At 36.2% G+C, this 71,108-nt stretch overlaps 3 protein-coding genes across 4 annotated transcripts in view; all 3 read left to right on the plus strand.

The window, feature by feature from the left end:
* The first annotated feature begins 17,602 nt into the window (after positions 1 to 17,602).
* LOC125658519 (uncharacterized) lies at positions 17,603 to 18,448 on the plus strand. The gene has a single exon (XM_048889797.2). The coding sequence runs from the start codon at positions 17,603 to 17,605 to the stop codon at positions 18,446 to 18,448; it is 846 nt and encodes a 281-aa protein (XP_048745754.2).
* An 11,772-nt stretch (positions 18,449 to 30,220) lies between these two features.
* Positions 30,221 to 53,846, plus strand: LOC125659427 (cell surface hyaluronidase-like). 2 transcript variants are annotated; one of them, XM_056150574.1, is made up of 24 exons: positions 30,221 to 30,658; positions 32,045 to 32,269; positions 34,913 to 35,070; positions 35,694 to 35,871; positions 37,222 to 37,401; positions 37,736 to 37,957; positions 39,215 to 39,319; positions 39,883 to 40,019; positions 40,389 to 40,461; positions 40,962 to 41,080; positions 43,454 to 43,587; positions 44,078 to 44,147; positions 44,742 to 44,879; positions 45,194 to 45,323; positions 46,493 to 46,556; positions 47,647 to 47,682; positions 47,888 to 48,022; positions 48,265 to 48,445; positions 48,679 to 48,900; positions 48,989 to 49,188; positions 51,027 to 51,194; positions 51,772 to 51,940; positions 53,327 to 53,395; positions 53,673 to 53,846. In XM_056150574.1, exons 4-24 carry the CDS (start codon positions 35,733 to 35,735, stop codon positions 53,700 to 53,702), a joined length of 2,721 nt encoding a protein of 906 aa, XP_056006549.1. In that variant the 5' UTR covers positions 30,221 to 30,658; positions 32,045 to 32,269; positions 34,913 to 35,070; positions 35,694 to 35,732; the 3' UTR covers positions 53,703 to 53,846. The 2 variants fall into 2 exon arrangements, with proteins under 2 accessions (XP_056006549.1, XP_056006550.1); XM_056150575.1 differs by having other exon boundaries at positions 30,423 to 30,673; positions 32,074 to 32,269.
* A 17,011-nt stretch (positions 53,847 to 70,857) lies between these two features.
* LOC125658516 (perlucin-like) overlaps positions 70,858 to 71,108 on the plus strand; it is a 15,900-nt gene continuing 15,649 nt past the window's right edge. Inside the window, exon 1 of the mRNA XM_056150865.1 lies at positions 70,858 to 70,867. Within this exon, the coding sequence (XP_056006840.1) occupies positions 70,858 to 70,867 (10 nt within the window). The remainder of the gene's footprint in view (positions 70,868 to 71,108) is intronic.

The following is a 71,108-nucleotide window of genomic DNA, read 5'->3' on the forward strand; positions in this document are numbered from 1 at the left end:
TATAAAACTAAGGTACTCACAGACTTATTGATTTGCACATTTTCTCTTAATTCAGCACATTCACAAACTTTGCATACAAGCGATGTAGGTTTATCCTTATGCATTAAAAATATTATGTGTTAAGATAATCCGAGCTGTAAGCTTAGCATGTCCTTGGGATGATGCAGCTGAAAATAACAAAGGCGTCAGCTTGTGTATCAGATTATGAACTACAGTTTTCTGTATTCAACCGTCTAAGGTTCGTATGCATCAAATAGCCAAAATATGTCCTACCATCTATATTTACAAATGGTAATTTATAAAACTGTCATTGATACTCGTTACATGTCTTTGTTTCTTTGGGTCGTACTTTATCTGTGCGCCTAAAACTCATGGCGCTTTAATGTCAGTGGCACATTCTTGACTGAGACATAAAACAACATAGAACAATCAGCCTGAATCCAAGTCTTTACAGTTCATCTAGTGCCCTAGTCTTCGATAATTCAAAAATTAATACTTAATGGGGATGGGGAACATTCTCTTTATGTTTTAGAAACTGAAATATAAATGGGTATTTTGTTTTGTAAAATGTTTACCTATCCCTTTTGGGCCTATTTCGTGCACTGAGCCGAAAAACAAAAGATGTGTGTCTAGTGTAACCGTTTTCATTTCACTGTTTAGATTCAGAATTGAGTGACGATAATTTGGTAACTATACAACTCAAAGCTGCCTCAGATTTCAGACTTTTCCTAATATGATTGATATATCTATACCACGTGACCAAATAAACGCGACTCACCTTGTGCAACCAGCGCCCTCTTATGACACAGCAGCAGTTGCCTCGTCCAATCAAAGTTGTCTCAAACGTCCCCACACTACAGATAAAAGGAAGACGTTTAAGGTTACCACCACAGCTTCATCATGCACTGTTTCAAGGTAGGTGACAGGATTATATATTATTTTCATTCTTGTTTCAAGACAGGCAAATTGACCAAATTTATTTTACCCTTTCTTTTTATGGGAGGCAAAATGATGTTTTAAAACGTTCAATTACATGTATTTCGGATTTCAAACATTTAGGTTGAGCATCACTGAAGAGACATTATTTGTCGAAATGCGCATCTGGTGCATCAAAATTGGTACCGTATAAGTTTTACATGTATATACTGTTTTAATGTAAGTGAAAACAATAAAAGAAGTTGTCTCCTATATATAGTTCGAGTCCGCCACTATACGTTCGCGGAGTCAAACCAAATCCGTAAAAAATAAGTCAAAATCCTTCTTTGGAGTTTTCTAACTCAGGAAATATCAAATATTATTTAAGTATTGAATTCATATTTTTGGATGGCAGCGGTAGTATAACAACACTTGGCCGTGCCGACAAATTGAATACCGCGCGTTAGCGTTACCGCCGACATCCAAAATTAAGAATTCAATACTTATATTTACATTCTTTACTTTATTTCTTAAAAATGTTAAGATTTTATTCGTCCCTTTTAAAATTTTGCGCCCTTCAGAAATGGTGGGTGTAATACACGGAAGAGCCAAATTCGGTTGTTTTACTATGAAAAGTATAGTGCATTTGGATATTAGAAGAAAAAAATATTCTCTTTGACAAAATTAATTTATTTAATTTGCTTTAAAGTTAAAAGTTAATTCATGTATTTATATTTATTAAAAAATCGTATTAAGATATTTTAATTGTTGCTGTGATTGATACCTTTGCTTGTGGCTGATCAGAGGAAATGGGTGTTTCAGGCATTTCAGGGTTTTCTTCAATATGTAGATTTACATTTAAGTGATTGCTTTCTGGTAAATTCACCAGCAACGAATCAAAATCAGTTTGAGAAAACTTCTAAGATGTCCATATCCTGAAAATTTAAATTGAAATTAGGTTGCAATTCATCATCCATTTTGACTTCATGTAGTTTCTATTTACAATGTTTACATGTAGCAGACTACATGTAAATGTAGTTCCTGTTTTGTATTCATACGCAGTGATAAGGTTTAGAGTGTGTTATAGGAATTTGAATGCTGTAGATTTCCAATGCATTTCAATGATGAGAAATACACTGAATGTAAATATACTTCAATATACACCCTACAAAAATAAGAACTTATCAAGTCCTATGATAATAGGAAATCTCCAGGAATTATTTTCTTTAAGCCAACATCTCCATAGGAGTGAAAGATTCTCGAGACGGACGTTAAGCAATATATAATCAATTAATCTTTTCGGCCATGGTTCGACATAGACATCATGATAAATAGTGATGCAACCCGTAGTGACGCGGGGGTAGAACTGCAACGTATATAAAGTTCATGAGCGGAAATCGCAATGAAGAACATGTTAGAAAGTGTTATAAGTTTTGCGAAACTAGACAAAAACCTATCATCCGTAAAACTAGCCACAAACCTATCATCCGTAAAACTAGCCACAAACCTATCATCAGTAAAACTAGCCAAAAACCTATCATCCGTAAAACTAGCCACAAACTTATCAGTAAAACTAGCCACAAACCTATCATCCGTAAAACTAGCCACAAACTTATCATCAGTAAAACTAGCCACAAACCTATCATCAGTAAAACTAGCCACAAACCTATCATCCGTAAAACTAGCCACAAACTTATCATCAGTAAAACTAGCCACAAACTTATCATCAGTAAAACTAGCCACATACCTATCATCAGTAAAACTAGCCACAAACCTATCATCAGTAAAACTAGCCACAAACCTATCATCCGTAAAACTAGCCACAAACTTATCATCAGTAAAACTAGCCACAAACCTATCATCAGTAAAACTAGCCACAAACCTATCATCCGTAAAACTAGCCACAAACTTATCATCAGTAAAACTAGCCACAAACTTATCATCAGTAAAACTAGCCACAAACTTATCATCAGTAAAACTAGCCACAAACCTATCATCAGTAAAACTAGCCACAAACTTATCATCCGTAAAACTAGCCACAAACTTATCATCCGTAAAACTAGCCACAAACTTATCATCAGTAAAACTAGCCACAAACTTATCATCAGTAAAACTAGCCACAAACCTATCATCAGTAAAACTAGCCACAAACCTATCATCAGTAAAACTAGCCACAAACTTATCAGTAAAACTAGCCACAAACTTATCATCAGTAAAACTAGCCACAAACCTATCATCAGTAAAACTAGCCACAAACCTATCATCAGTAAAACTAGCCACAAACTTATCATCAGTAAAACTAGCCACAAACTTATCATCCGTAAAACTAGCCACAAACTTATCATCCGTAAAACTAGCCACAAACTTATCATCAGTAAAACAATCCACAAACCTATCATCAGTAAAACTAGCCACAAACTTATCATCAGTAAAACTAGCCACAAACCTATCATCAGTAAAACTAGCCACAAACTTATCATCAGTAAAACTAGCCACAAACTTATCATCAGTAAAACTAGCCACAAACCTATCATCAGTAAAACTAGCCACAAACCTATCATCAGTAAAACTAGCCACAAACTTATCATCAGTAAAACTAGCCACAAACCTATTATCAGTAAAACTAGCCACAAACCTATCATCAGTAAAACTAGCCACAAACTTATCATCAGTAAAACTAGCCACAAACCTATCATCAGTAAAACGTTGTTTTGTGTTCGTCAGCTAGAGATGACAAGGCACACGCTGGTCATAGTGGCATTGATTGATTGGTTGATGTTTTGCGCCACACTCAACAATTTTTCTCATACCCACGACCCGGCGTTAGCCATGTACAATAATGAAATTGTTACAATGGTATATGCACAGCGTACACTGTTGTTAGAAACAACGACCAGTTCCATTTTTACGAATCACTCCGCGTGCTAATTTTGTTATTGGTTTTATGTAAATTTCTCCCCATTCATAATAAATTTGACAAACAATTACAGATGTGTATTTGAAATTCAATTATAGTTTGCATCATCAGAAACCCACTGTCGGTCGCTCTACGTTTATCTACAGTATTTTCGCATAACTCATTAAAATGCGTGATCTTACGTGACCTATCGAGGACCAATGGGAATCGTCGTAAATATTCCCGATACTCAAAGTGTCAGCTGTAATGGCGGCGTCCATGAAAGTGTGTGTTTTGTTGTTCACTATTAAAGATATATAGATGAAAACTCCAGATTGGCTGATTATTTTAACTAATGAATACTTCACTTTCACAAATCCGGGACCCGCCTCTGGTATGTTTATTATCATCACTGCTTCATGGCACGTGAATAAAATCAGTCATGCATGATACAATTAAAAATATTAGATGCAAATTTGAATTAATTAAGACATGGTCTTACAATCCCGTTTCACATGTCATTTTGTAATCAGCGTAGGTGAGACATCAATTGTGTTTACACGAGAGAGCCGTGTTTAAGATCGAATTACTGGCTCAAATTGTGCCGACAACACAACTGGAACAAATTATGGCAGTATTTAATACGCAAGTAAGTTTAACATACCTATAGAAACCGATGAAATACCAAGTCTGTTAAAAAAAAACCATATTGCTCCCGTATGGTGGAACTACGAACTCGAGCTGAACATGTAGACATGTACATAGATTAGTACGCAGTACGATAGTAAAAGCTTGGTTACACAGGCGTTCCCCCCCCCCCCCCCCCCCTGTCTTTATAGACACAAATACACCCTCCGCTTTCATAATGCGGATAAAGCATCTCGCTGAGTTTTGTAACTTGTCCAACTTCAAAGTAGTCAAAATCTTGGCTTCGAAATCATGTTTTTCTATGCTACCGAGGACTGGAAATAAGGGTTTTTTTCATTGGTTGAATATGCCAATAAGGAATGGTAAAGTGACTAATCGCATATAAAAGCTGAGACACACCTCCCAGCGAAAATACTGGCCTTGTGACCCACGGTAGGTAAACATAGAGCGACCGACCGTGGGTTTCCGACGATGAGCAGTTTGCTACAAGATTGTTTTGTTTCAAAGGGAATTAAATGTAAAAGTAAAAAAAACAAACGAACTACAACCCTTGCTCCTAAACATGTTTCGTTCTCTGGGTTTTAAAGTTGTACACCTGCATTACTTCTCACATAACAATTCTAACTGATTCTGTGTGAGACTTGCACGATTGTGAAATTCCGGTGATATCTCTTTCAATGGCATGTGATAATGATCTAGATATACACCGTTTAGTACCTGTAACTAAAATGACAAGACTATAATTCTTAATGTTTCTCTTTTTTAGATTTGTTTTGTGTCTGTGGTGTTCATTGCAAGCCTAAGCAACATCGATGCCAGAAGGAAGCGCGCATTGCAAGGTAAGAAAACAAGAAATTTTCAGAAACATGTATGCCCCCGTGGTGCAAAATTGAAAGGCGTTATGTACATGTATCATTTAATCGATAGTAGTGCCTAAACTATTCAAGATATGTAAGCAGACAATATCGTCATAAGTCCATAGTGGATTGGCCCGACCTTTGATCATGCGACCTCAAGATTAATAGGGGTCATCTACTCTTTAGGATGACTGTACCAGTGCGCTAAGTTTGGTGTCATGCAAGCAAAGGATTCTCTAATATAATCATGTTAGAGTAGACAATATATTATCACGTCCAGTTTGACGATTGACCATGTATTTTTTAATTTATTTATTTAAGAATAGGCACATATACAATATAAATACAAGATAATATGTGAGCCTAAAATCAATAGGAATCATCTACTACTTCTTACGATGTACCAGTGTAGCCTGTCAAGCAAAGCGTTCTAAAGATATTACGCGGAAATATCCCAAAGTGGTTTGACTTTTGACCATGTGACCTCAAAATCATTAGGGACCATATATTCCTGATGATGTACCACGTTTGATGTCTGCCAAGTAAAGAATATATTGAGCGAACAAGACTTGGTCTACACTCCGACCGACAGATGCAAAACAATAGGTCCGTTTTCTTCAAAGGGGAGGGGTGTAAAATATGCCTATAAACATCAATGATATGAAAAACGACATTGCAAGGGTTCGGTAAACATGCAAATTTCACATTAAAATACAATACAACCTATCATTGGATCAAATGCTGTCTGACGTGTTTCCTACCGATTGTTAAGCCGTTCTTGGCACACTGATTTTGACTGCGGATAACTCCATTTACCTGATCAAGATATAGGGCTCACAGCGGGTGTGACCGGTCAACAGGGGATGCTTACTCCTCCTAGGCACCTGATACCACCTCTGGTATGTCCAGGGGTCCGTGTTTGCCAACTACCTATTTGTATTGCTTATAGGAGTTATGAGATTGACCACTGTTCGTTATCTTCACCTTGCATTGATTTACGTTGATTTGGTAACCAATTATGATCTCTTGTCTTACTGTTGGGGACTACATGTAATATATATATGACTTATATCCAGTGAATGTTCTACCAAGCCCCTATATTTGCTCCTTAAGAAATATAAACTGCTGTGAGGAAGAAATTTCAAGCGTATTGTGCCACGACATATACCAGGCGTGGTCTAAATCAAATTAGCGTTCTAAAAAAATCTAAAGAACGTGTAGTAAAGATTTCTTCAAAGCAACATCATCAAAACATATGACTTTTCAGCACTTTACACGACCATTCATCACGATGAATCCAATACTAGACTTATTGACAGCATAGAAAGTTGCAGCTTCAATAAAACAATAAGAAGGAAATATTCATATCTTGTGACCAGTCATTGTTAACAGTTGCTGTGATTCTACGCACAAGTACAGGGGAATTGATATGAAAAAACATACTGGACATCTTCATTGACAATATCTTCGTAGTCAGTCTTTGGTGATCAGGTCTTCCAACAGTCTGTTGCAATTCCCAGCATTTGACCCAATGATAGGCTGTATTGGGAAAGAAGCAGGTACAGTTTCTACAGTCACCTGGCCCAGAAAATTGATGATTTAAATAGGAGTCCCAAAATCTGCCATTCCAATAAAGAATATATAAGCAAACCCAAACTACATTTAATTTGATCCAAAATTCCTTCTTCCTGTAATGACAAGAGCGTGAGGTTGGCATAAAATTGCACAAAATGCCAAAATCAATGAAAAAACTCATAAATTCAGGGGGTTTTCCTTTCAGAAAACATGCAGCCCATGCGTCGAGCAAATTCATATTCAACTACATTTTTAATCGTCTATTAATAAACAATATATATTAATTTCATTTTGCTCGACAGATGGGCACACCTTTTCCTAGGCAATAATCTGGATGAAATTCAACAGTTATTAAGCTCTTTTTGAAAAAAGGCGGGAGAAAGTCTTATTCATGACGTAATAATGCTATCAAATAAGCAATAACTTTGATTTAAGTTGAGATAGTATACTTGGCATATATTTAACTTACTTAAAACACAGATCAAGCTTAATTCAAGACACATTTAAAACAGAATTTTTTGGGGCCTTTATATATACACAATCGTACCTTGTTCTTATATCGTTATAACAACTATTGTCTGACATGTTTCATACCGAATGTTAGGCCGTTCTTCATACACTGATTGTGACTACGGATTACTTCGTTTACCTGATTGAGATATAGGGCTGGGGCCTCCGTGACCGAGTGGTTAGAGCATTGCGCTCAAAATCACACGGCCTCTCACCTCTGTCTGCGCGGGTTCGAATCCCGCTCGCGCCGGTAAGTGAGAAAGTTTCCCAGTTTACTTTCGGAAGGTCGGTGGTCTCTTCCCAGGTACATTGTGTCTGGGTTCTCTCTTCTACCAATAAAAACTGGGCACCACCATATAACTGAAAAATTGTTGCAGAAAACATCAAAACACAAACAAACAAGATATAGGGCTCATGGTGGGTGTGACCGGTCGACAGGGGATGCTCACTACTCCCAGACACCTGATCCCACCTCCAGTATGTCCAGGGGTCCGTATTTGCCGTACTCCTAATTTTGTATTCTTTATAGGAGTTATGAGATTGATCACTGTTCCTTTTAAAAATGTATACTTTTCGCAGAGTTACTAGACATTCAACTATGCAGCACATTTGGAAAAAGTTTTGGTAAAATGTTCATTTCGTTTAAGACATTGCTCAGCGATATTATCACGTAAATCCAACAACGCTTTACTTCTCTTAATACATAATACTGATGCGATCATGTGACAGTAAAACGGGGAATACTCTCTGATATATTAAATATTGCCAATACAACCTATCATTGGGTCAAATGCTGTCTGACGTGTTTCATACCGAATTTGACTACGGATAACTCCGTTTACCTGACCAAGATATAGGGCTCAAGGCGGGTGTGATCGGTCGACAGGGGATACCTACTCCTCCTAGGCACCTCATCCCACCTCTGGTGTGTTCAATGCTCCGTGTTTGCCCAACAATCTATATTTTATTGCTTATAGGAGTTATGGGATTGATCACTGTTCCTTATCTTCACCTTTCATATTCATAATAATAATAATAATGATAATAAAGCCTTTATTTATCCAGGATTACATATTTAGCGATAACGCTAGTTTTCAATATGGTCCTGCATATAACATACATACAGACAGATATTAGTAAAATAAACACAGATTAAAAGAAGTAGAATACATATAAACTTAAGAAATAATTATGAATGTAAGATAAATAGAAACAAAATGAAGCTTAAAAAGTATGGTGATAATCTCTAAGATAATTTCTCTTAAAACACGCAACGCTTGTTGAGTTTCTTATATTTTGACTCAAGGCATTCCACACTGTGCTCCCTGAAATGCTGAAAGATCTTCTATAATATTCTGTTTTTGCCCTGGGTATATGCAATATATTTGAATAAGAATTTCTAGTTTGTCTCTGACTGACTTCTGATACATATTTAAAAACATTTAAATAATCTGGCATTGAACCATGTAAAACTTTATACACTAAAATGACTTTTCTATAGACAAAGTAATCTGATAGAGGCAACCAGTTAAGTTCTGTAAACATGACATTAGATGGTGTTTCAAAATTTCTGATGTTAAGAATTTTCCTTGCAGCTCGTTTTTGCAATATAAAAAAGCTTATTCACATTTTCAGCATTTCTTGGATTGCTCCATATAGTGCAACAATATGTAAAATGTGGAAAAATCATAGTATTAAACATGTTCAGCAGCGCATCGTTTGACATAAAATATATTCTTAAAATGTCAATTCTCTTGGAAATCTTGTTCATACGTGATTCTATGACTTTTCCAGGACAAAGTTTCATCAATAATAATACCAAGTAATTTTGACTCCTGAACACATTCTATGATTGACATGGTTATTTATCACTAAATTTGATTTTCGATACTTTGATAATTTTTGTGCCGATCCAATAAGCATACATTTCGTTTAACTGACAAACATTTGTGTACATTTGTGAGGTGTCGGTTTTACTAACTTTACAATATCCAGGTAAAATTAACATCACTGCGTAGTAATTGATTTAAAAGTAAGGAGTCAATGCTTACAATTCTGATCCAAACTGAGACAATTTACACTCAGTTACAGTTGATTTTTTAGACATTGTTTACTCTATTGTGTGAATTGTGAAATATTATTTTCAAGCATTACGTACAATCTATATTCGTGAAATAGTGACAGCAAGTAGGATTCCAAATTAATATACATAATTACGATACGACCTACATGTACGTCTTACATTCTCATATGTGCCATGAAAACACGGATCACAACATATATGAAAAGGTGCCACAAGACTTCATGTAAAATTTGTCAAAATATGTGACGGTCGATTTCAATGTCATTTTGCATATAGAGATCATCGTCGGATATACACGTCTGATCTCGTCTTCTACTCATTGCCGACATCTAATCCCATCTTCTATTCATCGCCCACGCCTGATCTCGTCTTCTATTCATGTGATGAGTAGAGGAACAGATCAACCGTGGGTTTCTGACGATGATAGAGAACAAATTTTTAATTCTACAAATTCATACCAAAAACATCGCTGCACCTTAAATGTTTAAGTCTAAATCGTGTTTTGTTTTCAAGAAATGTTAGTGCAGGGTTTTGATTCAGTTGTAGTATATATAGGAGAAAGGATAAAATCTTTGACTGGACCGGGAATCGAACCGGAGACCCCTGCATTACTAATCAGGTATTCTAACCACTGAGCTACCGAGGCCGATATCCACGGTCCGTATAGCCCAAATTACTGCACAGTAAAGTTTTCTTCTATTGTTCTAGGATGATCACCGGAAGTCCAAATTCCCACTATTTTTTGTTTTATATCCTGATCATTGCTTTTAACTTATGAAATACTTCAATGAAGTGTTTAATTTTAGATAGAGTTATGAATAGTGACAGAAAATAAAGATGAGTCTTATCAGAATCAAACAATGCTGATCTACCTTTTGAAAACGCATTCCGATAGCTAGCAATATCAACGAGGCTAAGAAATGGTGAAATTAGGTACATCGGGTAATTTTAGCGTCGGGGAGATTTTGAGGATTTTCACAAAAAAGTACGTGTAGTTTGAACTTCTAACACTTTATTTCTTTAAGCAATTTCCTTTAAGACATGTTTCATTTATATGAAGAAATGTTTGTGTTGCTATTTCTTGCAAACTTTTCTCATCCAACAAACAGCAAACATTTTCAGTGCGCCAAAATTATGCGATATTATGTCGTATTTCTGTCATTTTAAATAAAATGGCTTAACAAAGACAAACATTGTTCTGTAAGTCGCGCATGTGTTAGGTTACAACCTGGAGACGAAAATTACGTTAATTGATCTTTATTTGATTTGATAATCGCTAAGCAATAACACCTTTTCCAAAACTTAGCAGTTTTCTATGACAAGTGTTCGTTAAGGTACAAACAGATATTCACGAATCAATTGTTATTGACAGATGATGAAATACCACCAACTCTGCCACCAAGCCCCATAACTACAACATTTAAGATGCCACCAACTCTGCCACCAAGCCCCATAACTACACCATTTAAGATGCCACCAACTCTAACACCAAGCCCCATAACTACACCATTTAAGATGCCACCAACTCTGCCACCAAGCCCAATAACTACACCATTTAAGAAGCCTTCAACTGTACCAACACTCACACCTACACCAACACCGTTTCAGATGCCACCAACTCTGCCACAAGGGCCTACACCAACACCGTTTAAGTAACCAGCAACCTTATGACCATCCGACCAAACCCTATGCTATCCGGACATCCACCAACACTAACGTAATCAAGGGAGCAGCACTAGCGGGACAAATGTCGTTTATCGTATTGGTTTCTCTTATGTTATGGATCAATTTTGATCAAATGCAGACTGCTTTCTAATGTACCTACTGTAATCTTGCTATGCCGGTTCTGTCATGTTTCTTTCATTGGAATTAAGACCCTCAATAAAATGAGACCTTTCTAGTCTGAAATACAAAGCCTACTGTGCCTGTTAATTATTGTGTTTCCTTCAGCATTCAACTATTCCAACAACTAAAATGCATGTTATCATGATAAACCCTGTAACATTGCGTACAGATATCATTACAGTAGTGTGTTAAAATTCTGAAGTAGAAAAAGTAATACTTGATAAACAAGAGGTCAATGGGTCACATCGCTCAAATTAAACACCTTGCCCTTGCCGTTATTCAACATGCTGCTGTTGAAATTTAAAAAATATTATTTTTATCAACTATTTTTTACTCCATATTGTGGACCCAACCTAGCCCTAAAGGATCACGACATAACTGACAATAAATTCACATAACACAGAGATGCCTCAACACCAAAATGATTAACATGGCCTGGCTGTTCTGGATAAGACCAAGGTCCTAGTTTATGGTATGAAATGAAAGGTCTTGTCAAAAGAAATCAATAGAGAAAATATGAAAGCTCTATCTTAACAAGTTTAGGATATATTGATTGGGTCAAATGTTTTTAAAAGTAGGTCAAATTCTAAGATAGAGGTCACAAGGTCAAACAAGATAATAAAACAAGGTCTTGCTATGAAGAATCTACATACAAAATATGATAGATATACTTTAAAGTGTTCAGGAGATATTGATTAGGTCAGGGTGTCTTTAAAAATATGTCAAGGTCACAAGATGAAACACACCTCTATCATATAGTTTAGCAGGTTATTTATGTAACCCAGTGCATAAAATTCTTCTGAAAAATATATTGCTATCATGCGCAAAGTTAATTTATTAATTCTTAATGCAAAAACCCATGATATCACACGAGGATCGAGCTACCTTAACAGGTTACGATTTCTTCAAACTCTGGTCAAATTTGAGGGTCACGTGGTCAAAAGTCATAGTATGGAATGAAAGATCTTGTCATATGAAATCTATGTATGAAATCTGAAAAATATATCTTAAATACTTCAGGAGATATTGAAAATGAAAGGTGAAGATAACGAACAGTGATCAATCTCATAATTCCTATAAGCAATACAAAATAGAGAGTTGGGCAAACACGGACCCCTGGGTATAGCAGAGGTGGAATCAGGTGCCTAGGAGAAGAAATTATCCCCCGTCGACCGGTAACACCCGCACTGAGCCCTATATCTTGATCAGGTAAACGGAGTTACCCGTAGTCAAAATCAGTGTGCCAAGAACGGTCTAACAATCGGTATGAAACACGTCAGACAGCATTTGACCCAATGATAGGTTGTATTGACGAACTAGATCGTTATAACGACCATAGAATTTGCGAAATGCTGACTGCAGTCGAGATTGTTGCAACCCCTGTACCATCAACTTGTTTGTCAGTAGCCTGCTTCGATTTTAAAACTGGACATACGCAGAACAAGTTCTTGCGCATCGAACCAGTTGAGAGATGTAAACACCATATGCAAACAACTACATGTGTTATAATTTTATAAACAACTAAGCATATAATTTGGGTTTTCTGTCGTGTATAACTATATGTTTATCAGTACATGTATGTAAACATTTACATATATAAGTATCGTAGCATATTAATATTATAAATATAAACTTTGGATTTTTAACGTATTAGTTTATATAAGCATGTAGTTAAAGTATAGATGCAGCTATACATGAAATCTAGGTATGTTATAAGTATATGCAAATATACATAAAATTCAGGTATGTTATAATGTGTATGATGTACATCTCCTTTTATGACAACCATTTAAATGCAATGTCGCAGTATGTATGTATGCAGGCCTGCTGCATACTATTATATTTGATATATACTAGCGGAAAAAAGAAACTGTGCATCATAAAATTTAGTGTAATTTTTCTATATCTATTGTTTATATTTATAAAATCTCGCGGTGGCCGAGAGGTTAGAGCGTTCGCCCCTGGGGAGAGTCTATAAGCCCGTGAAATCAAATGCTGAAAAGCCCGTGACTCCGATTGTGAACACATATTTTGAATACGTAAGCCGTTTGTGTTTACTTTTGTAAATGTATTGATAAACAATAAAAAAAGTTAATATTCCTTCAATTTAAAGAATTTTCAAACATTTCGGTTGAACATCACTGAAGAGACATTATTTGTCGAAATGCGCATCTGGTGCATCAAAATTGATACCGTATAAGTTTTACTTTAAGTTGTAAATTATTCTTTACAGCAAAACTATAAATTTTCTCGACCTATTTAAACTTAAATAGAGCTTATAACAGCATGATAAGAAGCCTAAAGTTTAGAGTATTAAGAACGAAGCCCGTGACGTTATCTACACCCTATAGTTTACAATTTATGAGGCTCGTGACTTCATCTACACTTTTTACAATACTAAGTATGAAACCCGCGACTTCATCTACACTATACAGTACTATGCATGAGGCCCGTGACTTCATCTACACTTTATATAGTACTATGTATGAGGCCCGTGGCTTCATCTACACTCTATACAGTACTAAGTATGAGGCCCGTGACTTCGTCTACACTCTATACAGTACTAAGTATGAGGCCCGTGACTTCATCTACACTCTATACAGTACTAAGTATGAGGCCCGTGACTTCATCTACACTCTATACAGTACTAAGTATAAGGCCCGTGACTAAAACATTCCAAATTAATATCACGAAAACAAAATGATAAATATAAATTGTTTTTGTTGCAAAAAAATGTCTCCCAGCTCCCCAAAGTGAACAGTGCTACAGAATAAGCTGTTATGCTTTAGTACCAGCTAAGTGAACACATCCTTTAATATACATTAAATAAACCACTTTAAAATACTCGTGCTTGATCCACTGTAGATTGTAGGTAAATATTAGATCCCTGGGTCAGAGAAATCTAGACATCATTAAACAATAATGAAGTATTGTAATATATATATATATATATATATATATATATATATATAAATAAAAAAAAATTCAAAGCTCTCCAATATGTCTGCAAACCTCATCCCTCTTAGATACACTATAACTTGTAGGATAACAATAAGTTATAACTCCTCTCCCAACAATGTGCACATCTGGAAATGGCAATGAAGCATTGTACAAAGTGTCAAGTTTGTCAGATAATCCATGCAGGAGGAGAAGCGTTAATGCACAAGACTTTGTGACAGACAGACTTACAGATATTTACAGAAAGTACAAAAACCATATAATTATATGAAATGATTTTGCATGTAAAAAGTACATGTGATGTACAATTATGATTTAAATGTAATTATCATTTTTATCACGAATTTAGATGTCACCTCTTTTTGCAAACAATATACATATAGTGAGCATATAAAACACTCCTACCAAAAATGTAAACAAATACATGTATGTGCGCTGCGAGTTTGAAAACTATGTACGTCTTAAAAAGTGATTGACTAGATATCAGGAAGCAAGCAAGCTCGTTCCATGTTATTGTGCTACAACTAACTGAAATCCACTACTTTATCCAAAATCCACCCAAAAAGAACCAAAGCCTACCAACACTAAATACCAATATATATCCATGTGAGGTCAAGGTTTCAGGAGTGAAACAATGTGTTTTTTGCTTTTGTAGGATATTCATATTGTTGAAATTGATTTAAAGCAATCCATTTACAATTGGAGATACAAGGTATGGACATAGATGTACCACCGTGAATCTCATATCATAACATATTATAGCTAGCAAAATTATAAAATGAAATTTAATGTCGCCACAGAATTTATAATTTCCGTTTCTTTCTCTCAAGCCACATGGAAACCTCCTTTTTAGAGTCTTATTTTCTTTTACTTGAAAGTTCTAAATTGAAACCTAATAAATAATAATTTTGGAAGAAAAATCTATATGAAAATAGTTTCTACTTTGAACTCCTATAAGAAAAACAGCTATAATTCGTCACTTAGCCTTAAAGTATGTATATTTACCATAGGTTGTAAATGAAACACCCGAGCAATTAACTTATTTATCTACATCTAAATTAAATTATCTAAAATATTGGAATGTGGAAGCGAGAACAGTCAAAATGGTTAAATTTATAATCGATTTTTGGTTAAGTTTCAGCGTGTGCGGATCGATTCTCCATCTTGTGTAATCAAACACTTATAGGAAACTTGGAAAGTACAGTTTTCAGTCTTCAAAAGTTAGTCTGAGGCTTTATTTAATCTACTACAGCAAAAATAAAATACAAATAAAATTAGATTACATGTATTAGAAATACGTTTAATCAGGTAATGAATATTACAATTAATCATATAGAATTTACGTTATAATAAATTAATAATTATTAAACACTAGTAGATAAATTTCCCAGTACTGGGAATATAGATAATCCACTGCGCTGAAATATGCAACATCTATCTTTACATTACCATTCTACTTTCATTTCTGTCGGAATTCCCCAGTCTTTAAAATAGATGTACTATATTTAGCAAGATTCATACGTACATTGTTCAGACCTGTATCGCATCAATGGGGGAATAGTTATCATTACCATTGGTAAAGATAACGAAGGCAAAAAGATTGGAAATGTAAATATATTATTATAGTAATGAATGTGATTTCAACTTTGTCATTCTTTCAACAGGTAGACATGATCCAATTTACATTCTGTTATGAATCCTTTCATTAGGTCTTTCCACTTTTCTGTGATTTCTTATGTTTATTACTATCATAATTATCATTCTATATTTCTTTTCCTGGCGGAGTGATTTTTCGTTTTGTTTCAATGCTTACAGATGAATAAATTTCATCATTATATGCAAGGTGAAAATAACGAACAGTGATCAATCTCATAACTCCTACAAGTAATACAAAATAGATAGTTGGGCAAACACGGACCTCTGGACACACCAGAGATGGGATCAGGTGCCTAGGAGGAGTAAGCATCCCCTGTTGACCGGTCACATCCGCCGTGAGCCCCATATCCTGATCAGGTAAACGGAGTTATCCGCAGTCAAAATCAGTGTGCCATGAACGGCTTAACAATCGGTATGAAACACGTCAGACAGCATTTGACCCAACGCGAGGTTGTATTGACGAACTAGATCGTTATAACGACCATAGAATTTGCGAAATGCTGACTTCAATCGAGACTGTTGAAATCCCTGTACCATCAACTTGTTTGTCAGTAGCTTACCTCGATTTAAAAACTGACTATACCCAGAACAAGCTCTTGCATATCGAATCAGTTGAGATATATAAACACCATATGCAGGTGGTAATGGAATATTGCTACATAAATGTGGGAAGTTGACGATGGAGAAGCTGAAATCATCCCGTTTGTAATACAGTTGAGTTGTCAGTTTGCCGTTAATGTCTAACATCGATATAGGGAATTGTTCCCTACCTGTTGATTGATGGTTCTACAAAGGCTACCCGTGGTCACCATTAGAATAAAGTGACAATGTAAAGGTTCCCTCTGATGCAATGGTCGTAAAAGTGTTACCTCTGGTCACCCATTGATGTAATGGTCAAAAGAGGGTTACTTCTGGTCACCATAGATATAATAATCATTTAAGGGTAACCGTTGATCAACCATAGAGGCAGTGGTTATTAAAGAGTTACCTCTGGTCACCTACTCGTATTAATGTAAATGTCATTTAAGGGTTACTTCTTGGTCACCCATTGATGTAAATATTATATAAGGAATACCTCTGATCACCCATTGTAATGGTCATATGAAGGTTACTTCTGGTAACCATAGATATCATGATAGCCATATAAGGTTAACTGTTGGTCACCCATACAAGCAGTGGTTATAAGAGGGTTACCTTTGGTCACCCATAGCAGCAATAGTTATAAAAGGGTTCCCTCTGGTCACTCATTGGTGTAATGGTCATAGAAATATATAAGAGTTACCTCTGGTCACCCATTGATGAAATGGTCATAGAAGAGTTACCTTTGGTCACCTACATGTATTTATTCAATGATCATATACGAGTTTCCTCTGATAACCCATTAATGTAATGATCATACAAAGATTATACCATTGTATATATAGAAAGGTGTCCTGAGATAACCGCCATCTCAGTGTATGGAAAACCTTAGATCACACTTTTTTTAATTTCTACTTCTATTTCAAATACATAGCCAAGTAACAGGTAGAGTGAGCACATGATCAATCTCCTGCTAAGTCCGAAATTCATACTTCCCGTTATATCTTAAACACATCTTACAGACACGAATATATATTCACATACGAATTTTTATTCACAGTATACGAAATACCTCCAACTATGCCATCAGGTCTGTCAACAACTGCAACTACAAGAACACCATTGGAGATGCCACCAACTCTGTCACCAGTTCTACCTATACCTACATGTACAACGACACTGTTGGAGATAGCATCAACTCTTCCAACACCACCATTTGGAATACCACCAACTGCATTAACTATCGAACTTATACCAACATCATCTGGGTTGCCAACAACTCTGCCGCCAAGTCGACCAACACTCAAGCCTACATCAACGCTGTTTGAGCAACCACCAACCGGACCACCAACTTTACTATCACTCAAGCCTACATCAATATCGTTTGAGCAACCACCAACCGGACCACCAGGGCCGCCAGGGCCACCAACTCTACCAACACTCAAACGTACACCAACACCAATTGCGCAACCACCAATCGGGCCACCAGGGCGATCAGCTCTACCAATACTTAAACGTACACCAACACCAATTGCGCAACCACCAATCGGGCCACCAGGGCGATCAGCTCTACCAACACTCAAACTTACACCAACACCAATTGCACAACCACCAATCGGGCCACCAGGGCGATCAGCTCTACCAATACTCAAACTTACACCAACACAATTTGTGCAACCACCAATCGGGCCACTTGGGCGATCAGCTCTACCAATACTCAAACTTACCCCAACACCAATTGCACAACCATCATGCGGGCCACCAGGATCATCAGCTTTACCAACACTAAAGCTACACCAACATCGTTTAATTAACAACCAACCTTATCACCACCCTGACCAACTCCAACACTCCCTAGGTAACCACCAAACACTAAAGTATTCAAAGGAGCAACATCAACGGGACATAGATTATTTGTCGTATTGATTTCTTTTACATTATATTCTATTATCATAAAATGCAGTATTCAAAAGCACCTGGTGTGATTTTGAGATATGTATGTAGTAATCTTGCTACACTGTTAAATTCCATCATTTTTCCTTCAGTAGAATTAAATCCACTGTAACTAGATCTTTTTTGTTTGCAATAAAAATTCCCCTGAACATGTATCTGCATATTACGTTTTACTACAGATGAACTGTTTGGAGTGTTATATTTTTAGACAACCGTCTTTTGGAATTCCCATGGACACGAATTGTGCTCCTTTGTTAGGTGACCTGTTTTTATATACTTATGAAGCATATTTTATTCAAAGACTTCTACGTGAGAAGAAAAGATCTCTTTCTGTGGCATTCAATTCCACATTTAGATATATCGACGACATTTTATCTATTAACAATAATATTTTCATTCACATGTCCATTCGATATATCCCTGTGAACTCGAAATAAAAGACATCACAGAGTCGTCTACTTCTGCTTCATAGTTAGATATTTTATTGAAAGTAGATATTAACGGGAAACTAACAACTCAACCTTATGACAAAGTGGATGATTTTAGCTTCTTCGTCGTCAACTTCCTATATTTATGTAGCATTTACCACCTGCGTATGGTGTGTATATACATGTATCTCAACTGATTCGATACACAAGAGCTAGTTCTGCATATGATCCGTTTCTAAATCGAGGCAGGCTGCTGACAAACACGTTGATGGTGCAGGGATTCAACAGTATCGTTTAAAATCAGCATTTTGCAAATTCTATGGTCTTTATAACGATTTAGTTTGCCAATACAACCTATCATTGGGTCAAATGCTGTCTGATGAGTTTCATACCGATTGTTAGGCCGTTCTTGGCACACTGAATTTAACTACGGATAACTCCGTTTACCTGATCAAGATATAGGTCTCAGTGCGGGTGTGACCGGTCGACAGGGGATGCTTGCTCCTCCTGGGCACCTGATCCCACCTCTGGTATGTCCAGGGGTCCGAGTTTGCGCAATTCTCTATTTCGTATTGCTTACAAGAGTTATTGGATTGATCACTGTTCGTTATTTTCATTATTCATTCCTTTTAAAGTTGAAACTGTCCTGTTAAATATATATATAATACCATATTTACATTTTAAACAGCTTACCTTCGATGTCTTTACCATTTGGAATGATATATATTTTCTCATGAATGCAAGGTGAAGATAACGAACAGTGATCAATCTCATAACTCCTACAAGCAGTACAAAATAGATAGTTGGGAAAACACGGACCCCTGGACACACCAGAGGTGGGATCAGGTGCCTAGGAGGAGTAAGCATCCCCTGTTCACCGGTCACACCCGCCGTGACCCCATATCCTGATCAGGTAAACGGAGTTATCCGCAGTCAAAATCAGTGTGCCAAGAACGGCTTAACAATTGGTTTGAAACACGTCAGACAGCATTTGACCCAACGCGAGGTTGTATTGACGAACTAGATCGTTATACAATCGGAACTCCTCGAATGTCTCGCGCACTCGACATAGATCTCGGATGTAATACGATGGCATCCATGAGCGAATTTGATGCATTGCTGTGACGTCACAATTGACAATGCATCAAATTCGCTCATGGATGCCATCGTATTACATCCGAGATCTATGTCGAGTGCGCGAGACATTCGAGGAGTTCCGATTGGATCGTTATAACGACCATAAAAGTTGCGAAATGCAAGGTTATTATCCCCTCGCGCAACTAGTTGAGGAGGGAATATAGCATCGCTACTGTGCGTGTGTCCGTGTGTGTGTGTGTATGTGTCCATTACAGCTTGTGGGCAAGATTTAAAGAGAACCTTTGCACTAACGATTCTCAGCCTTCGCATACATATGTGGCATTGTAAAAGGACGAACCCTATTCATTTTCAAGTTAATTGGTGAAATATTTCTTAAAATATCGCGTCTTTACTACATAAAAACCGTGAAATTTTATGTACGATTTGACAATACTCACTTCCGGTTAATTCAAACTGGTACCCTGTCAAGTTACGATTCTGGTCGCTTCAGTTGCACAAATTAACAGGGAACCAGTTTAAAGAAAACGAGACAGCTTACGTCTGCTGCAGGTAAGTTTGTATTTGTGCATTGTCATATTAGGCCTAGTGCATGTTGGCGTGCGCAAAGACAGTCTGTAGGAATTAAAAGCCCTATCTCTGACACTGAGTAATTAAAATAATTTGTTGCACTTCGCACCATATGACGTCACAATGAAGAAGTACGTCACAGCGTACATGTCCTGATAGTTTTATCGCGGGGAAAGTGTCATAATATTTTGTCGTTATTTACTACTGTTATCAAGTGATAAGCTGTATACGTGAAAATATATCTTGTAAAATGAATATATACATAATATATATATAATTCCTTTACGATATCAAATCATTCTCCGTTTTTAATGTATAGTATGCACGAAGGTGATATTCATATTACATTGTGACCTTGAAATCGCCCCTAATCTGAATGACTGATGCGTTTAAAAATTCCCTCATGTACATAAATTATCTCATACTACAGAAACTGCGGCAAAGTTCAGGTTCAATTGCTATAAAAAACAATATGAATTTTTCTGCTATATAATCTAGATATATTTATGCGTTTGAAAACTGCGGGGAGCAATTTCTGTCTTGTATATCAACGGTATGATATATATAAGAATGTGGACAACCCCGGTAATTCGCTGATGACTGTTGATATGTTGTTAAATCACAGCATGGTTAGATTGAGTATGCATTTGCTCCCAACACTTTTCATGTTAAGGATTTTCATTTTTTTTTCTGAGTATATCAATAAAAATACAGCTGGTTACCCGCACGAACCTGAACTTTTGTTCACAAGTAGGGCCACATGCTGTTTTCCAACAATAAAGTGTTACGTGATATTTAAGTGACGTCACAGGGAAATTACCATGATGGGAATTTACGGTAGCTCAATCACAGTCAACATATGGGTAGTATCGTTTCGGTGTTTAACCGTAACAAGTGTAATGATACCTGTGAATTTGAAGTGCAATTTCACCACATGATTATTGTGCATTTGACTATGGAAGCCCTTAACCTAGTTGTGCGTGTTTACAATACAGAATTAATTCAGATTACCACACGTGTCTGTTTACAGAATTAATTCAGATTATCACACGTGTCTGTTTACAGAACTAATTCTTGAGGCATACGTAAGTTTTGAAAGCTATAAAGATATTTCACAAGCTTCGTCGACCTATCAACACCGGTATATTGTCTTTTAACATAACGAAAAATCATTGCTTCTTCCGTGGGAATTTTCTGAGTTCATACATTCTGCATACAACAACTGTGAGGTATATTCAGGTAAGTAAATTACTGAAATTTAGTGCATACGTGATGTGTTTCTGCTAGGAATAAGGGAAACTGCCCAACCACGTATGTATATGCCCCCCCCCCCCCCCCCGATAATATGCACCTTGATAGGTTTATTAAAAGTGCCATATTAATTATCCCACCCCACCACCACCACCTAATGATGTTAGAGGTATCTGAATTTTAATCAATAATAAATAGCTATATATATTTAACAAAAACCTATATATGAATACAGGTAACTCTCGAATTATCGCCACTCAATTCATCGCCATTTTCGTTATAACGCCGCATTTTTCTTGGAACATTTTTCCTGTTACTTAAAACTCTCGTTAAAACGCCAAATTCGCTATCGCCATTTGCCACAGTGTTTTCATTACAAAAGTCTATTTCAACGTGTTAATTATCTCGATAAACCGCCACGGGTGCACGTGGTCAGTGAAGCAGTAAATTGGTCATTATCAATCTCCGACGTACACCTGGACAGAAGGATCCCAGTAATTGCTGTATTGAATAAACAAGAAAAATACTCGAGACTGAACTGTAGTCAAGTTGTTTATACATCAAAGAAACACATTTCAATTTAGCTATCATGATGGCTTCGCCACGAAAGAGGGTCCTGTTAAATTTCGATGAGAAAAAGAAAATCATTACGTACCAAGGACATCATAAAAAATGTACCCATCAGGATATTGCAAATCATTTTTCTGTTTTATGGGAAAAGTCTATATAAAAAGAAGGACAGTGGGCGACATCTTAGCAGCAAAGGATCGCTCACTTACATAAGTATTGTAAATAGAGGAAAGATAACTCTTACATATAAAAGAACGGTAACTCTATTTCTTCAAGATGGCAGTAATTCAATTCATCGCCAAATTCGTTATAATGCCATAATTTCATAAGAACAAAAGGTGGCGGTTTATCGAGAGTTGACTGATGGGAAGAATAAGGGAAACTGCACAATCACATATCCCCTCCCCCCTAAATGATATGCACCTTGATAGGTTTTTTATTAAAAATGCCATGTTAATTATGCCCCCTCCCCCCCACCCCCACCAAATCTGAATTCTAATCAATAATAAATAGTTATACAGTATAATCTGTCTAAACCGGCTGTGTGTGGTTCCAAAGAAATTGGCCGGTTTACATAGAGTACGGAGTGCAGAATGTTGAAAAGTATGAGAGTTGCTCCCCTTGTATTCGCTGTCTCTTATGCATACATGTGTAATGATTACTAACGTTTTATTATATCACAAACGAATTCAAAATGTGAAACTATAAATGTCAGTGTTTCATCGTCGTGTTCTTTTGAAAAAGTTTCAATTTTTATTTAACCGTATAAAAATCTGGGAATTATTATATTATATATATATGTATGTATGTATGTATAATAGACAAACCAAGTGTAGCAGGGCCCCTACTGGGCAGTCTGCACTATAAATCTACACCATAGTAGTAGTAGTTAAATGAATATTAATGTTATACCCTGACACTTATCGGCTTCCGTAATGATGAAACCAATTTGAATTTGTGTCTTGATTCATGCATTTTTAAAAATAAGTTTTAAAACACGTGTATTGACAAGAATTAGCCAAATTAATTTGAAGTTAAATCAAGCAATACGTACTTCCTATGACTTTTAGCGTTAAAATACAGGGATGTCCCCGAATTTCAGAACAACTGCCTCCGTGAAACAAAATAAATCTAGCTTGATCATGTTCTTTGAGTTTTCCACTACAAACTGTCGCTTTGAAATTCAGTTTCACTTTTTTGGAATTTTCAAAAAATCGAAACGATTTCACTAATATTAATTTCAAGTTCATCTGCACGTTAATTTTCCATAGGCTTTATGATCTGCTGTGTGGTTCAGTGGGTAAAGTCAACGACCGGGTTCGAATATCTCACAGATACATAATTCATGTTTTCCAACTAAATTTTTTTCTTAATTGAAACACACTTCAAGTCTATAAATGTTTCATGGCAAGTTTATCTCAGTCTAATCAAAATAATAAAACGTAGGGGCTAATTTCAATTAGACTGCGTTTCTGTTTATTACAATGTGCCGAGTTTAAAATAACTTCCAGCCTGGACACTGTTTCATTTGTTTATGCTGTAAACGACTTTCTCTCCAAGATGTGAATGGGACTCAGAACAAACACGTCGAATACAGCATGTGATACACTGTACCTTTGTTTTATTAGTTAAGGTTGCTAACGAGAACTTGTATGATTTTCTGAGTGAAAGGCTTGCCCTTATTACTGGGGACTCCTACCGGTATACGTAATAAGAGTATAAATCTGGATGAAGGTCAGTTCTACGTCATGAATGTTTAAAAACCAGGTACATAGATTTACCGCTTCTGTGCAATACCCCCTTTACTTCAAAATGCAAATGGTACATATTGATATCACATACATACATACATGTACATCTTAAATGAAGTCACGAAACATCGGACGGTGCAACATTTTATGGGCGTCCAATTTCTACCACGTCGATCTCTATAATATTTCATTATTCAGATACCGACAAAAATTCTGTGCACGTTAGATTTTCCATGCGTGGCCAGACCTGTCATATTCTATATAGCTGTGGGTAAAACATTAATCTGATAACCTAAATTGATTAAGGTATATATTATAGATCTTCATCTTCTTGTTATTTCCGTAGGGTGGATCACTACACCAAAATTTTATTTAATGGCTCGTTATTAAAAGTATCTCATATGGATTTCGATAAAAACCCATATTTATCACAAAATTTTCCTATGAAACCGCATTTATTTTTGCATTTTTCACAAAGCTTTATTTGAAAATTCGTATGGAAAAACATTACACAAAAATTGAAATATTTGAAGAAATCTTTTTGTATTTGTGCATTTAAAAAATTACCGGTCTTCATTAATGTTTGATCAAGTAATAAATAACACAGCAAAATCTCACTTCATTTCATGCGTCCAAAATCTTGAGTATCCTATGACCTGAAAACAATCTTTAAAATGCTGTTTATGTGGGATTTTCTATTATTCGATCATAAAACAATGTAAAATAGTCATTAATACAGAAAATGCACAAATAAAAGATGAAGTATTTCAATGTTTGGGTAATGTTTTGGACTAAATTTTCAACTAAAGATTTGTGAATATAAAAAAAAATAAAGGTGGTTTCATATAATATCTAGAGGTAGAGATATGAATGAGTTTCAGTAATATTAAAACATTGAGATATACTTTATAATTTTATAAAGACTATTGGGGAGTATCTTACGCCCCTATAAGTACAAATATACGGGTTAGCAGGCCTGTTTAACGAAAGCAAGTCAACACATCTTTAAATTGGCTTGTCGTTAAAAATCAATCACGTATCCATGATAAAAGTTTAAAATGTATCAGCTTGGCTAGTTAAAAAAAGCCAATCTCTCGGTCGAAGTGGGATATTAATTCAATTGAAGGTCTACGTATTCAGGATAAAGTAAAAATTGTATAAATCTATCCATATTTTTTTAAAACATGTTTTCCTGTTAGATGCGAATATTCAAGGAGCACTTCGGGGGGGGGGGGGGATATATATGTAACGATTTTCAATGCGATAAAATTACAAATGTACTTGCATAACTAGATACATGTAGTTACCAGGTGTGGATTTACCCTGACTAATTTGAAAAGGATAAAGATTACAATATACATACATGTACAATATCTTTGTGATCTACGCGGATGTGTATATAAAGTTACATAAATTCATACGCAACCTACAATTGCATGGTTATTTGGTCTCACACAGTGAATATTGACGTGGGAGTGAGGGGCACCTGCCGGATAACACGACCATATAATAAAGAAGTATATCAATTACTGTAAGCTTGCTGATGATTTGCGTAGGGAATGTTTTTAAAGTTTTCAGGGTCACTCAACTTTTCTGTGGTAGTGATTCATGATTAGAATATTCAATCTTACCATGGGGAAACTGCGCACGTAGATAAAAACAATCAAACTTTATTTTACTATACATTAAAAAAAACAAAAAACTACGTGAATTGAATTTGAGAGATGGGGTCCGGCGAAAGTTCTTGGCTGATGGATTTGTCCATGTGGAATACTGACGTGGGTTTATGTTTGAACTCGGGTTATTTTCCAGCTATGAATATTATACTCCGTGAGGTATCCTGACCAATATACACGATCCATCAATCATACTACACCCTTCCCTCCCGAAGTAGTTTTAGACGGTGATGACAATGACACACGTCAGTATTATAACTATAATACTAGAGTAGATATAAGTAATATAATACTGCAGTAGGTATCAGTACTATAACTAGAGTATATATCAGTACTATAATTAGAGTAGATATCAGAATAGGGTTGATCAGGGTACCAAATCAAACATATAAGCCAAACCGGAAACCAAATATGGTGACAGTGTACACATATATAAGCAGACGATTTTTTATGAATTCGTGATTTTCTTTTAGGTTAAATGGGGTTTGCATGAATGTGTAAAGGAAGTGACTTTGCACAGATTGAAAATAGTTTACATATTAGATATAGGAAGTCACGTAAAACAGAGGTGTAAACTATTAATGTGCTGATTCCGTGGGGATCCGGGTTAGAATAGGTCCTCAGTACCCCCCTCCCCAGGGATATGGGTCAGAATAGGTCCTCAGTCCCCCCCAGGATATGGGTTAGAATAGGTCCTCAGTACTCCTTGAATGTCGTAAGAGTCGACTAAATGGGACGGTCCTTCGGATGAGACCGCAAAAATCGAGGTCCCGTGTCATAGCAGATGTGGCACGATAAAGATCACTCCCTGCTCAAAGGCCGTGAACGCCAAGCATAGACCTAAATTTTGCAGCCCTTCACCGGCAGTGGTGACGTCTCCATATGAGTGAAGGACATTAAAACAATATCTAATCAATCAATGAATGCGCTGTAAAGCCCGTTGTCAGATCTATCACAATGCTTCCCTGAAACCCGCATCTCAGAAGCTCCCTGAAACCCGCATCTCAGAAGCTCCCTGAGCCCCACATCTCAGAAGTTCCCTGAGCTCCACATCTCAGAAGTTCCCTGAAACCCGCATCTCAGAAGCTCCCTGAAACCCGCATCTCAGAAGTTCCCTGAGACACACATCTCAGAAGCTCCCCGAGACTCACATCTCAGAAGTTCCCTGAGACACACATCTCAGAAGCTCTCTGAGACACACATCTCAGAAGTTCCCTGAAACCCGCATCTCAGAAGCTCCCTGAAACCCGCATCTCAGAAGTTCTCTGAGACACACATCTCAGAAGTTCCCTGAGACACACATCTCAGAAGTTCCCCGAGACACACATCTCAGAAGTTCCCCGAGACACACATCTCAGAAGCTCCCTGAGACACACATCTCAGAAGCTCCCTGAAACCCACATCTCAGAAGCTCCTTGAGCATAGGGACCTCCAAGTTTCTCTCCGTTCAAGGACAAACAAAAATATGGTAGGACTGCTAAATACGCAACTGAATGACCAAATTTTGCACATTTTCTTATTTTAGCTCTGGACATCGAGCTACATTAACGACTACATGGTCACGAATATTAAACATTGAATCTAATTAAGAACCAGAGACATCTTTTTTCTTCTAAACAAGGAATGTAACTGTGTCATGTTATTGATCTCGGAATGAAATCTTGACATTCTAAAAACAAAATCACCATGCCATAAGCTCTCTACTTTTGGAATCTGAAATTACCCCCCCCCCCCTCCCCCCCAAAAAAAGAAAGAAAGAAAGAAAAAGAAGTACAAACCCTCCCAGTCCAATCAAAGTCAAGAGAAACGTCTTTCTTTCCAGAAAATCATTCGAAACCACCTCAACTGACACGGGTTAAAATAATTCACATTAATTAATTAATTAATTAACAACACAAATTTTAAATCTTTTAATTATTGTTTAGAAAGTGATTCTATTTGTTTTGTATGTATCTATTGATTAGGATATTATAAATCAATTCTAATTGGTGAGAATTGTCATCAAGATATTGTTTGCGTGATGTTTTGAAATCTATAGGTCCTCGGATCAGCATTCAGCTGGGTCACTACATGTATATAGTTCATATTTAATTTGTTTCCGTTCGTAGCTGATCGACCGGTAACATCAATTGACTCCCTTTAGTGAGAAAAGGTGTATAGCTCGTCCTCACCTTGGGGGCTACATCAGCTTTTATACCTCCCCATAACAATGTCTTAAAAGTACAGGTATATCTATATATGAATATAGTGACTCAGTTGAATGTTACGGTCCCATGGATCCTAGGTTTTAAAACATTACAAATCACGCACGCAGTATTTTATTTCTACAAGTCACTTGAACAATAAAATGCTTTCTTTGTTGTTCAATTTGTTGATGAAGGTAGCAAGCATTGGAGAAAAAATCATAACCCGGGTTATGCAATCTCTCCCCCCCCCCCCCCCCCCTTGCAATGATTGCTATCTTCGTCACCCAATAGAACAGCAAAGAAAGACATTTTTTTTTATTCATAACTATATTCTTATGTAGTTTTTAAAAAAATACTAAATATATCGTTGATCCATTCGTTACATTTAACGGAACAGCCACTGCACCCTTTGACCCATTCTCTACCCAGAGTTCCGTGCGCTCCTCGCATGTATGTGAAGCTTGCGTAACGCGCCCTCTGGTGAGAGAATGCCTTTGACCTTGACAACGCTCCATATTTGGTAATGATTACGCGGACAGCTGGTACCCAAAAAACCCAAACTAGTTTGCCTTATCGCAGATGAATGCAATGTCAATTTCAGAAGAAGAAAAAATTATACGGGAAAATATTCAGCGAATGTAAATATTTCTTGATGCATGCTAATCGCGTACAAAGCACGGCCGTAAGGAAACAATGCTGATCAATGATCGATTATTAATGACAAACAATCCGTGGCCGCGGATGCTGGAGTTTTTAAGGGGGGGGGGAGGGGTAGGAGGGGCACAGAATACCGACCTTAATTAATCCGGAGAGCGCAGCTGGAGCAGAGTCAGACAAGAACCATTTTACATCGTTTTTCTGTTTCTAAAAATTCTATATAATGAAATTTTTATTATCGTGTAAAAAGTTTAAATAATTAGCAAATGTATGCGCACGTTTATAAAACTATACTCTGTCAGGTTCTAGATATTGGACATGACATTAAAACCAAACCAACCGTCCGAGATAGCCGGAAAATCTGATTGCCATTGATCTGTGAAATCTCAAATCACGGAAAGAATAAATTAAAGTTAAATCGATGGTTTAAAAATAGATGAAAAGATAAAGTGGGAGACTTTAGGACGTTTTAATTGGAATGAAATAGAAACGCTATCTTGTAATACATGTAATAATTTTATACTAACGGAATATCAATTTAAAGCAATACAAGCTGTTATTGACGGTATTTCTTCAACAATCTAATCACGCACTAAATAGCACCTACCGGTATAACTCATATAATCCTCAAGATCTGGAGAAAAATTCAGCAAAATAAACAAGGGAATATTGTTTGAGAGCATACCTACAATGAAGGTTTCGTATAAACCGCCATTGCGTCATGGTATTATCTGTCTTAATGCTATTATAATTTCCTTTTACTATGTTTATAACATGCTGTATCATTTTTATTGTGTGCAGCGCTTTAGAGTGGTTATTTATAGTCATATAGGGCGCTATATAAATAAATATTATGAACTATTAATACAAGAACATGGGGACGAGGATTGCCGAACATAATCGAGTTGCTGAGGTCGAGGTTGTATACAAAGACGGAAACTGACGTGAGCAACTACGTCATATTACATCGTTTCATGAATGACAAAAAGTGTAAGAAAGTAATGAATACGCAAATGTGCAACTCAAATAAAATTTTGATAGTGATTGATTGATTGATTATTGTTTAACGTCCCTCTCGAGAATAACTCATATGGAGACGTCACCACTGCCGGTGAAGGCCTGCAAAATTTTGGCTATTGCTCGGTGCTTATGGCCATTGAGTAGGGAGGGATCTTTATCGTGCCACACCTGCTGTGACACGGGACCTCGGTTTTTGCGTATATGTATTCAATCACAAATATATTAAATATTTGTTCTTTATTTTTTTCAATTTATTTGCCGTCAGTTACTGCTTGTATTGCTTTAATGTCTGATATTTCAAGAAAATAATTATTTTGGGAAAGGAAGCATATGCCTACAAATGCAATCCCTCTATCCCACTAAAATGTAGTTCTTTTAAAGTCTTCTTTCACCTGCATGCAGGTGTAAAACAAACCAAAAAAAATCAACACCAACTACAAGCATGTTCTTCAGGTAAAGATGACGTCAAAGCAAAGAAAATATTTACAAACAAAATATTTCGGGTTGTGTATGAGTTGTTTTTGCATGCAGTCGTCTATAATGATTGTCCTAATCGTGCTTGATGTGAATTTCTGATGACCTCGCTATATTTTTGACTGGTCACGATTTTTGTATTAATGCTGGAGGGCGGTCTCCCTGCTTGCGTGTGTATTGGGTATCGATTCCATATGGCACCTCGTCACGGGTCAGCGAGCACCCAAATCATTAAAATCCCGTGAAAACGGAAAATCACTTTCAGAAATCATACACCATCGGTCTGAGAAGTTGAGAGGGATAGAAAACGACTTTGGTGAAAAAAAAAATTAACCTTCTAAAAACTTCTCTGCGGAGGGTACTTATAACCATGTCTTCCGTTCTTCTCCTGTTGGCTTACCTTGGCCTCGCAGCGTCGCAGCTGAATCCGGAGGTTTGTCCAGACCAACAGTCAGCGACTGTATCATACAAACTCTGGTCCTCTGTAGGAAGCTGGACTAGCGGGGTAAGTTTCATCGAAATGTCCCCCATTTGATTAGTTCTCTATGCAATGTTTTAATAATTAACAATGTGAACATATATCATTCCTTAAGACATATTACCGATATAGATACATTGAACATTGTTAAGACAAATAATTACAAAAAGTTTGGAGTCTTTATTAGTGAGAATTTGAAAATTTCCCAGTGCTTATACCCATAATCTGGTGGATCCAGAAATTTGTAAACGGGAGGGGGTGCAGTAAACGGCTTGGTGTCTGAGGACTGTCTTGAGGCCCCCAGTGGGTCCAGGGTCGATGCCCCTGAAAAAAAAACACCCGAGAAGGTTAATGTATACATGTATTGTAGTGTTTTAGACACATTTCAATATAAAATAGATCGTATATGTGAGGGAGGGGCGGATCGCTGAATCAGCTACTGATCATATTGAACTTTATAAACTAACGGAACACGAACTAAGACTCTTATTTATCTTAATTATACCAGACGTTTGTATCACAAAGCGCATAAGATGATGGAATGCGATCAGCGATGTAGTTAACTTATCCGATAGTATGTAATACACACTTTTTGAGAGTTAAACCACCTACATGCACATTGTATTAAAGCAAGAATGTTTTGTTGTTGAAATTATCATAAAGATTTGTTTTTAAACATGAATGTTAAGTTGCCAATAAGAATTCCGACAAACACAATTATTCTTAGTCTGAAGCACTTGATAGAACGTAAGCTGCCTTAATCCGTATAAGGTGAATCGCAACATCAAGATTCGTTAAAACATCCCGTATGGAGTTCTCGTCATTGAAAGAGTGAAACAATCTTACATTATAACTTTTTTTGTGCTTTTTCTGTAGTAATAAAGGTGTTTTGTTGATTTCTAGAGTTCAAATTTCGCTGTGCTCTGATGCATTAAGAGTAACCTAGGTAGATCCCCCTTTCTAACCTCAGGTCTGCTGTAACGTATGGCATCTTATTCCGCGAAATACATTGGCTCCCCAACCCCCAATGTGTGCTCTTACCAATCGTCCCAATGTTCTTTACTTTATTATTTGTTAGACATGAAACTTATTGAGGACACTCCGGACCCCGCTCCTTTTCGTAAAATATTGAACCCCACAATGGAAAGATACAAGAAGAAAGAATTAATTCCAATTGTTGTGCTTTTGATCCCGTATAATTTTTACTCAACTGAGCACCAATGACTACTTGTTACCTAAGTAAGTAGTGTTTCATTGTTGTTGTTTTTTTTGGGGGGGGGGGGAGTGGGGCAAGAAATTTAGGCACAATGGGTTCATTTTTGTAAAATCTTGGAGGATTAGTCATTGATTGAATTAGATGTAATTTATTTGAAACTGTTAGTTCTATGACAAAGATTCGTTTTCTTTAACTAGGCGTTACCTAGTACCGCGGATGACGTCACTTTACTTTAACCAATGGCGTCTACCTTCTGGACACGGACGTTGACGTCAGAAGCATCACCATCGAGTCGACTGCAACATTGGTGTTTAAAGACGTGGACCTGGTCGTCCGTACGCGTTACATCCGTGTTCGCGGGGCGCTTTATATCGGATCTGAGAAGTGTAAACTACAGAGTGTTATTGATATAACCCTTTATGGTAAGTGGTTTTTTTTTCTTCTCGTCTTCTAGTCTTTGTGTCGCATTGGAAGCCGATCTCATTTGTCTGTTAAAACCCTATAACTTTTTAAAATACGACAACTTTGAAACTACACGAGATATGTTTTAGCGCGTATATTGCTTGTGTGAAGGTCCTTTGATACATGAATTCATAGTGTTAATGAACTTGTATTGGTGAATATTGGCACGAGCTAGTTGGCTGTCAAAATGCACGAGCTTGCGATAAGTTCAATAACCCTTTTATTATATAGCTAAAGTATTTAGTTGTTAAATTATATCCTTTTTCACTCCAAATACTCCAAAATAGACGAGAATTCATCAATGTTGGCATCTAAGGTGAAAGTGTGCAATATATCAGCATGCATGTCCTAACTGTTCAATATGATACCCGTCATTACGGCTTGTTTACGTCGTTACGGTAAGGTCAATATTGAACGCTCATACTCGGAAACGTTTCGGGCGCACACAATTTACGCAATGCAAAGTTAGCGTTCAATAAATTCTCAGGATATTGAACGCTAAACTAACCGTCATGTATTTTGATAACATCCTGTGACACTAACATTCTCTAGATTTTACGCAGATTTTATAATAGACTATTTATTAGCTATATAAAATGCTACCGTGCACATGTTTTTTTTTTTAAATACTAGTACTCGAGTTGCATGTACGTATGCATCGCGTAACACCATGCAGTTTTCAAACGGATGCATGCTACTATTTAGAGAAATCTGCATTCTAGTTACATTAGGTCACGGACATTGAAAACTGTCGAATTTTTATTCAACTCTCTTTAAACATAACTGTATAATTATAATAAAAGTATAACAAATCCAATGGTCTTCTGCCCGGACCGCTTGACGTCAATGCATTAATATTCGCCGATACTCGGGATAACAAGTTTGTTCCACCAAAAACCTGAGCTCCTATGGTAATTATTCGAGAATGTGTTATATCACCCACCCACCCCTTTATCGAACAAATGTAATGTGTACCTCTGCGATGAAAATGGCACGTGAGACAATTAGGGCGTAACGTCACCAATACAGGTATATCGAAAACAGCTGAGTGGATTTTGGTGCAATACGTCAGAGAACAATATCATTGATCAACCATGCATTGATGTTTTCATGGGTTGTAAATTTTATTATAAATAAACATTTATATCATTGACTAGGTTTAGGACAACATTTGTTTTGTTGGACCCGTAGGCCAAAATGTTGCCTACAGTCCGAGGCAACATTTTCCTCCTGAGGTCCAACAAACCAGATGTTACCCTCAACATCAGTCAATAAATTTACAATATATTGCATGGCAAAATTCAAACCTGCTTGCCATGCATGCATCATCCCTAGTGGGTCAGTATGAGACCCGGGGCTTTATTTCGAGGCCCGGTATTGGACTGGGCGGATATTATGACATACAAACCAATAATCACTAATCTAATTAAAATAGCTGATTTGAATCCGCTGCCGTTTCTCAAAGAAGCGGTAGCGGATTCAAAACAACTAATTCTAATTAGATTGCAATAATCACATTGTGGTAAGAAATTCTACAGCTACTGTAAATGTACAGTTCGGTAATTTTGAATGATCAGGAGATTTCTTCATGGATATGTTTATGCATTACTTGAAAGTCGCTATAATATTTAGTTTTGGTCTTTAATTTTGCGTATTTTCATTAGTGACTGATTTGGAATAATTTTTTTTTTATATTTCTCTCTTCTTTAATAATTGCGTATTCACGATTATTGGGCCCATAAATATTTCATCACGAATGAGTTTAGATTGCATGCAAGTACCGTCTTCCGGAAAGGACGGTATTTGTATAATTTAAAAAAAAATTGCCCCCGGACTAAGTATTCCCTCTCAATATCTATCTTAAATTAACTGATTGATGAAAAAATTTACAATATTTTCATGGTTTGAAAACTTGAAATGTTATTCTTTACAAGGGAGATAATTTGATCAGATATGATATACGTATAATCTAACAATTTTGAAAGATTTTCCAACCTTTATAAAAACAAATGAGAAAGCGAAAAACAAAAGCAATCTTATTTAACGTTTTCGACTCTTTGGTTTATTTAAAATAACATTTTTATACCAAATGTGACCAACGTTTTCCTTTTTGAAGCCAGATTAAAGAGTTTTCTATGTCTAATTTGATATGAATTGATTCACATAAATTGTTTGCATCCCCATATATATGTATGATCAATTGTTAAAACTGGTAAAGCAACCCTTTCCCAATTTATAGACTAGTCGTATAAATTTTAAGATTAAAAAAATTCTCTTTCACACTACATTTTCATAAGGCCATGTCCTTGTGAACAGTGCACTACTCATATTCTAGGTGACAATGCCCATACCCGAAAGACTCGAGCGCTACCAAAAATGATGTTCATGTGCACGTACAGAAAATTTTATACCATTATTTGTGAAAAAATACTTTGCATTATATTTGTATTAACTTCCAGTATCCATGGATCTCTTACAATTACGTGTGATATTTAAAGAAATGGGCTAACACGATGTGGAAACTTATCCTGTTGATAAAATAATGAATTGTAGTGCAAACAACTTTGTCATTTGATATACAAACAAGCTACAATACAATGCAGGTAATAAGGGCGACGTGGCCATCTCTAGTTTCGGTGAGAAATTCATCGGTGTGGAGAGCGGTGGTGTCCTTCATATTCACGGTAGTGACCAGCGGCCATGGACAAAACTGACCAAGACTGTGCAAAAATTGAAGGACGGAGAGATCTCAGATGTCTATGTAAGTTGTTGGCTTCGGTTTCTTTACGTTACACTCACTGTGGTAGTCCCAGACTTGTAGAAAATGGTAGTCATCCGAACTTTGGTCTGTATAACTCTACCCCCCCCCCCCCCCCAACCTCCCAGATCTACAGACATACACATGTATATATCTGTATAACTCTACCCCCCCCCCCAACCTCCCAGATCTACAGACATACACATGTATATATCTGTATAACTCTACCCCCCCAACCTCCCAGATCTACAGACATACACATGTATAATGAAATTGTAAATCAACAGTATTAATTTCAAGCACGTAATGTCGTTTTTCAATGTGTGGGGAAGGGGGGGGGGGGGCAGCCGGAGGACAAGTTGACTTCACAATTGTCTGAACATTGGCTCAGGGAAATGCAGAATTCGGGAGGGAGTGTACACGGCTTAGTTGTCGCGTGTATATGTAGAACAAAACCCAGCACGTGATGGAATTTCACAAGCTGATAACTAAAGATTAGCATTTGTTTTCATTTTGAATGAAGTCATTAATAAATAACCCGCAGATTACATCGTTTGGTTGCCTCCATATATTAAGATATAATTACAAAAGCCCCGCTTTCCTGTAAATATTTTGATTTTGTTCAGAACGATGGAAACAGAACGACAAAATTCCAGGGAATCGTGATGTATGTTTGGGATGCAGTTTCTGGCAAGCTTGAAAAATCGATTGGCGTGTACGCAGCCGGTCGTAACACCATCACCGGATCCGGAAATCAGTGCGAGGCGGACGAAGACGCAAAGCAGTTAAAGCAAACCCTTGATAGTAATTTTACTTTTATTCATTTCAGCAAAAAATGAATTGTAATAATTAATTTTAAAAGTTTGTGTATATTAACTGTTAACACTTTCTTGGGAGTGTTGCTTTTTAAAATTTCATAACCACGTTTTATGAATGTTCGCGAGTCAAGGTATTTCCATGTTAAACTCGCGGTATAATCACCCCCACTCCCTCGTATTCCATCCTCGAGTTTACACGTAGTGCTTACTTGCATAAGAATCAAATGTTACACAGTTTGTTTCGTTGCATTCCTCGGTTACCTTAATTAATCCATTGAATAATTTTCACCTTAAAAAGTAATATTTCATCGTGCAAATTAGACATATTTCAGGAAGAAAATGACAATAGAACTAGTTTTATAAAAGTGGTAGGTAATAGGGAAAACAGAATGTAATCAGAAAATTTGGTTTTAGATTTTATCTCACGTTTCGCGCACTGCTTTCTACAAAACTGCATTTTTTTTTTTTTTTTTACTAAATAAACTAAATTCGAAAGTTTTCAATTTCAAAATATTATACATATCCTCCACTTTTCATCCATATCAAATCTCTCTGGTGTAGCATATATCCTTAAGCGTTAATTTTGTTCTCACCTTTTTTTATATAGCAAATATGGGAATATTAGTCCGTTAACTATTTCATCATTATGTAGGTGAATATTAGTCCGTTAACTATTTCATCATTATGTAGGTGAATATTAGTCCGTTAACTATTTCATCATTTTGTAGGTGAATATTAGTCCGTTAACTGTTTCATCATTATGTAGGTGAATATTAGTCCGTTAAATGTTTCATCATTTTGTAGGTGAATATTAGTCCGTTAACTATTTCATCATTTTGTAGGTGAATATTAGTCCGTTAACTATTTCATCATTATGTAGGTGAATATTAGTCCGTTAACTATTTCATCATTATGTAGGTGAATATTAGTCCGTTAACTATTTCATCATTTTGTAGGTGAATATTAGTCCGTTAACTATTTCATCATTTTGTAGGTGAATATTAGTCCGTTAACTGTTTCATCATTATGTAGGTGAATATTAGTCCGTTAACTATTTCATCATTATGTAGGTGAATATTAGTCCGTTAACTATTTCATCATTTTGTAGGTGAATATTAGTCCGTTAACTGTTTCATCATTATGTAGGTGAATATTAGTCCGTTAACTATTTCATCATTATGTAGGTGAATATTAGTCCGTTAAATATTTCATCATTATGTAGGTGAATATTAGTCCGTTAACTATTTCATCATTATGTAGGTGAATATTAGTCCGTTAAATGTTTCATCATTATGTAGGTGAATATTAGTCCGTTAAATGTTTCATCATTATGTAGGTGTCAAAGACGGAAAAATCATCGGTCTTGCTCTCAGAAAGCAGCTGTTTTACAGTAAAAGAGTGGATTATGCCATGCTCTACGAGTTATTTGAAAACTTTGCCTTTGGGAAAGTGACCGGAACAAGTGGCCTGCGAAATCTGAGACTGCATGATGCGTGGTCATTTGTTATGAGAAAAGGTAAATTCAACTGATCAATGCTTAGAATTATGACAAAAGGATATCAACTATTTTTAAAGGAGGTCTTAAGAAAATAAAGAATTATAATTTTCTTTCAAAACTGGCAAGAAATGTTAAGATCCTTAAATTGGTCAAAAATTAATAATTTCAAATCAAATTAAATTATTTGCATTTTGATTCTTATTTCTAAACGATGGATTCAGTTGGCAGATTTTCAATATATTTTTTTGTAATTATCCCCTCTATAATTATTGACTTAACTCGTGTGCATATTGTTCGACTTTTACCTATAGTAAGATTTTTTTTATGCCTGTGTTGTATACTTTTTCTAAAGGTGAAACCAGCACCTCCCAAGAGCTCTTTATGAAGGACGATAAGAAGGTTTTGGAAAGAGCCGCGGAGCTTTATCACTACGAGAACGGCATAAAGTTCACCGTCAGGAGCTGGGTGCACACCATTCGACGCGGTGCCTGCTACTCCCGCGCTAAAAGCGCCAAGGCTGAAATCGCTGATCCGAAGTTGTCCCTGACCAATGACGTCACTTCCTGGCAAGTGGGTAAGTGTTTTTAATTCCATACTTCCTTATATATTATAATGTAATGTTTATAGTGATTACGAAATAGTACGTAATGGAGGATACTTCTCTCTGCTCCCGATGAATTGTCTTTATTAGTTAGGATTAACAAATAAAATGTTGTCTTTAATAGCTAGGATTAACAAATAAAAATGTTGTCTTTGTTAGCTAGGATTAACAAATAAAATGTTGTCTTTAATAGCTAGGATTAACAAATAAATGTTGTCTTTGTTAGCTAGGATTAACAAATAAAAATGTTGTCTTTGTTAGCTAGGATTAACAAATAAAAATGCTGTCTTTAATAGTTAGGATTAACAAATAAAATGTTGTCTTTGTTAGCTAGGATTAACGATTGAAATGTCTTTGTTAGCTAGGATTAACAAATAAAATGTTGTCTGTTAGCGAGGATAAACAATTGAAAAGATGTCTGTTAGCGAGGATTATCAAATGAAATGTTTGTTATATTGTAGCTAGGATTAACAATTGAAATGTCTTTAATAGCTAGGATTAACAAATAAAATGTCTTTGTTAGCTAGGATTAACGATTGAAATGCTGCCTTTGTTAGCTAGGATTAACAAATAAAATGTCTGTTAGCGAGGATAAACAATTGAAAAGATGTCTGTTAGCGAGGATAAACAATTGAAAAGATGTCTGTTAGCGAGGATAAACAATTGAAAAGATGTCTGTTAGCGAGGATTATCAAATGAAATGTTTGTTACATTGTAGCTAGGATTAACAATTGAAATGTTGTCTTTGATAGCTAGGATTAACGATTGAAATGGTGTCTTTGATAGCTACAATGTAGGATTAACAATTGAAATGTTGTCTTTGATAGCTAGGATTAAAGATTGAAATGGTGTCTTTGATAGCTACAATGTAGGATTAACGATTGAAATGGTGTCTTTGATAGCTACAATGTAGGATTAACGATTGAAATGTTGTCTTTGATAGCTAGGATTAAAGATTGAAATGGTGTCTTTGATAGCTAGGATTAACGATTGAAATGGTGTCTTTGATAGCTAGGATTAACGATTGAGATGGTGTCTTTGTTAGCTAGGATTAACGATTGAAATGTTGTTTTTGTTAGCTAGGATTAACGATTGAAATGTTGTCTTTGTTAGCTAGGATTAACGATTGAAATGGTGTCTTTGATAGCTAGGATTAACGATTGAAATGGTGTCTTTGATAGCTAGGATTAACTCAGGAAATGTCTTTTTAAACAAATGACCTGTTCGTAGGTGATGAAGTCGTTCTCCTATCAACTGATTACGATCCCAACCAAGCTGAGGTGACCACCATTAAGAAGTGTGATGACTGTGGACCTAATGAGGCCAGAATCAACCGTACGTATAGGGCTATGTAAACGTAGCAGAATAACGCACAGGTGCAGCAGTGTGCTTCACGCATACTAAATTGTATAATTATAATTCCCCAGGGTTCGGTTGTCAGACCTCCACGCCTACAATATAATTTATTTACATTATTCTATACAATAAAATGAAAAATAAAATCCCGGAGAAGGAAATAAAACTTATTGGTACTTGTCTGTCTTTGTGTAACTGTGACGTTTATCTAATGTCTGTATGTGCTTACAGTAGATCTAGTGATGTGGTTGTTTACAGTGGTTCTATAGCTGATGTCTGCCTTTCATTTGAGGTGAACTAGTATCTGTCTCTGTTTACAGTGAATCTCGTGTCTGTCGTTATTTACAGTGAATCTCGTGTCTGTCGTTATTTACAGTGAATCGACTGACTAAATGTGTTTACAGTAGATCTGGTTTACAGTTCTAGTGGCGTACGGTTGTACGATATAAATAACCGATATCCGATTGTCACTTCTTTGAGTATATATACAATTGAAATTGGTGCATACAATTGAAATCTGATCTATCTTTCCCTGCTTATAGTGGAACCGATGTTCGCTCACTTCGGAGAAATGGTAAATGGTGTTGATATGCGAGGTGAAGTCGCTCTGCTGAGTCGCAACATAAAAATCAGAGGTGCCCCCGCTACTAACAGCAAGACTCTTGGAGGACACATAAAGGTAATGTCTAACGTTTAACAAAACAAACCGTGCACTACATTTGTTCCCTGTAGGTTGTAGATTTATAAAGAACAGACCTGTTAAATACCTCTGATTCTGTCTGCATCAATTCTCAACTTTCCTTGATTGACAATTTTCTATTTCTGTTTCATGCCGTTTGCCGATAGAAAAAGAAAAGTTTGGTAAATGAAGTGCACATTATTGAAAAAAAAACAAAACTTCAAAATGATTTATGAATTATAGCATATAGATTAGTTATTGTTTATAAAAACACTTAAATGCTCATCTTTTACTGAAAGATAGAAATGGAGAGGTCTCTGATATTGATCCCTAATGAACCATTCTGGAACATACTGCTTTGAATTTTAGCTGCTGAAAGGATTCAAAGAAGCACAGGTGGAGAACGTAGAACTCGTCAACATGGGGCAGTTGGATACGCTAGGTAAGAAGGACGGCGCAATTTCATTTATACAATAGGTGTATTTCAACAGTTACTACGAAATGAAACTTGACTTAAGTACCATGCATGGCGTCCGAGCAATTTAATATTTCACTTTTCATTGCAATATCGTACTTCTTAAACCTTACCAGTCCCGTGGGGACCCGGGTTAGAATAGGTCCTCAGTACTCCTAGCTTGTCGTAAGAGGCGACTAAATGGGGCGGTCCTTCGGACCAGACCGCAAAAATCGAGGCCCCGTGTCACAGTAGCCGGTGTGGCACGATAAAGATCCCTCTCTGCTCGAAGGCCGTTAGCACCGAGCATAGGCCTAAATTTTGCAGCCCTTCACCGACAATGGTGACGTCTCCATATGAGTGAAAAAATTTCGAGAGTATACAACCAATCACACAGTTTGACTTTTGTACCATTTGTATACATATGGTATATTTGATATAGCTGTCAACATGTGGCTATTACTAAAATGCACACTTATTTATTGAAGGTAATTATCCATTCCACTGGCACATGTGTGGTGACGTCAAGAACTCGTACATCCGGGGCAGTAGTATCCGGGACTCCAACGCTCGTTGTGTCACTGTGCATGCCACCAATGGCGCTATTGTAAGTGCAAAAATAAGAAATACATATGGTACCTGCGAATAACAGCTTAAACTATTAAAATGACCCGATACATCTATTTATGCATGGAAAAAGTTATAATATAGGCACAGAGGGGATTGCTAAAGGTTAGTTATGTGCCCTATGTTCCTCTCCTTATAGGAAACAGCCCACCGAAGCCTGTTTTTGTTTTAAATAAGAAACAGGAATACAGTGAAGGAATGAAATACGTCATTTATTAAAGGAAACAAATGACGAAAATTACGGTTCACAAGCAAAGGGGGAAAATCAGCTGATATAATTACACAAGATATCAACACATCTGTCCTGACTTCCCCAATAAACAATTTACACCAGTAACAGTACTATTGAAACCAGGGAAATCAGCAAATATAAACATTTCGTCATATAATTACCCAAGATTTCAACGTTTTAGTTAAGAAATCAAATGTTTCTAAAATGTTCCAATAAAGATTACAGCGGGTTCAACAGGTTGCGGTAACCTATGGTTGGTATGCTCATAGGTTTGCGTTCAATCCTCGACATAGGTGGTTGCGTTATATCCTTGATGTTTAAAAATAGACAGTACATGTTCCTTTACCAGACACCGAGCATTAAAAGAGAAAGCCACGTGGTCTTTCCGATATCGCCTAAAAACAGAGGTTGGCACGATGCACCGTGTAATATGTCTACATAAATGGAACATAAATGAACAAACAAATATTACATTAAGAATGTGAAATGTGCATTTTAGACTAGATACATAGTCATTTGAATACTTTTCATTTTACGTCAACATGGAAATACCAACTTTGAAAATGAACTGTGAAGTAATTTCATCTGGACAATAGGTGAGTGCGTGCCATTTACATTTAGCATAATGATGGACTGACCATGACTAGGAAATGTCTTGATCCGCTATTTACGTCATCAAAACGTTCAGAAATTTCTTGATTAGACAATAGATACATGTACATCTTATCACCCAGTTAGAGTCCCTTAAGACAAATCTCGTTCATTTCAGCGTACTTGGTTTTATAGCACCAATGGGACATTGACCACAACACTTCAGGGTCAAATACTCATTGACAGTTCAAGTGGTTATATTTTACATTTCATTTACTCTCAATCGCTTTATGTAGATGCCAGTATTTGTTAAACTTTAATGACTTACTCCTATAGCCCAAGATATAAAGAATCGTGACCACCTGCGGCTTTATCGTGACCATCCGACGTTATAACGCCGCCATGCTCCATGACAGAAATAAATTATCAATTACTTGGTTACAAATGAAACGTGATTGTTTATATTTGTTTTGAAAATTAGAATTAATCAACCGCCTAACCTCAGAGGTACATCTTGTTTATGCAAGATATACACAATAGTCTTGTAACCAAAGGCGAAAAAAAAAAATTGAGAGATTCTTCTCAATTTAGAAACCTGAAATTGTCATCGTGGAATCTTGGGGAAAACGTCACACACCTCCAAATGATGTGTTCGCGTCAGCATTTTGAGTTCCCTGTAAAACGTACAGTTTGATTAGAATAAAAAGGGCATGGGCACGATTTTCAAAAGATGTACTTAAATATTTCATTATTAATATGAGAGTATTTGATACGGACAAAACATACTAGTGGATAGCAATAAACCCGAATTTCGAAAACTGACACATAGCTGTATTTGAGACATCTTAACTTTTCATTTTCAAAAAAAGGCACCAATCTAATTAAAATCAGACTTCTTAAATCCGCGCCGTATTTTCTGCGTAAGAAACAATTGTGAGCGTATATTCTAGGATCTGATTTTAATTAGATTGAACGAGGCACAAACCTTATTTATGTTTTACATGTAACATGACTCAAATATCAACATGGCGCGAAAGTTGACAGCTTCGGTGAAAACAGTTTTTACAATGACATTTGTTTGGTTTTTCCCTCATTGTGTATGTACTCTAGATGATGCTATATTTATTAACAAAATGTTAATTTCAAACGATCAAAAAATCGTGTACAAGCCCCTGTATGCCAATGTTTCTGTCGTGTACAGGCACGCTGAAAATATTCTATTATAAAAGTTAGTTTGAAACAATAATTTAAAAAAAAAATGACCTCGCGATCCGTAGATTGTCTGCTGAAAGCCTTATTTAATTATAGTATTTTCTTTGTTCTTTAATAATAAATCACCTGTCTAGTAAGCTCAGATACACTATTTTATTTCTACATCATTTGTTGTACTTACGATTGAGAAAAAATATATATGAAGAATTTAAAATTTCATATCGGCAAAACAGTTGCAGATCTGAAATCATAATAATGAACGTTGCGACTTCCTGTTCCTCAAAATCTAATTGTATATTGATTGTCTAATTTGTGTAGGTGGAGAACAATGTTTGCTTTAAAGCTGTCGGACACGGTTACTTCCTCGAGGAAGGCGGAGAGGTGGATACAGTATTTAATGGAAATCTAGGAGCGGGGAACACCAGAACGGGAAGTCTGACGAAAACAGACGGGTGAGTCATAATGTGGATATAACTGTATAAAACAGACGGGTAAGTCATAATGTGGATATAACTGTATAAAGGTGGGGGGCTGAATAAAACAGACGGGTAAGTCATACTGTGGATTTACATGTAACTGTATAAAGGGAAACAGACTGAATAAAACAGATTCAATAAAACAGAGAGGGACAAGTCATATGGTGGATTTAACTCCACAATATGACTTGCCCCTGTCTGTTTTATTGAATGGGGTAACACTGACTAAAACCGAGTACCTGTACTGTGGATTAAATTACAATATATACAATGTACAGTGGGATGTAATATCTTCTGCATTGACATACCAAGAACAGTCTTACTTGCACAGTACGTGTGATAAATTTAAAATGAAAGTAACTGCATCTGGAGAAGATATTAAAGTATTGTTGATGTAGAAATAAACTTATTGTCATATTTTTGTTAAACACTTAGAGATTTATTCTGTGTTCTTTTGAAATCTTAGGATGCCCTCAACCTTTTGGATCACCAATCCCAAAACGGTTATGAAAAACAATGTGGCAGCAGGAAGTGACGTAAGTACTACACCGTCAGGGCAATAGACTGTTATTCATAACCGGAATATGCTATATCCAGTGGCGGATCTATAAAGGAGGTTAAGGGGTTACATACAGTCGGGGGATGGGATACACTTGAAATAGTCATAACAAAAACAAAAAAACCATTTTGGGATCTTCGTGACGTTAGGTGGGTACAAACGTTGGTCGCAACCCTTTTGAAATTTTCAGGATCCATCATTGGATCAACAATCAACAATCAATATATATGTAATCACAACAAAAGGATTGTACGCAAGTCCAAAACAATGTGATCACCCTCTCCAAATACATTGTAGATGCATCCATAACGATTCCATATTTGATAATATGTGCCAGTATGTACTAAATGTGTACATTGTAGCTGGTTACAAAAATAGATCAGAATCATCTGTATCAGCGGCCATGTGTAATCCCTATAACTGGGCGTTTTTAAAATGTCTTATTTCATAAGCAATGTATAGTTACGTTTTCGTAGCCACGTAGACGGAACTTGGGTCTTTTTTGGGTGAATTCTCAAAATGCATTGTAGATGCATGTTTGCTGGAGTTATAATCATTCGGTTGCTTTCAGTACGCCGGGATCTGGTATGTTTTCCCGGAAGAACCGATCGGAGCCTCTTACGGTGTTGTCCAAACCATGCAGAAGGGCGAGGCTAAACGCACACCTATAAAAGAGTTCGACAACAATGTGGCTCACTCCAATCGCGTGGTAAGACTCCTCTCTTAATGATATATTATCCTATTTGTGATTTGAAAGTGTTTTATGGGAGGGTAGTTTTCCATAATTTAGTGAACTTAATAGACTTTAAAATTAAAAGCTTTATTAAGAAGTAATGATATGACATTGGCTTCTTAGAATAGATAAGTAAAATGGAGTTGGGTACAGTGCAGGGTCTTTTAAATATTTTGTCAAATAATTTTATTTTATTTTATTTTTCTTACTATGTTGTGTTTCTTCTAGATTTAATGTGATGGTGCATAAACAGCTCCATGGTGGAATATGATTATAATGTTCTGTTTTAGGCCGGTCTCTTCTTTGACAAAAACCTGAAGAACAATACAGGTTTTGGTTGGGGAACAAGGTACAACCCCCTCAGTGACCCCCTGGATGAGAACTCTGCCCCCCAGACCGCTGTCTTCACCAGGCTGACCGGTAAACTTTATTATTGATTTAGTAAACCAAAGTAGAAATATGTTTGTCCATGCTTTGTTCTAAAATTCACACTTCTTCATTACAATATGATGTGAATCCATTTAAATTTAATATCATGTACGTAAATGTATGGTACATGACGAAAGTAGGGAATTTGTAAACAAAATGAAAGGACGCTATTAATTAATAATGCTTATTATGAATTTTTCTCTCGGGAATCCTCCCCGCCATTCCTTTCTCGGGATATAATCTAATTAAGAAATAAAGATCGCATTTTTGTGTATGTTGAAGGATAACCTCCGAGGTCGTAAAATGTTATTTTAAAATATAGAATTCCTGTAGAAAATCTTGTAGGTCAGTTTTACAATTTTTGACTCTTATTGGAAAGTGTCACTGGTTAGCTTTGAATCGTACAGTGGTTGATATTTTATATGACACCATTAGTTACATTGTATCTCGGTAAAGACAAGGAATGTGAGCTCGATTATCCGTATTTGAATTTCGTGGTGACTTTTAAAAATTCGTAGACTTCGCGGGAAAATTGTCCCTCCCATGGGTTTGAATCCATTTCTGATATTTCTTTTTTTTTCTGGAATAGTACCGATAAAAAATTGAATCCTTTCCATTCGACTTTCGCTTCTACATCGTCAACTTCCCATATTCATGTAGCAATATTCCATTATCACCTGCTTATGGTGTTTCGTCTCTCAACTGATTCCATACGCAATAACTTGTTTTGCATATGGTCAGTTTTTAAATCGAGACAGACTACTGACAAACAAGTTGATTGTACAGGGGTTTTAACACTCGCGTTCTAAGTCAGCATTTCGCAAAATTTAAGGTCGTTATAATCTAATTTACCAATACAACCTGTCAATGGGTAAAATGCTGTTTGACATGTTTCATACCGATTGTTAGGCCATTCTTTACCGTTGATTTTGACTACGGATTACTTCGTTTACCCGATCAAGAAAAAGGGCTCACGGCGGATGTGACTGGTCGACAGGGTATGCTTACTCCTCCTAGGCACCTGGTTACGCCTGGTACGTCCAGGGGTCCGTGTTTGTCCTACTGTTAATTTTGTATTCTTTATATAAGTTACGAGATTGACCACTGTTCGTTATATTCACTTTTTCTAATCTAAGTAATTTTTGGGTTTTTTTTTTCAGCGTACAAAAATGAAAGGTTCAACGGTTGGTTTGATGCCGCCAATATTCACATAACTCAATCCTCGTAAGTATAAGCACTGAATATATTATGTGATTTGTAGTGAAATTCTATGACGTATATTCTGTGACGTACATTGAACCTCTTTCGTGACGTACATTGAACCTCTTTCGTGACGTACATTGAACCTCTTTCGTGACGTACATTTAATCTATTCCGTGACGTATATTCCGTGGCTTACTTTGAACCTATTCCATGACATATATTCTGTGACTACATTGAACCTCTTTCGTGACGTACATTGAACCTCTTTCGTGACGTATATTGAACCTCTTTCGTGACGTACATTGAATCTATTCCGTGACGTATATTCCGTGGCGTACTTTGAACCTATTCCATGACGAATATTCTGTGACGTACATTGAACCTATTTCTTGACGTACATTGAACCTCTTTCGTGACGTACATTGAATCTATTCCGTGACGTACATTGAACATATTCCATGACGTATTTTCCGTGACGTACATAGAACCTATTCCGGGACGTACATTGAACCAATTTCGTGACGTAATTTCGACCTTTTGCGTGACGTACATTGAACCTATTCACGCACGTGTGCACATTTTGTAAAATTGATGTAACAATCTGCTGTCGCTGTCTGAAGGAGGTATACTACATGTACACATAATGGCTGACTTCTTTTTAAAACATGGATGGAACTATATATAATATCAGCAATGTTTGTCTTTTCCGTTTCGATTGAGTACCTCAGTGGTTTAGCTGTTGACTGCTGATCTGTAGATTGTGTATTCGAATCCAGCAGGAGTTTTAAAAAAAAATTCCAAATTATTTTCTACTAAAAAGGCTTTTTTGAGTAAATAAAGTAAATTTGAAAGTATTCAATTTCCAAATATTGTGTATATCCTCCACTTTTCATCCTCATCTAGTGTACATGTAGTACTCCTCCTTAACTCCTTATAATGTGGCACTGTTGGTTTCGGATTTTTTCCGGTGATGTGATTCCTTTTATATCTCGCTCACATTTGCGAATTGTGGATATCAATTATAATTTTATCTAACCATCACAAGTTATGATTTCATTATACATGTACGGATATGACGAATATAGCTTTAATTACCTCATTGAATTTCCAGGTTCTCAGACAGCTTGATCTCCCTTGCCGTGAGAAGGTATGGTAGATTCATTGCACGTATCTCCTGTATGTAATCATTATCAATGGAATTTCAAATTTCCTTTAATTTCCTATTATTGTATCCATCAAAAACTGAATCACTTCTTCAAGCGTACAACGAAAGTGAGACACTGTACATCAGTAATGACTGTATTTTGTGGAAAGATCTGATATTTGATGATAAAGTTCTACTTTCTATACAGGAGTGCCGATGGTCCCGAGTGCTTGGTTACCAACAGTGTGTTTATGGGAGAGTCTATAAACTTGGGCGAGCCCTCAGTGATCAGAGGGAACGGCATGGTCAAGACCTACCCCCGGGCGGTGCCTCTCAAAATGGCGTAAGAAAATCAGATATTGTCAACTTACACCCTAATTAATACATTGAATCATGCTTCCCCTCAGCTGAAATAGTGTGGAGGATATTATAATTGTTGACGAGTTCAAATGAAGATAAATGTTTTCTAAATACGCAATAAATTTGATGTCCGTGCGTGATTTCATCAGTTTGTTACCTTAACTCATCAGTATGTATTGAATTCAAACACTATGAGTGTTAAACAAATCTCCTGGGGTTTTACAGAAACCAGCCTCGACAAGGTTTTGTGTTCTATGACCGAGCGGTCAGTCTGGAAGATTCCTGGTTTGGTAACTACGCTAGCACAGATGACTACAGCGCAGGCGCCATCGGCTTCGAAAGGAACAACAAGCACCTGGCGACCCACGGCGCCTTCACCAAAGGCCTCCAATGGGGCTTCAATGACGTAATAAATGCATATAGGCTACTATACATTTATCTCCTGCAATAAGTTTTAATAGGAAAAATTTTAAGAACGTAAACTATACGAACGTCGAAAATTTGTGAATTTTGTCCATGACGCTTTCATTATCGTGCATGTTCGAAAAGTTTCATGGGCCGCTGACATCTCATTACAGTGTGTTATCGGGAGTCTCAAGAAAACGGTTAATTTGATGCATATCCATGTTCTCGTTGTAGGCTTCGCAAGGAAACCGAGTGTTTGACGGTAACGCCACTGACCTGGGCTTCTCTGCATTGGACGGTGATGATACCGTGCTCTTCAAAGATCTTGACGGGTCCACCACAGGAGTAGGAGGACGCGGAAATTTTGTGGTCAAACCACTTCCATTCCACCTGACTGAACAGTGCGAGGAAATTGATAATTGGAAAATGGCGATATGTCCACATCAATATGGCCAGGTTAGTGCGAGAAGATCATGTCTTTATATTCTAGTTTCTATTTCGTACCAGAAGTGTTGTACTAAGATGAAACAAATATGTATTTCAGGTTCGAACCAATTTTGAAGGCAAAGTCGCGGACCAGATAACAGTCACGCGTGATGACGACATTGATGACCCAGTGACTGCAGACAGAATGTCTTTTGCTCCATTCCTGGCGATTCTTGGGGGTACCCACAGCTACCTCGTCAGGTCCAACGCCAAAGTCGCCCCTCGCTGGTGGAGATTTGAGTTCCTGGGCTTATCCCTGTAATTATTTTATCTTTTTAACCTCTTTATCTTTTCAGTCTTCCTTTTGAATCAGATGTGTTGCACTACACTTTCTAATTCCCCATCTGAAGCTTTACCAGTGGCGGGAAATCGGGTTTCGAATCCCCTTCCCATTTTGGTTCTAAAAGTTAGCAAAAAGATCATTTTGTGCAGTTTTGGGGTCTACAAACGCTCACCCTTTTAAAGAAGAAAATGCGATTCCCCCCTTTCATCTCATAAAAATATATGTGTGTGATTAGGGTCCCGTCTGATAGGCGGGTGTCCTATAGTAATCAGCTTGCGTACACCCGTCCTTGCAGAGCTTTTTTGACCTATTTTAAATAGATTTATGGATGGAAGTTGAACTTAACAAGTAATGCCACAAAGCGGGGACTCTGTTGTAATGCTTGCCATCACCGTACTATTTAGTTGTCTTTCGAGATAACCTTTACATTGATAACAAAGATGATTGTTATTAAACTGTAATTTTTATTAGATATTTCATATACATATACCGTTTGGACATTGTTGTATAAATTTTTCTTGGACAATGATTTCTTAAGTATGATGTATGTGAGGATGGATAAGATGTATAATGTGTTATCACTTATTCTGTATCTGATAAAATCCTAAAATTTCATTGACCGAGACAAATACTGCATACAGCATGTTCATATTCTTAATCTATAATATTGTGAATTTGAATATGCCGAGTTTCATATCAATTGTTAGGCCGTTATTTACACACTTGATTTTGACTATGGATTACTCCGTTTATCTGATAAAGGGCTCACGGCGGGTGTGACCGGTCGAAAGGAGATACTTATTTCTCCTGAGCACCTGACCCCCCCCCCTCCCCAACTGGTATGTCCAGGGGTTCATGTTTACTCTTAGTTTTGTATTCTCCACAGGAATTAATCACTTTTTCACCCTTCCACGTTTGTTTTGTAACGACACATTGACCCTGTTTCTGTTTCACATGAACGTGTAGAGGTTTGGCAAAACTATTTTTCAGTGAATGTCAATTTCTTTGTCCATTTGTGTACATGTATTTCATTTAAGGAGGTTCGCTTTACCAGAGAAATTTTATACCTGTATAGGCGAAAAGTGGAGAACAACAATATTTTGACATTGAAAACTTTACATTCACTTTATATAGTCAAAAATGCAGTTTGAATAAAAATAAATTTGGAGAAAATAAAAAATCCTGCTGTACTCGAACTCGCAATCTATATATAGTTCACCAATCGACGTGCTGATCTATATATAGTTCACCAATCGACGTGCTGATCTATATATAGTTCACCAATCGACCTGCTAACCTACTCATCTACTCGGATACATGCTATTTGAAATGACAGCTATTACTGATATTTATATTTTCATTCATGTTCTAAAAGGAAATCGGTCATTATGACGATGTAGAGTACCTTCTTAATTTGACGTGTATAACATTTAATAATTCAAGTACGACCCCCAATTGCCCAGCGATGGATTCAATATTAAAAATAAATGAGCTTTCATTTTGATGCCAAATAACGAAATATTTTCTTTCTTTCTGGGTTTAATTTTGGTTGTCTCACCACGATAACGTTTATTTGCTCTTTAAAATTGGAAACAAAATAAGCTTTGTCTGATGAAATTCTCCCTCGCTTATAGGGGTGAGGGGAACCAAATGAGTTGATGACCATCTCGTAATAAATGCATCGATTGGCTGTTTCAACACCACGGCGTGGATAATAATGTCTGTAATGCATAAGACAATGAATGTGATATTTTGTGTGAGAGATCGAGTACAACTTTATTTACAAATATCCCATGTATTGTAACATTTACAGGTCCAATTCCGCAACGTTTGCCGTCTGTATTCCACGCCAATCCACTGCAAAGGTCGCCATATTGAATCTTAAAAGTGGAAAATGGGAACGAGGCGTAGCCGTGTCTACACATGATGAATTCAAAGCATCGACGTCTTCTAAGGATTACTTCATAGACCCAGAAGTTGGGTACGCTATCCACCTATACACTCAAGAGACACAACGAATATCATATTGGTGTAATCCTTAAAATTTATGGGGGGCAAATTTTCCTGCATTGTCATTTTAATGTTTTTTGCAATACAATGTCTGCTGTAAAATGGCTGAAATATTGCCAAAACGGCGTATAACCGTAATTAATCCAGGACACCATCCTGCACATTTGAACATTTACAAGCAACGTTTTTTAAAATTGCTTTGGGTAAAGGTATACCCCTCGAAAAAAGAACCCACACAAAATATAATGATTCCGCATTATCTAGGGGATAGAAATCTCATCTTCATCTAATGGGAGAGAACTACACTGGTACATTGTGTCGCATAGCTCATACACATACATGTATGCTTGACGGACAGTTGTAAATATCAGATTGAACAAACACCAACTTCACCTTAAAACCTTATCTTTGTACTATTAAAGAAATATACATACAAAAATGTAATATACATGTATAAGAAAAGAAAATTTACTTGTTTCATTATTTAGCTTTTTACATGCAATAATCTAGAAGCTAGCGTTCGCCTACTTATATATGATCTTTTGCAGGGCTGTGTTTTTGCGGGCACAGCACATCCGAGAACGGACAGATTTGGACCGTGGTGACTGTCTAGACAACAAATGTCCATTCGTTGGTCTCAGTAACTCGGACGGCGACAGGTCGGACATAGACTGCACTGACCGGTTTTACGCAAAGTATAAAAGAGACGCTGTTGTGGTGAGTATCTGGTATCCAAACACTTATTAAGGTCATGTGATCAAAACAAAAATGTGTACCATATATCCCTCTGTTTTTAGTTAACCAGAAGTGATAAAAGAATTAGATAGGTTACATGAGGAATATGTATTGGTTCCAGCAAAAGTTCGGGTAGTTAAAAATTTTCACGAAGAAAGTCGGGTATCTAATAGAGACACTAGTCAGTGGATTCATTTTCATAAATAATGGAACACGCTAGAAACCTTACATTCTCTCACCAGAGGGCGCGCTATGCAAGCTTCACGTGTTGTGGAGCGTAGCGTAACGCCCTCTGGTGAGAGATTGGAAACCGTGTACATGTAAATGTGCATCTCGAGCCTGAGGTCAATATAAAATTAACTGCGATTTCTTAGCATCTTCACTTTTACTCAATGTCAGAACCCTGAATGAAGATTGATATGTCAATTGTACATTTAGATATGTTTATTTAGTTCAAAGGTGGTTCGTTGATGCATATTAGAGGTAGGAGATGTCTCGTGACTCAAAAGCAGGTCACTGTAACCTCATTGGGGAATTTTAAAGCTAAAGATAGTCATATCGCGTTCGAATCATCTTGCACCTGTGAGGCCTAGCTCCATCAAACCTGGTCAGCTAATAGAGAATTGGCATTCATTCCAATATAGTTTCAAATGATAGCGTCACAGATTGTGGCTTAGAATTTGCATCATGTACTAAGTCTTGTAGTTCAGCAGGTCTATCATGTACTAAGTCTCGTAGTTCCAGCAGGTCTATCATGTACTAAGTCTCGTAGTTCAGCAGGTCTATCATGTACTAAGTCTCGTAGTTCCAGCAGGTCTATCATGTACTAAGTCTCGTAGTTCAGCAGGTCTATCATGTACTAAGTCTCGTAGTTCCAGCAGTTCTATCATGTACTAAGTCTCGTAGTTCAGCAGGTCTATCATGTACTAAGTCTCGTAGTTCCAGCAGGTCTATCATGTACTAAGTATTGTAATTCCAGCAGGACCATCATGTACTAAGTCTCGTAGTTCCAGCAGGTCTATCATGTACTAAGTCTCGTAGTTCAGCAGGTCTATCATGTACTAAGTCTCGTAGTTCCAGCAGGTCTATCATGTACTAAGTCTCGTAGTTCCAGCAGGTCTATCATGTACTAAGTATTGTAATTCCAGCAGGACCATCATGTACTAAGTCTCGTAGTTCCAGCAGGTCTAGATCTATCATGTACTAAGTATTGTAATCCCAGCAGGTCTATCATGTACGTTATGTACTCTAAAGGTGCAGTGTTCTTCACTTCTGCATTTGTGAGATGGAAATCAAAAAAGTATAATTATGATTTGCTCCTGGACACGGCAGCTATGTGCATCCATTAATCGGGTATTGTATTTTCAGCCCGCTCGTAAGAAGAGAGCCACTGCAAATACGGATCGATTTCCCGCCACCAGCGCCACCCCACCCACGGTAGGTACAGTCCGTCAGCAAAGAGAAAGTTAAATTGGGTTTGGGCAAACATCAAAGAGGGACATATTTATAACAGTTGTTACGGAATGAAGTCTGCAAGAAAGGGGAGGGCTTATTCTTGTTAACCAGCTTTCTGTGAGCTTTCTATGTTCACGTCTAGAAAACCTTTAAAAGACCTTTACAAGTTATTTATATCCATTTTGATCTTCTTACCGTGCTATTCTGAATGAAGGAACAGCATACGATTGTAAAATTGTTTCTTGTCTTTTTTTTTCAGAACTGGGGAGCAGGATCCACAAACCCTTAACGACCAACATCTTCTTTGTTCTGAACGTTTACTGTAAACACAGAAAATAAATGTTGTCAGGAACTGTTTGTGTCATTAGTACAATCTCCTTCGTCATGAAGTTTAACTGTAAAACACAGAAAATAAATGTTGTAGTATCAGGAACTTTTGTGTCATGTATATTAACCATTCACGAGGACCCTGACACATGCATATTAACCATTCACGAGGATCTTTATGTATATTAACCAGGCGAAGAGATTGACGTCTGTGTACTTTTAAAAAAACATCATTGTGGCCGACTTCCTCTTGAAAAATGAATGAAAACATAAAGATCAGCGATGCATGTATATTTCTAAGAATACCTGGTAGATGTATAAAGGTGGATTAATCCTCGTGTGACATTTACATTGAATCGAAGGTTTTGGTTTATTCATATCAAAATCCCGCATTAGACATGTCAAAACAAAAATACGTATACTGTCTATGCTTCTGTGTTTAGTAAACCAGGAGTGATAACAGAATTAGATAGGTTACATGAGGAGTATGTTTTGGTTTCAGCTGACAAAGCTTGTAACATATGTGTTTGTAAGGCACAGTACAACTGTATTTTAAACGACCTTGGCATTTATTCCACTTTTGGTAATCGTACCTGTACTCCAACTACCTTTTGAAAATATGTGTCTAAAACTGAACCATGGTTTTGAAGAGTCATTTTAATATCCCAGTAAATGGGCTGAATGAATATATGAGTTACCGTACCTATACTGGATTCCTAAGCTGGATATATATAGTGTGTGTGTATAGAAATAATATCTTATTAATTCTATTGATACATGTACTAAATTGAAACTAAATTAATATTCAGAAGGAGTGCATGTAGATAGTCCGTTACCAAAATTATAGATTTCTTAATCAAAGGGGGAAATGGTTTGGTTCCAGGGTGTAGCGAAAATTATATAGTGATTATTGTATTTGTCGCTTGAAAGACTTGAAGTTTGCTAATAATATAAAAATTAAATGCATATTTAGGAAAAAGATGTATAAAAAATTGTGACTAGGGTAGGTCAAAATTAGTCATTTCGCGTTAATGTTGCATACCGGTATATAATGTAAAGCCTTCACCAGTATCAGCAATTTTAAGGGCATTTAGGTTTTAAGAACACATCTTGTTTTCTATGTGCACTTTTGCTGAATATTAGAATTTAGCTTAGATATTCAGAATATGGCAGGAATTTATTTCTGGATTTCATAGCTCTTGCGACTTGTGTTAAATCTAAAGCAAACTAGCAAGGCGCGGTACCATGTCCTTTTTGACTGGCGTCATGCCCTTTTTAACTGCGCCATGCCTTTTTTCTCATCCCCCCCCCCCCCCATATAAATGTTCACCCTTTTCTCAGTATACGGGCACTTGTTGACTGACACACGGGCACTTCTCACTTACATACGGGCACTTTTACCAAGCATCAACAGAGACGCCATATTGTATCTCGGAACTTGCGTATATCAATAGACGAAAATGCCGACATCAGAGAGGTCCAAACGAAAGCGTAAAGACTGATGAGACCCGTGGCTCTCTTTGTTATCTGAATCTAGAATACATGTAGAAAGATTTTTATGGGAGACACATGCTTATGGCTCACGTGTTGCAGTCTTTTTCAAAGAACAGCAACTTGTAATAATATATATAGACTGAATAGGCATGGGGGTAGAAATATGAATATTTTTTTGGTATTGTTTCTAAGAAAAAGATTAGCTTTTCGATTTATTTTACCTTCAATCTGATTATTTTCACGTAATACATATTCATTGATAATTCAAACCTGTGTTTTAAAGTTGCACCTGCTAATCATAAATTGGACTTTTTCCCGGTAGTTCACAATACCGCTTTCTAGAGTGCATCGTGTGAATGTGCGTCTGCCTGCACTAAGCTGGTGTATACTCAATTTCAGTGAAATACTTTTCAGTTAAATTATATCGACGATCATCATTTATTCATTAGTCATTTTCCCAAAGAATCCACAGAATGTATTTTCAACCATTAAAGGATTAGCAGCACATCATCCGACTCGATAGCTGTTCTGAACATCGATTAGATCAATTCACTAATAAGTTGATACAGGTTTGACACTACAAATGATTTTGCTTGTATCAAAGTATGAACCAAACCAAAATCCAATCGCAAACTTTGTGAGAGCCGAAGGCTTTCATTAAGAAAATGGTTTGCGTTCTACGGTTTCTATAATGTCAATGGTTATAATTCCATTTCTACATTAACACGCAATTTAACTTGTAAAATACGCATACTTGTGGAAAATCAAAAATATTATGGGAAATTTACACCTTAACGGCCTGTGCAGAAATTCGCTGTTTGTCAATCGACAATCTTCGACTCGAATGGATGTAAAAAAAAAAAAAAAAAAAAATAAATTGAAAAATTGCAGTGAGAGGAATGGTGGACAGTCTCGCTCCCTTGAGCCAAGCAATATAACCCCAACAAGCGCTGGTTGTGGAGAAGTATCTAAAAATATTTCTAATAATTGCTTGGTGTGATATAAAGGGTAACTTCTATATCAATGATTTCATTAAAATCATAATAAATATCAATGAAAATACAGAAAGTATATAAGGATTTATTTGAACGTGTCATTGTTTTAGATGATACCGAACACCTTCAGGACGAACATCCGAACGACTCTATTTGATCAAGATTGAACGAAACATTGTTTTAGACTTTGATTCTATTGTGAAAAACAAACAAAATACAATTTTTGTTAAGAATCATTAATACTATTAAAATACGTATGAAAGATGTGTTTGTATCATTTCTTTTAATATACATGGCTTTGTAATGACATATAAATCCTGCACAGATGGATAGCGTCTTTTAGTGTGAGACTCGATCATTCAGACTTTGTGTATACTTCTTACACACGCCTGGATGCTTTCTATAGAAAAAAAAAATTCTCCGTTAAATTGCGCTAATCTAGTAAACAAAAAATTATGGACAACATTGAAAGAAAATTGTTCGCAATAGTACTGATAAAAACTGAGTTCTTGTATGAACTCAAATATAATTGGTCATACCAGGTGTTACATTCAACTTGCACAATAGTCATGCAAGGAAGAGCCCAAACAACTCTTTTCCGGAAGAAAAATGTTCTAAACATTGAATCTGTTTTTCTTTCAATGGAATTCATGCTTTAACTCAAAATTTCGATATGCCTTGCTTAGAGTTAAAACAAAATACTGAACAAGGAGTCCAGGTGTTTGTGAAGAGTACGTATACACAAACGTCTGGATGATCAAGACGAAGCCTCTTAAATCATCGACCGCCTCCTGGCGGCCAGTAATGAGTATAAAATGTCACTGAACCAGAGTTTCTGCATATTCATAGTAAATCAAATACATGGATATATAAATTCACAGAATCAATGTTAACAATGGAAAATAAATCGATATCAAATAAAAAAAACAACAAAAAAAACAACAATGACATCATTTGTTGTATAAAGTAATTAATTTTTTTTTATCACGTTTGAAAGAACTGTACTCCCATGAGTGCATTGATTATGCACTTTGAGTATAACATATTATCGTTTCATATTTTACTTATTGTTATGCAAAGAGCATTGTAGCGTTGAAAGCTACTTCAAGATAATATATTATTTAAGAAAGTTCTTAACAAGCACATGAGGATTACAGACCTTTTTGTGTGGTAACCAAGTCGGGTGATTGTTACTGCAGATACCAGTGATACTTCATAAGTAAAATCAAAGTATAGATAATACGTACACTGAGAAAAGGTGAGAACGAAACAATATGCCACTGTTTTTATATTCCCATAAAGCAGAATTTATTCAAAAACTTCTATGTGAGAAGAAAAAAAATCTCTTGATGTGGCCTTCAATTCTGAAACTGTTTTTATTTGATTTAACGCCTAATTTTACACAAAGTATTCAATGGCGTTGTACATGTATAATATAAAAAGCTTTAAAAGAATAAACAATACATCATATACATGCAAACACACTCTACATATACTAAACTAAAAACATGTACATTAAAACTGTATAAACAAATGTGTTTTCAATTTGGCTTTAAAAGTATGTAAAGATTTGGACTGTCTTATTTCAGCCGATAAACTGTTCCACAGTCTCGGACCAATGGTTCCGAAACTTTTATCACTGAAAGTTTTACGCATGTTAAAAGGAACAATGTAGCAACTCACAGAAGATTGAGCGGAGTGCAACTTTTTATTTGGTACCTGTTTCGTTAAAATTTCTGTTAAATACAATGGCGCTTCTCCCACATGACACTTATACATGAAGGTCAATAATTTAAATGATATCCTAGAATCGATAGGTAACCAATGTAGGTCAATGAGAGCATCTCTAAAGCTGTCAAATTTCTTACGATTTAATACCAGTTTTGCACCCATGTTTTGGATTCTTTGCATTTTACATATTTCAGTCTGTGCTATGCCGTATAAAATCACATTACATTAGTCCAAATGCGAAATTACTAAAGATAAAACCAAACTTTCTGTAGCTTCCTTTGTTAAATATTTGCGGATACTTTTAATCCGAAGATAATTGATCAAAACTGTTCGGCGTTTCCTTTTTATATGTTCCTTAAAATTGAGAGTTTCATCCAATTATGCACCTAAGTATCTTATATAACGTTCTGGCTCAATTTCATTACCATTAATGTTAATAACTTTTGTTGCCTCCTGCTGCCAAATAAAATGAATTCGGTCTTTGATGTGTTCATTTTCAGTTTATTTGTATTCATCCAATCGTTAATGATTTCAGCACATTTTTTGAAGTTCTCAGATGGCTTTGGTTTCGTTGTGAATGGAGGTAGGGTTAAACGGTTTATTTGCAGTATGATCATCCGCAAATCCATAGACTGAAATTGTCGGAAGAAAAAAGTCGAACAATGTACCCGCATACGCAAGGTACAACCATGGACCTAAGCAGCTCCCCTGCGGAACACCACACTGTAACTGACGCAGTGATGATTTAATTTAATTTTATTCGGTATATACATACATACAAACATACGTACATAAATACCAAGGATAACCCATGAAAGCTCGAAAGCTTATTTCCAATGGGGTCCTTTTGATGCACTGATGTTTGCGCTAGGGGGTCATTTATGTAATGATGACATAGAATTAATGCACACTAGGCAACTACGCGGCCGTACGTATGAATCGACCCAAGTCAAAGCTGAGTCAGTAACACCGTATTGTTGTTTGAGCACATCAATAACTATATGATGATCCACTGTATCAAACGCGGCGCTGAGACATTTAGATATATCAACGACGTATTATATATTAACAAATATAAGTTTCATTCATATGTCTATTCGATATATCCCAGTGAACTCAAAATAAAAGACACCACTGAGTCGTCCACTTCTGCTTCATACTTAGATATTTTATTGAAGGTACATGTAGATATTAACGGCAGACTAACAACTCAACTTTATAACAAACGGGATGATTTCAACTTCTCCATCGTCAACTTCCCATATCTGTGTAGCAATATTCCATTATCGCCTGCATATAGTGTGTATATCTTTCAACTGATTCAATACGCAAGAGCTTGTTCTACGTATGGTCAGTTTTTAAATCGAAGCAGGCTACTGACAAACAAGTTGATGGTACAGGGGTTTCAATATTCTCGTTTAAAGTCAGCATTTCGCAAATTCTACGGTCGTTATAACGATCTAGTTTGCCAATACAACCTATCATTGGGTCAAATGCTGTCTGGCGTGTTTCATAACGATTGTTAGGCAATTCTTGACACACTGGTTTTGACTACAGATAACTCCGTTTACCAGCTGATCAAGATATTAAGCTCATGGCGGGTGTGACCGGCTTACTTCTCCTAGGCACCTGATCCCACCTGTGGTATAGCCAGGGGACCTTGTTTGCCCACCTTTCTATTTTGTATTACTTATAGGAGTTATGAGATGATCACTGTTTGTTATCTTCACCTTTCATTGATATTAAAGGTAGAAATTATCAGGCATATCATGTGGACGAAGACTACATCAAACTCTGTACAATGAATTTCCTTCTTTGAGCAAACAATTAGTATATCCTGGAGGCCACGCTCTCAGTGAATTTTTCATTTGCCTCTTTATGAGCAATACAAAAACGTGAATTTGCTACACATTTTCCTACCTCTTCCTCGTAGAGTTCACAACAGGTATAACTGGTCGACAGGGGATGTTTACTCAGCCTTGGCAGCTGATCCCACCTCTGGTATAGCCAGGGGTCTGTGTTTATCAAACTCTCTTTTTTTGTATTCCTTGGGAGATTTGTGGGCTTGATCACTGTTCGTTGTCTTCATCTTTCATATTTATTGAAAAGTCACCTGTAAATAAAGTACTAAACATTTAGACTTACATATGTGCATTAGGTCAGTGCCGCAGCAGGGGTGGTTCTGTTTGCTCCAGGCTGCTTTCATCCGATGGACCCGTGACGTCTAAGTGATATGTGCTTGGCGTAGTCACTATATATTTTTACGCCATAAGTCTGACGTTGCCAAGGAATAAATTTACTAGCGGGGCTCGAACCCACAACCTCTCGGATACGATGCGCTCTATCAACTGAGTCATCGAGACCAGTGTTTGGATTATTATGTCGTTTTTCCATTTCTTTATTTCCTGCAAATGAATTACCTAACAATCACAGAGATTTGAATTCTTTCCATGTCAGAAAAAAGGAGACTATTGGAGTTCGTGCATGGCTTAAAATCGATCAGAATGCCGTACATATACAGCTAGTAAAAGATTTGATTGTTATTTGCAAACTTCGCGACAAGGATATTGGCAATTTAAGATCTTAATTTTCATGTAGGTCATAGAATATATTTCATTTTTTACAAAACACCTTTTTAGTAAATATGAAGAATATGCTATCTCAAAGACATATAAATTTGCTGAGTATTTTCTTCAGCAAGATTTTAATATCAGTGAATTCGGTATCATCTGGATACGCCAATTTACAATATGGACATCGACTGGATAGACGGGTACTGGAGTCGTTTCTGGACTACAGTATACAGGACTGTGCCGTAGAATGCTGGCGCTGGACGAGGTGCAAGTCGTTCAATTATCACCAAGGAACTCGATTTTGTGAAATCTGTCACGAGAGTAGATCACAAACACAGACATTGTATCTGGAGGACCCGTATTGGATCTACAGTGAAAGGGAAGATTGGGACAAGGTAAACCAGTGAGATGTAAGAGTGATTCATAGTAAAGAGTAAGGTACGTTTGGGGCCAAATTTGGCCCCGCGTCAAAATTAAATGGTATTTCTCAAAAAAATTTCATATGGTGTATACTTCCATAAAATGGTTATGATGTATTTGTAAAAAGCTTTACTTATGAATAATACATATGTAAATACAGTATAGTTTACGACAACGTCGTGTCATTTTGACGTTATTTATGCGACGTCATGAAGAAGAGAGCTATGTCATGAACTCAATATGAAAATAATAATATACATTTATTGCATGATAGTGAGGGAGATATGAAGATTTATTCACCCAAGAAAAATCATATTCCCCGAGGGCAACGCCCGAGGGGAATATGATTTTTCTTGGGTGAATAATTATAGGTTATAGACTTTTTATGGGAAAATATGACGACCGAGTTTTTTGGCTCGTAGACGGACCGAGCTTGCGAGGTCCGTTCGCGACAAAAAACGAGGTCGTCATATTTCCCATACAAAGTGTATAACCTTTTTATTATATACTTTCAATTTCATTTAGAAACTAACAATAATTTTATTTTTAACAATAACTTTATCGGTTTAACTGAGTAAAAGATGAAAAACACGAACAATTTGAAAATTAACGGCGTAGAAATTTGATTGTGACGTAATGTTTGCGGGCCGGAATGTTTCCGGGCATATATCGTGTGATATATGCCCGCAAACTTTTAAAGAAAAAAGAAGAGATGAAATTGAAAGTATATAATAAATCTTCATATCTCCCAAACATTCATGCAATAAATTGTTTATTATACCGAAACAAAGCAAGACCACAAAATTGTATTTGAGATTGGAGTTTACTCATCTATACATCGTACATGTATGTAGCTAAGATCGCCCTAACAGTAACATCGCGCCGTCAACGTATATATAGAAAGTACAAACAGCGAAACACAGTGATATGATAACCAGTTTTTGTATTTCCATTCTCCTTGAATGCTGATTTACTTGCATGTTTTGATATCAACCAAAATCAGTCGATTTTAAAACTGTATATCAGAGGCCCGCATATTTCGTGCCTTACGAACTATGAAAGTAGAATGACTCGGACTTATTATGACGTCATAATACACTTCGTCTACTTTGACGTTAAATGTCATGGAAAATGCACGAGGCTGCCCAAGGGGAAATATGATAGGGAGATATGATGTTTGAGAGGGAGATATGAAGTTTTGTCTTCCCTGGCACGTGACATTCTAGACCAATCAGATTACGCGTTGCATAGAATTCTCATACTGAGGTATAATAATCCAATTTATGTCGCCATATGCTTCAAGTTTTATTAAACAAATGTGCAAATGTGAAAAGTTTAATTGATTTTTCCGAACGTTTTAATCAATTATATATGATTCGATGCGGCGGATGCTGTGATTAGAAGGACGGTTAGTGTAATTGTATCTAAGAATTGTAGAGCAACCCATATATATATTCATTCAATTTTACCTTTGTATTCACATCCGATTTGCATTGTTTTAATCTAAATTAAATGAATATCATATATGTACGTAGCGCGTGGTTACCTGAAGCTATTCTTGTGTGTATATGTACACTTTGTTCTTTTTTTCCGAGCGCACTAAATATGTTTTCAGCGAAGGCACACGCACTAACCAATGCTACATTGGATTGTAGTAAAAAGAGCAAGAAATTCATTCAGAAGTTATGTGAAAAGAAATATTATAAAACGAACTTTTTTCTTAAAATTCAACACACGACAATGTGACGGAATGTGAACCTTATAGGATGTGATAAGATTTACAAACAATGTGATAAGTTCTACACAAGATTTGACACTGACAGCATGAGAAATCTACTAAACATAATCTTGTCGGTATTATATTCAATGTTTTAGCATATGCACTTGCATCTATTTACAATCATTATTTGAAGAAAAAATCGCTAAAACGCATCAAAGATGCGAATAGCTGAGTTGCAGTTTGGAAAATTATGAACGCTTGCATTCACGAAGTAAAAACATGCACATATTTAATATAGTTTATAAGTATGAAGCTTTGAATGACCGTAATAGGTATTTAGTGTGATAATGACCTTGACCTTTGGATTTCAAAAGCAACATGAATCTTGAATGTCATCAGGATTTAAAGTCTGATAAACATGCAACACCAAGTATACATGTATAAAAGTTAGAGGCAAGTTCAAATCTACAGTATATAGTGAAAAAGAGACCTTGACCGTTGACCTTTTGACCTCAAAATAAATAAGAACCTTCCTCTTTTGGATGTAAGCATGTTATGTAAGTCTCACAAAGATGCACCAAAAAGTATGAAAGTTAGAGACCGGACAAGCTAATTGTGGACGTCTCCCGCCCGACTAGACGCCCAACCTTCGCCAATTTAAAAGCCGGGATTTGCTATGCAACTCGGCTAAAAAATATACAGGCTCCTGACAATGACAATTACTTTTAAATAACAAATCTTTCAATGCATTAGCATTTACGCAAAGGAAAAAAGTTTGAATCATAAATCGTATGTATATTCATTGTCTCAAACCACGTCCGAAGTCCGCATGGGAGAGGATCGTATATTTTGCCCCCCCCCCCCTTTTTTTTTTTACCTTTTGCTACATGCCGATTTAGTCAGAGACATCATGAAAATAATCTTGGTTTTCCTGTCTAATAAATCATTCAACAATTCCTTTTCGGCCAGTTTCTAATGATGAATGAAGCAGAGACTGTCTATGAACAGTACCAAAGTCAATCACTATGACAGTGCATCAGCATATAATATGTATACGGTGTGACCGTTGAGACAAGCGAAGACCCATGACATCTTACAACACGACTTTAGGCATTTCATTTAACGCGGGAAATATAACGCGGTTGATGTAAACAGTGCATTGTGACTGATGAAATATAAGTCGTGTAACGTCTACACGAAGAACATTATTAATATATGAGGAAGTAAGTAGCGTATAATTGATGTGAAATTTTAATTGACAGGTCCGAAATCTTCCATACTAGTCTGAATTTCGCTGCTGTCATAGGCGAGAAACGACTCCGTGACCTGGACTGGTAAATGTCCTAGTAAAAGTAAACAAGTGAAATCAAGAGAACGATGACGTATATCTTTGTTATTTTAAGAACCAGTGACTTGAAATTTGGCATGCAAGTAGTTAAAACATTAATGTATGCAAGGAAAACGACAAACTACGCATAGCTTACCTAGTTTAAGATTTTTTTAGGCATTTAAAGCGAGTGGTTAGTATTTTATCTGTGTCAGAGTTAGACCCCTTTCTATATTTATGGTATCACAGAGTTCGGGCCCAAAACGGGCTTAGCCCCTGTTATATTTTCCAGCAATTGTCAAAATAATGAAAGGTGTAAGATCTAATCATTTTTTGACTATACTAGTGAAAAGGACTACTAGAATCTATGATTTATTAGTCCTGCTGATTTATAACTTGTCCGGCTGCGGAAAGTAGACGGCCGAGTCGCGATGCAACGAGGGGAAGAGTGCGGGAGGGTGGGGGTCCTGGAAAAAATTTCAAAATCTAGATGCAAATTGTTCATCTGAGACAAATAAATGAAAATTTGACCAAATCTAGCCTCTATTTTTTCCTGATTCTCACATCAAACCACCATATTTATGCTTGAATATTATGAAGAATACGTCGATGTGTAGTACAGTACCGTATTTTGTCGAATATGATATGCATTTTTTTCAAGGATTTTCGGTGTGAGAATTAAAGGGATGCGTATGCTTGTTCACGTTTATTCTCTTTAGAAAAGTCGAGAGGCATAGCCTACATCGACTTCTCTTCGCAAGCATTCATGTTTTGATTCTGGAAAACGTGTAAATGCCGGAGTCGGTGACGGTTTATGCTTCAACCGACGTTTCGACTCAGATGTGCCTGGATTTACGCAATAGACAATTTGTTTTCAAACATTTAACAGTAATGTTCAAAACTGTCACAAAGAAATCAACACTTTCTTGCTTTTAATCCATTTTCAACATGTTTTAATGTTTACATTAATCACCGGTAATTATGTAAATTGGGAAAAGGATATCAAACAATCGTTCCAGTTTTATACAGATGATATCATGATAATATTGTGCTCTAGTTCAGTCCTCATTACTTTGCGCACAAATTACACGCAACTTTACTTCCAGTTGATCCGCGCATGATTCCGATATAGTCATTAAGCGATGTTTTGTGCACATGCCATTAAACGCTAAGTGAACGACGGTGAGTGGGATGGTCAGAGTGTAAATGCAGGAAAAGAAAGGTCTGCTTATGTGTGAAAATCACGTTCTAATACTTCAACACCAGTTCCACGATTTAATGATGAAAATAGTAACCAATGACTAGCTATCATATATCAATAAGACTATGTCACAGAACACGTGCGCCAGTTATCGACAAATGTAAGGTGATTCTATAGACAAATAATTATTACAGCAGGAGGAGAATTTGGCCCACACAATCTTTTGTTTTGAGAATGTAGTTTTTCCATAAATTTTACATGGGAATTTTGATTTATCACCCCCACCCCCCACCCCTTATGGTAGTACTGAATGCTTGCGAAAAAAGCATGAAACTATTAGAGTAGTGAATCTATTGACATTAATTGCAAATGCAGTCAGAGTCGTTCGTTTCTACTGAAAATATTTTCTTAAGAAATGTTTTTTTATCCATTTTTTACATGTAATGATCGGGGTTCACCGGATTTTGTCCTCTTGGAATACAAAATACAAGCGTATACTTTATTTCACGATCTAGTTCGTCAATACAACCTCGCATTGGGTCAAATGCTGTGTGATGTGTTTCATACCGAGTGTTAAGCCGTTTTTGGCACACTGATTTTGACTGCGGATAACTGCGTTTACCTGATCAGTATATAGGGCTCACGGCGGGTGTGTCCGGTCAACAGGGGATGCCTTCTCCTCCTAGGCACCTGATCCCACCTCTGGTGTGTCCAGGGGTCCGTGTTTGCCCAACTCTCTATTTTGTATTACTTATAGGAGTTATGAGATTGATCACTGTTCGTTATCTTCACCTTGCATCTTTTAGCTTCGCGTCTCGTGTGATCTGATGATCCGCTTCTGTCAACTCGACGTGATCCGACTCTTTGGATCAAGTTGCTGTAGTAATAATCTATATATTATTATACCTCAGTATGAGAATGCCATGCAACGCGTAATCTGATTGGTCTAGACGGTCACGTGCCAGGGAGGACAAAACTTCATATCTCCCTCTCAAACTCCCCGTCGAGGCCTCATTACGTCACCTACGAATAGACCTCTCCTATGTGACGCACCACAATATACAGATTTGTATATTGTGAGTCCGCGATTATCACGCAGACAAATTACATTTAAGAAGTAGTTCGCAGTTAAAAGTTTGAAGATATTAATATTAAGAGCATTATTATAAAAGTATGGATTTTATTTTAAACATAAAATGATCAAAAGATCATTAAAAAGTAAAGAGACTCTGTTCAAATTATTGTGTAAAATAATGAACTTGATGTTTACGTTCTTGTTTTGAAAGTTGTTTACGTTTGACGTTATGTTTTTTCGTCATTCTACAGTGACGTCACAGTATACGCGGCCTAAGAAATCGCTATCCCATAATGCCTAAGTGGAAGAGTTTGGTTTGTGAGCAAACGAACTCTGGTGGAAGTTTGATCTCCCTCTCAGACATCATATCTCCCTATCATATTTACCCCTTGGGCAGCCTCGTGCATTTTCCATAAATTTAACGTCAAGGTAGACGAAGTGTATTGTGACGTCACAATAAGTCCGAGTTATTCTACTTTCATAGTTCATAAGGCACAAAATATGCGGGTCTCTGATACACAGTTGAATCGCATGGTTTTGGTTGATACAAAAACAAGAAAGTAAATCAGCACTCAAGGAGAATGGAAATACAAAAACTGGTTATCATATCACTGTATTTCGTTGTTTGTACCTTCTAACGTAATACGTTGACGGCGCGGTGTGACCGTTAGGACGATCCCAGCTACATACAATGTAGATGAGCGGACTCCAATTTCAAACTTACTTTTGTAGTCTTGCTTTGTTTCGGTATAATAAACAATTTATTGCATGATAGTGAGGGAGATATGAAGATTTATTCACCCAAGAAAAATCATATTCCCCTCGGGCGTTGCCCTCGGGGAATATGATTTTTCTTGGGTGAATAAATCTTCATATCTCCCTCACTATCATGCAATAAATGTATATTATGACATTTTCCCAACGATACAACTGTAATTAGTCCTGAACGTCGTGACGTACGTTTTCATTGTTACGTCATAAAGTGTGAAGTGCAACGACGTACATCAAGAGTTATCTCCCTGTTGTTGCAAACCATTTATGAATTTTTATCTTTGATATTATAAAAGTCTACTATTTGTTTATATAGTATGCGCTATGGTAATTTCTATTTTATGTTGTGACCTTGAAATCGCCCCTAATGGGCATAATCATTTAGAATACATGGAGAAAGTCAGTTGTTTGTTAACAACAACATGGCTCAGGTAAAAGATGTTGATCGGTTGCTCAGTGATATTTTGTGTGAAACCATGAAAGGAAACATGTATGTTATATCCGCGAATCTTGCTAGGGAAAGGATTTATTTTGATGCTGTTAAAATCGATCATTGTTTGGGAATAGTATCCACAAATGTGAAGAAAAAAAGAAGAAGCAAAAACGCGACTGATATGATCACGCAAAATTAAAGAAAGGTCTTCTCTAGTATATCTCAAAATATTCTTAGTTTTGTCTAACGAACATCTGCATAACGGCATGGATTTTGTCGACATAAAAACAGATTTGTTAATTTCATTGACTTTACATTAATTTTGCCCTAGATCCGCCACTGACCGGGCTTTATATTGTTGCGAAGGTTACAGTCGCCTGTCCAACGACAATCCCCCCCACCCCACCCCCACCCCCAAAATAACCATCTTAAGGTAACTCCATACTCGCAGTTTTATCTGATACAAGTTTAAAGGGTGGATTTATTTCCATTTATTAGAGTTAAAACTAAGAAATTATCAAATAAAATACATAGGTCATCACACTGTTTAAGATGCGAGACATGCATATACAGAATCATATATCACCGTCAGAAAATTGCAATTTTCCTTAAACAGCGTTATCAAAATGTCAAAACAACTGGTTATGACGATATAATAGCATTCATAACAATTTCATGAAACTGTTTCTTCACAAAAAAAATACAAAATGTCTGTAAGAAATAAAGGAAATATAGTGCGTAATAGACTTCATAAAGAAATCAATAAAAACAGAGTTATTGTCCTTGGATTCAATATTTTGAAACGTATCATTGGTTATTCATCTATAACTTCGACTTTTGAAATAGTTTATTTTTAACAAGATTTTTTTTTTTACAATAACCATCGAAAAAGACTCCAGCAAAATTGATGTTCTTATCATGCACAAATCTAAATAAATCATTGATTTTGCAAAATCTGATGACATCACAGGAGGGTGGAATTACTTTAATCGATTTCGATATTTAATTTATAAGGTATGTAATAGTATGGATTGTATAGGTATATAAACAACACAACACCAATGGTAGGGTTCTATCAGAGTTTGTATTCTTTTCTAATTAACTCTGAAATATATAACAAGAATATCACAATATATTTCTGTCATGTAATATATATCATGAATTAAAACATATAGTATAAAAATATCAACAAAGAAAACTCATTTGCTCAGCACAGTTTACAACCAAGAGTTATTCCCCTTAATAGTGCTTATAAAGATATATTTGACTATTGATTACTATATGGTATAAATAATAAATAGATTTATCTTACTTGACTATTGCACTTAAGTAATCATAGATTAAATAATCAACTTGATAAGAATATTCAAAACTTATCATAATGCAAAGAATATACAAAAAAATGCAATGTCATACCTATGTGTGACACAGAGCCAAATTTCTAGTCAGGTCCAGAATATTCTATATGCTGGTAATAAATCTATATAGAAATAATGAAATATCAAATACTTGTGTGAAACTAATGTTACATTACTTATTCACACAAGGAAATCATAAAAAGTAAAAATAGCTGAATATTACTCGAACACTGACATTCACACATAACATATTTAAACTACTACATTTGATTCAATCATGATTTTTAGTTTTAATAAACATTCATACTGATATACATTTTACTCTTTAGTTGTAATTGATAACTTAAAGATAATGTAGAAATGCATATGCTCACTCTTACTCAATTACCATCATAGAAAATGCATAAAATCTAACTATTCAGCAAATCTATTAATTCAAAGTAAGCACATGTACTTTAAATTATATATGATCATAAAAACTCAAAAGAAAGTCATATTTACTTACAGTCAAATTGTACTAGGAAAATCTTCTGGAAAACACTTCTATATTCTTAGAAGACAATTCAAAATGTGAACAATAGTAAAGAGAGGGAACTTAGACAACCAATGAAATTGGAGAGTTCTATATTCTATAAATATTTACATGGTGCTATTACTGACCATTATGATCTCATAATCTATAAATAACTTTAGAGATATTTGCATGTACTATTAAGTTGTACATAAATAAATTAAAAGTAAAGACAACTTTTGTCATGTACTAATCTTCATAATCTAAATAATGAAATAATATATTTACTTTAGAAAAATATCACCCTGTCACAGGTATTTATTCATCATATTTGTTTTTGTGACTAAGATCGTATTATTTGATATCATTTTGTAACCGTCATGTATTTAAATTAAAACACACTGGTGGTTCGGGTTCTAAAGTTCTTTATTGTTATATCCTAATTCTGGAGGATGATCGTAAACTCGGAAGAATAGAAACTATAGTAAAACTTAGTTTCTTTGATATGACAATACGTGAATAATAAGTCACTCAGTCCGAGTATGGAGTGTTGCTGGGTTAGTTTCTGGAACTGGCGCGAATCTTGCTTATATAGCACCAAACCAGTAAAACAACTCACAAGATACTCACAACTACACACAAACCATACTGACCCTTCACACTCCCCTCTCTACCAATCAGCGTTCATCCCGATGGATATGAATGAAATGAAACGATTTACGATGAAATGAGTAACGTAATGAAATTATTAGTATGTTAAATATGAATTATTTCATCCTGTGACAATTTGATAAATCTCTAATTTCACCTTCATCGACCGTCACCTTGATCCATACCTCTTGACAGTAAAAATGTTTAAATAAGTCAGGAGGAATGTGATACTACAATGCTTGACAAATAAATGCAAATATCCTTTTTGGGCTGGAATTGTATTTTGTTCATGAAATGCTCAATGCACCCTTCAAAAGTTGTGCAATAATAAAACAAAATGACAAACCGTATACATGAAATAATTCTTTTTAATCTGTTACCATGCTTCGCAGTGGGTAGTATTTTTATTTGCTTTCATAAATGTTCGAGATCCAAATATTACATAATTTACGTTTAAAGTGAAATTTTTCTAACGAAAACCTTGCAAAACTCCTCAATATGCATTTTTTAGTTGCCAAGACAATCAATTTAAATTTTATTCAAGATATAAATTTTAAAAAGGGGTATTGTACATCAGATGATACTATTTGGGAAAGAAATTTTATTTCAAAGCGCAAAATATTGCTATTTCTTTGCTTTAAAATAAAATTTCTTTACCAAATAGTATCATCTGATGTACAATACTCCCTTTTATAATTCTGCTAGCGTTGCATTGTGTAGTTTTTATACCACTAGTATTCCCATTTGTACAAAGATCTAGAAAATGTAAAACATGACAAAATTAAGTCCATCGAGTCAAAAAACAACACAGGCAACTTTTTAAAGATAAATTCCTACTGAACATACTGATATGCAACATGGCTACATGTTAGAATGTCGCAAACCTTACCTTAATATACTAATAGACCCCTTGCCCCATGAAAACTAGAGTGTAGAACACCTTATTTGACAATAACATCGACAGTTTGCCGCTTTTGTTCACTTTTGTATTTTACGTACTGAGTATATGTACTGTACATTATGTAAGATAAATGAGAAAAAGGCATATATGATAGAAATCGAAGTCAAAGGAATGGATTAAAAGTGCATATCAAAAACATCGATCCCA

The sequence above is a fragment of the Ostrea edulis genome, chromosome 9 (assembly GCF_947568905.1).
Source record: "Ostrea edulis chromosome 9, xbOstEdul1.1, whole genome shotgun sequence".
Lineage (NCBI taxonomy): Eukaryota > Metazoa > Mollusca > Bivalvia > Ostreida > Ostreidae > Ostrea > Ostrea edulis.

Coding starts and splice junctions, on each gene's coding strand:
- LOC125658519 (XM_048889797.2), top strand. CDS start 17,603: ATGCCATCAGGTCTGTCAACAACTGCAACTACAAGAACACCATTGGAG.
- LOC125659427 (XM_056150575.1), top strand. CDS start 30,524: ATGTCTTCCGTTCTTCTCCTGTTGGCTTACCTTGGCCTCGCAGCGTCG. Junction 37,402..37,735: donor GTCATTTGTTATGAGAAAAG/GTAAATTCAACT, acceptor CTTTTTCTAAAG/GTGAAACCAGCACCTCCCAA. Junction 40,020..40,388: donor CTCTTGGAGGACACATAAAG/GTAATGTCTAAC, acceptor TTTGAATTTTAG/CTGCTGAAAGGATTCAAAGA.